The sequence below is a fragment of the Semicossyphus pulcher genome, unplaced genomic scaffold, assembly GCF_022749685.1.
Source record: "Semicossyphus pulcher isolate SPU_LCO1_2020_fin unplaced genomic scaffold, fSemPul1.0.p SCAF_5, whole genome shotgun sequence".
Taxonomy (NCBI): domain Eukaryota; kingdom Metazoa; phylum Chordata; class Actinopteri; order Labriformes; family Labridae; genus Semicossyphus; species Semicossyphus pulcher.
In genome coordinates this window covers 3,378,661-3,450,129 of record NW_027211726.1, presented here as the reverse complement: position 1 = coordinate 3,450,129, position 71,469 = coordinate 3,378,661, and the positions used below count along the sequence as shown (strand labels likewise).

The 71,469-nt window shown below is 42.8% G+C and overlaps 4 protein-coding genes across 4 annotated transcripts in view; 1 reads left to right on the top strand and 3 right to left on the bottom strand.

The window, feature by feature from the left end:
* Positions 1-13,949, bottom strand: part of LOC138609504 (cell division control protein 42 homolog) — a 21,643-nt gene extending 7,694 nt beyond the window's left edge. Inside the window, exons 1-2 of the mRNA XM_069682132.1 lie at positions 13,873-13,949; positions 10,129-10,233 (exon numbers count right to left, since the gene is read on the bottom strand). Coding sequence (XP_069538233.1) covers positions 10,129-10,233 — 105 coding nt within the window. The 5' untranslated portion in view covers positions 13,873-13,949. The remainder of the gene's footprint in view (positions 1-10,128; positions 10,234-13,872) is intronic.
* A 4,859-nt stretch (positions 13,950-18,808) lies between these two features.
* LOC138608449 (gamma-enolase) lies at positions 18,809-45,785 on the top strand. The gene is made up of 13 exons (XM_069681027.1): positions 18,809-18,918; positions 32,492-32,577; positions 35,098-35,193; positions 35,834-35,892; positions 36,758-36,827; positions 37,744-37,877; positions 38,110-38,201; positions 38,454-38,584; positions 38,786-38,983; positions 39,071-39,272; positions 42,871-42,979; positions 43,094-43,152; positions 44,814-45,785. The coding sequence occupies exons 2-13, from the start codon at positions 32,493-32,495 to the stop codon at positions 44,881-44,883; spliced, it is 1,305 nt and encodes a 434-aa protein (XP_069537128.1). The 5' UTR covers positions 18,809-18,918; position 32,492; the 3' UTR covers positions 44,884-45,785.
* A 1,888-nt stretch (positions 45,786-47,673) lies between these two features.
* On the bottom strand, positions 47,674-52,384 carry LOC138608558 (triosephosphate isomerase). Its single transcript, XM_069681160.1, has 7 exons — positions 52,130-52,384; positions 51,577-51,700; positions 51,372-51,471; positions 49,988-50,105; positions 48,414-48,499; positions 47,996-48,083; positions 47,674-47,884 (listed from the first exon to the last, which is right to left on the bottom strand). The coding sequence occupies exons 1-7, from the start codon at positions 52,239-52,241 to the stop codon at positions 47,766-47,768; spliced, it is 747 nt and encodes a 248-aa protein (XP_069537261.1). The 5' UTR covers positions 52,242-52,384; the 3' UTR covers positions 47,674-47,765.
* Positions 52,385-55,024: 2,640 nt separating this feature from the next.
* On the bottom strand, positions 55,025-60,849 carry gnb3b (guanine nucleotide binding protein (G protein), beta polypeptide 3b). The gene is made up of 8 exons (XM_069681422.1): positions 60,781-60,849; positions 59,655-59,800; positions 58,596-58,659; positions 57,646-57,802; positions 57,495-57,561; positions 56,305-56,506; positions 55,505-55,721; positions 55,025-55,131 (listed from the first exon to the last, which is right to left on the bottom strand). Exons 1-8 carry the CDS (start codon positions 60,847-60,849, stop codon positions 55,025-55,027), a joined length of 1,029 nt encoding a protein of 342 aa, XP_069537523.1.
* Positions 60,850-71,469: the final 10,620 nt, after the last annotated feature.

Here is a 71,469-nt window from a genome sequence, read left to right as displayed (position 1 = left end):
ATGTGAACCATGTAACTGCCTTTGTAAACACCACACCTGGTGTGTTGGTGACCTATGACGTGCACATTTTGAAGGACAGCTAGCTCATGTTGGCTCTGACGCAGACGGATGATGCATCATCTTATTCCTGCTAAATAAAGCTCTGATTAAATGGTCGAATATTTCACCAACTGTGGGAAACCACGATTAATAAGCACAGCATCACACCTGAAGAAATCAGGGACAAGGGCTGTGATTCAGAGGCCTGGAAGTAGGACTGTGTAGGTGTGGTTTGATCACATTTGTCATATCTTAAGACATGTTTTGTAAAGTTTAAACTTTAAGGTGCCAGCCCTACCTTTAAGCCTTTCAAATATTATAACATCCATGCTATCCTATTTAATGAGAAACTGTGCTACATCATGTAGAAGGGATTAAAACAAGCCGACTGCTCTGAGTAAAGGTAGTTTTATTTAGCTGCTTTTCAGGTGTTCGCTCCTCCCTCCTGTGTCATCACTCTTGTACCTTCAGGCTGCTGACAGGTACAATAACACGGCCCCAACATGCCTGCTAACCTCAGCTCTGTGAGCGTAGAAGTGAGCTGAGGCAGAGAGGGACTGATTTATAGCCGCTCTGCCTGCTTGAATACACAGCACAGCTCTAAACACGTCGACCTGCTGTAGCCTGCAGACATGGTTTGGTTTTAATGAAGCTCCGTATGCACAGACAGGTCCCAGTTAGACCGGAGGATGTAGCCTGTAGCAGAGGAAGCTACAACGAGCATTTCAAACATGGAGTCAAGCTGGGTTCACTCCTGAATCTGTTTAATCTTTATTTAAACAGGCAGGCTCTCAGCAGGTGACTGGAAAGACGTGCTGCAGGAGTTCTCCTACACGTTGGGCTGCATTCGACCCTAATGAATCTCTCTGACTGGATCTTTGACCCTGATGAAAACATAAGGAATCGTCATATTATAGATTGTTGCATGTAGCATTAATATATTTTAAGTTGTTTAACGACCTTAAAGCACTTGAAAAATATGTCCTGACTAATCTGGACTCTGGAATCTGAACTCACACTGATACTGATTTGACAGGGCCGACATATATATCGAATTTTGACGTGGTTGGCCTTTTCTGTGTGGATTGTGCACTGATGAGACTTTGTTTAGGTACTCAGAAGGTTATAAATACATTAATAACAGAATATTTAAAACTATTATAATTATTATTTGCATCTAATTAAGGGTTTCATAACTGATTAATATCAATTATATGAGCTACATTGAGCCTGTACTCCATGTTCCCGTGATAACGAGTCCTTTCCGGTTGTTCTCTCGAGATTTCGACTCATTTATCTCAACGCTGCACCACCGCAACGTCAGATGATCATAACTCGTACCCCCAGAGTTGCAAAAGCTTCTTATAATCACGGGAAAACTGAGTTAATATAAAATGTATTTAGGGCTTCCGTAGAGAGCATAACCTGCATTATGAGAAGAATTGTAAGAGACCCAGTTTTTCTGTGATTATGGCTTCTAGGTGTAATGTTAGTGTAGTATGGTTAGAGAGAAATCATCTCTATGAAAAGTACCGATAAGTTGAAATAATGTAAAGTGCAGTGAACAGAACAGAAGTGGATAAAATTCTTCATCAGTAAAAGTTTAAAAGGTTTTGACTTTCATAACTCTTTTCGGCTCATTTGACGTTTAAGAACTAAAAGAAACCGTCGCTTTAAGACATTTCATACATAAAATGACAAAGCAGTATTATTATTACTAGACAATTCCCCGTTGGGAAATCGCGAGAGTGGGCTGTGCTGCGCTGCATGTCTGTGTGCGCGTGTACATACAGATAATATGATAACATTTAGCTAACAGTCTAGACAGACACATTCTGTACTTATGGATAGCCTATAGCTTTGCTAACCCCTGTTGGGAAATTTCCTATGGAGATCTGTTCAGGCCGAGACTATAATCATGCATGTGAAATTTGAAGCTGATATAACATTGTATGTAACAGGTAGTACTGGCTCTTGCCAGTAGGTGGCGCTAAGAGTATGAGCGAAAAATGATTCTGTAGAACTGTTCAGTCCGACACTGTAATCATACATGGGAAATTTCAAGCTGATTGAACATTGTATATGAGAGTTACTACTGGCTCTTACCAGTAGGTGGCGCTGTGACTATGAGTGAAAAATGTCTATGTAGATGTGTTCAGGGCAGTACCCTCATCAAACCTGTGAAATTTGGTGGAGATTGGACAATGTATATGACAGTTTATACAGGCTCTGCCCAGTAGGTGGCGCTATGACTATGAGTGAGAAATGTATATGTAGATGTGTTCAGGGCGGTACCCTCATCAAACTTGTGAAATTTGGTGGAGATTGGACAATGTATATGAGAGTTGATACAGGCTGTCACCAGTGGGTGGCGCTATAGTATTGGTAAGGAAAGGAGTGTGTAGATCTGTTCAGGGCGGGACTCTGATCAAGCATGTGAAATTTGGTGCAGACAGGATGAAGTACAGGCGAGTTATCGCAGCCTAAATGTCATGGCGAGGCATCATGGCGAAGGTTATATGCGCCGCGCCGCCAGGGTCACGCCCTCTGTTGTAACCTGAACAAGTTTTGTCACAGACCTTAATCAAGGTCTTAAGAGTTTCCTGACATGAATTTGAGGTTAACATGTTTTACCACCTTGGAGGAGGGGCTTGTAGAGTAAAATATGTCACTTCCTGTTTCCAGTAGCGGGCGCTAGGCCTGATGGGAAATATTTTCATGTAATTGTGTTCAGGCTGGGACTCTTGTCATACACGTGAAATATGAAAAACCACACACACACAACTGTCCAATCAGAGTCCTCCTGTGTTGTCTGTCATCTGTATCCGAGGTGATTTGTCAAATGAGATCGATCAGCGCGGAGCAGAAGGTTATATCATGGCAGAAAAAACCACACACACACAACTGTCCAATCAGAGTCCTCCTGTGTTGTCTGTCATCTGTATCCGAGGTGATTTGTCCAATGAGATGGCTGATATCTGTGCACTTGACACAGACGCCGGACGATCATACTCTGCTGCAGTCTCTCTGTCTGTGTGATTTACATTGGAGTGAATGGAGTAGTTGAGCGCTACTCTTGTCGGTTACAGGCAGATCAATCAAAAACCATAAGTCCTACTGATAAAGTAGACAGATTGGGAGAAAGAAGACAAGTGTGGCTACAACTTTGTGAAAAATCACTGTTCTACTGTGTAATTTGTGGCTGGGGTGAGTCACGGAAAGAGAGAATTTCTGAGAGTTTTTTGGAGTCTGAAGAATTAATTGGCCCAGCTGAGCTCGGTTGCCACGGAGATGGTTGTCGTTACTCCCTAGCAACGACCAAAGCTGGTGTCTGTGGCAGCTGATCTGAGCGTGATTTCTGGCTCACATTTAGGACGTCAAACTACTGCCATTTCTTCCAAACCAAACATGATATCGGCAAAATTTCTTCACCATCAAGCCAGAAAGGCCTTAAAGAACACAGACATAAGTTTTTGTGGTCCTAGCTTCTAAAATGTGGTAATAGGAGCGAGTTAAAAACAGGTGCACTTTCGAAAATCCTGGAAAATCCTCCTCCCGATTAACATTGGAGTAAATGGAGCAGTTGAGAGCTACTCTTGTCGGTTAGGGGCAGATAAATCAAAAACCGTACATCCTACTGATAAAGTAGACACATTGGGAGAAAGAAGACAAGTGTGGCTACAACTCTGTGAAAAAATCACAGTTCTACTGTGTAATTTGTGGCTGGGGTCGCGAGAGAGAGACAGAATTTCTGAGAGGTTTTTTTGAGTCTCCGCACTCTGTCAATTAGCTCTGCACGAACATTCCGCAATACACACCCATTATAAATCCTGAATTTTTCCAAAATAACTCACCATCTTTAAAGGGTCACCGTTCAAAAACGAAACATGGTAGGAAAAAAGTTCAAATACAACTTAAATAGACAAGACCCGTGCCTACATTTTAAAGTTTGAATGGTGTTTCTAGGTGAACGTAGGCCAGAGCAGGAGATGTTTGAAAAACGTGGCAGATTTGTGCGTTTTTTGGACCTCGTCCCATTCATTCCAGATGGGAAATTTGTGGCAGTTTTTCGCGTCTTACGACGCGAAAAATTAATATTCTGGAGATAAAAATAATAGCACACCGAGTCCGAACGAGCCGCACGTTTTGATGTATTTTTTATTTGTGTGCGCTCAAAGCTGCGGGGCAAGTTAGGTGCCGAAAATCAGGGAGGAAGAATAATAAAAAGAGGCGCGAGCAATAACAATAGTGGGCTGTGCTTCGCACAGCCCACAATGGACCCCTATAGCTTTGCTATAGAGGGGGCCATTGTGGGCTGTGCTGCACAGCCCACTAATTATAAGTTATTCTTCACAGTGATACTTTGGTTTCTGAGAAGTTGGTGTTGGATATGTTGGGTGTATTGAGCTATTTTAGTTCATCCCAGGACACCAGAACTAAAGTGGAGAGGCTGCAGATGTTCAGAAGAAAAACGAGTTTACTTATTTTGTTTTTACAGAACTAAGAGAAAACTTTGGACACCACTGAAAACAGCTCAGGGTTTAACACAACCAAACAAAACACACAATGAGATGTACACACAGAGGAAGACTAGTCAGTTCAAGTTCAGGCAGAAACAGAGAGAGATCTGTTGAGGCACGTGTTCGGTAGACACACTGAGGAAATATTTCAATAAAACACAAACCACACACACATGCATTGTTCACGCTGATATTCAGGTTTGTGATGATAATGTGTTTGGACTGAGCACAGACGACAGAAGCTGCTAGAAACAGTCGGATGACAACACAGCGGTTACAGTGGAGAGGAGCTGCAGCCTGTTGGAAGTGGGGGAAAGTAACTAAGTACGTTTACAAGTACGTTTAGCACAAAGTTGAGACACTTGTACTTGAGTTTATTTGTCCTTTATTTAATGAAGGAGTTGGATCTGAAACTTATTAACATTCTCCTCCATTATTCTCCAAAGCATGCCGTCTAAAAAACGGATTGCATATCAATGTTTTGCTCACATGTAATTTGTACTCTGGTATTAAGTTGCTGTAATGGTTGCTGTCTACTTAGAGTGACCTAAATTGGTTCTGCGTCATGTTGTTTCCTTATTACGACTTCCCAAATGGGAGTGAGAAGAACGACTTCCCATCTCGGGAAATGGGACCATCTGAGGAGCATATGAACACATCATTACTTCCTGGAGGAGACTTCCTCTCTCATGATTTCTTATTGTGGCGTTTGTCAGCTGACTGACAGGAAGCAGCTCAACAACATGGGCTGATGGGAAAACGCTCAACGCAACACAGAGAAGTAAAGACAAAGAGACCTCACTTTGCTCTACGAAGGCTGGTTTTATTCTGAAGGTGAAGAGACGACGAAGTAAGGAGGAACAGGAGGATGAGGATGTGCAAAGGTTCCTCTTTGTCTATGTCTGCTTTGACAGATTCTGGCTGCGCGATAATTAATCAAGTTGTGATTAGTGGTTCAGTGGTGACCAGCGATGACATGGAGATATAGGGCTGTTACTAACAGCAGGATATTACTTGCAGGAACAGAGTGTTGCATATAGATAAAAGCAATAAATGAGACATTGAACCATATAATAATGTGCACACGTGTATGGAAATATAGATAGACTATTATATTTAATGTTTTATGATACTGTATTGTTCCTCAGGACACGATCAATTTTTAATAAGCATATCCCTGCAGTATGTTTCAAGATGACTTCCTATCAAAGTTATTGCTATTGCCTTTAATATATCCGTGGTGTTTGGACATTAACATGTGTTTTTGAATGTTTTAGGGTGCATTCACACTTCACATTTCAGACTTTACTCCAAGAGTCCTGTTCTTTCGGACAGGTGAGACACTACTGTCCATGAAGAAAAGAAGGGACTCGGTCCGTTTCCGAACTTACCACGGTCCAGTTCGATTCAAGTGAGAACATAATCGGACTGAAAATAGGACCTAATACAGGAAGCAAACCAAAACACAGTGCATTGTGGGTTGTTAAAGAGCCCCTCCAGTGAAAAATAGGTGTTTAACCTTGTAAACATCTCCATGTGGTGTTCTTCATGTGCCACAAGACATATCATAAGCAGTCATCTCCATGGCTGGGCCTGTCTGCTTTTAAACTGCAGTGTACCAAGAACAGGCTGAACAACACGTTTTCACCCCGTCAATCCCATAAATGGACGGGGTGACACTATGCATATCATTATGTGTAACCTATGGCAACCACTTCGGCGATGCACGAGCCAGCTGTAACCGTCATCGTAATTTTTCCAAACTCACTACAGACTACTAACGTTTACGTTACTACTACTGATTACCACATTTCAAGTTACGAGTTGCCACTAAACGACGGCAGAGACGTGTTTTGTTTTTACGAAAGGAGAAACGTAGCACAAAGTGGGCGGGGAATTTTTTATGAGGGAGAAGGAGGAGACGCCTTGGGAGGATTTTTACAAGGTAATTAAACGTATTTTGCAGAAAAAACATATCAGACATAATTTATTATTTCAAGCAGAGCGTTTTATATGTCTTTAAACATGACTGCTCTTTAACGAATGTTGACAGCCACGCAGCAAGAGGACAAGCGTCTGGGAGCGACGAGGTGAGGGCTCTGATAGAAATATGGGCAGACCAAACAATTTCACAGACGCTTGTTGAAACGCACATGTAATGAAGCTCTTGGAATTCTAGTCAACAATATGGGGCGTCGAGTCAGGACACGGGAGGCTGGGATATCCTTTGAGCGTTTATTGTGAACTAAAGTATAGGTACACAGATGCACAGGCACTGTTCATGTTTATACGTGGCTCTAAAATAAAGAGGAAACAAAAGACATCCACGTTAGCTACATACACGTTATGCTATCTCTACAATAAACATAAACAATATAGACTAACAACTTTATACACTTATAGATTATAGTCTCTACCTGCTTAGCACTGTTTATTTCTTATAGCAGAAATGCTTCTAAGTAGGCTACACACAGGAGGGATAAAAAGACTACATGATACAAACTAGCTTGTTAATTGCTTCAGAACCAGCTGGTAAACTTACAATACTAAGATTTAAATTCCCAACAGAGACTAAAGTCTTTAAAATGAATACACACATTAGAACGTACTTGTGGTCACACACAAACTGTGAAAACAACTGAAACGTAGCTTCTGCTAAAAACGACCTGCCACTTTTTATGAACCAGCACAAGCCGTGTGCAAAAAAACGGTCGTTGCCTAGCAACGGGTGAAACATCACTGTCCATACGTCTTCCCGTTCCCTGAGCCTTTTGCACACACAAGAAACACAGTAAAGTATTCAAACTGTTCAGTGAAAAACTAAACTGATGGAGCTGTGGGACACTGTCGGTTTAACATCTGTGATTCTCTCTCTCCTTGCTCTCTCTCTTTGTTTACTTCAGGGAGTTTCCACACGTAGAAATTCTGACCAATCAGAGAGCAGTTTCCTCGCACATCAAAACTTTCGGCGAAGCTGCCGTGTGGAAATAAACCAAACTCGAGGCAAAATGCAACTTTGGAACAATTTGGTCTTTGAATCGGACTTTAGGTGTGAAAGTATCTTACCAGTGATTAAGTACTTTGATTTGCCAGGTATGTACAAAAAATGATAATCTGCTTATTTTATCTACAAATTCTTAATAGAAAATTATTATGACTCATTATATACTGTATATATATATATACTGTATACATGCATATTGCGGCAAATTCACAGTAGATGGTTAAAAGTGCTGCCAGGGGGGAGGGAGGTGAGAGCGACAGACCGTCAGACAGGAAGAGGAAGATAAAGTTGAGTCAGCACTGTTGGTTCTGCAAACCTCTGATCAAACTGTGCTGACGACCGACAGAGAGACAGACAGAGAGAGAGAGACAAGGGAGAGAGAGAGAGACAGAGAGAGACAGAGGGAGAGAGACAAGGGAGAGAGAGAGAGACAGAGAGAGAGAGACGAGGGACGGATCGAAAACAGTAGAGAATTACTCATCAGATTGCAGTCAGCACTCAAACTGCCCATCAACCCGGGGTTTTTAAGATATTTCCAGCAGCCCCTCTGTGCTGCCTGTAAACAGTCAGTCAGCTGTTTTCTCACACACACTCAAAAAGTCAGAGTTTGCAGGATCCATCGAGCGGAGGTTTCGGTCTGAACCTGAACTGAATTTTCTATCAGAGGGCACAAGAATGCTACGTCACGCTGCTGCTTTAACTCCTCTGAATAGCACTAAATCAAATAGGAAGGGAAATCTCTAATATTTTATCCATGAAATTAAGCAGGCGCACACATAATGTATACACACACATGCACAAACACATAGAAAAGGATGCCATCCTAACAACCCACCCAAACAGCAAGTACCAGATACTCCAGATGAGGTTTCACCATCACCAACATAATCATAGAAAAACAACTTCTTGTTTGCACTTCCTGTTTCATAAAAGCATGTTGTTCTGCAGAGTGTGTCTATTACACGGTGGGCGCATCAAGACTACAAACACAGTTTCAAACAGGTATGGTTTCATATGTCACATAGCATCGAGGCCTATCAGAGGAGAAGTTTTAGTTTAACTTTCACTCGCCAGAGAGCTTAATTTGGACAAGGGGTTAATCTTACAACGTCATTATTTTCAGCTGTTTGGTAACGTAGTCAAGGCAACGACTTCAAGGGGTTTACTCAATGCAAGGAGAAGAACTTAAACTTAACATGAAGGGAAGTTATTTTACTTTTAGAGAGATTAAGTAATGTTGCTAGGCAGATTTGGTCTTTTTTAGACACAGCAATGCTAACTGATTGTCCCTTTTCAAAGTCTTTAAGCTAAGCTGAGCTAATCATGTTGTGGATTATAGTGAGTATATAAACATAAACGAGGCATCTTTCTTTTTATTGAGCGTATTTCTAAAAAAACAATTCCTTCGCAGTTCAATTCTTTTTTTTTCTTACAATGTGGGAATCACTTTCATGGTTTTGGCATCGTTACTATCTGAAGCCTCTTTCACACCTGGGCTGCGTGTGAACGCAAACGGGCAAACTTTCCACACAGACTCTATGCAGACTTTTTCCTGCCTGCGTCCGAGTAAAACGTCTAGAACAAGTCTGGTAGAGTCGCTGTGTGAACGCAGCAGGTGGGCAGGGTGATGACATGTATATCATAATTTAATAATAATACATTCTATTTGTATCACACTTTAAAAAAGGTACTCAAAAGGAACTTTACACAATAAAAAACAATAACAAAGACAGTGAAAGCAGTTATTAATTCGCTAGATGGGGAGTGGCAGATTCAGGGTTGGGAGGGTGCAGCTGGAAGCGACCAGTTGGTCGTGGGTTGTCTCAATTTTTGTTTGGTAGAAACAGGAAGGAGCTGCATTTATCAGCTGTAAAGGAGTGAGTAGGATTGTCCATCAGCTCCAAAAGCTAAAAGCTAAAAACAAGGCGGTAATGCTAGCCTCGGCAGGCTGTCCGGGCAGGGAAACGTGAAACTTAAAATCCGAGAGCGTGATCGCCAGGATCTAAAAAGCAGCGTAAAATATGACTTTAAAAACAACACATACGCAGTGTTAACCTTACTCACTTCCTTTAAGTTCCTAAAGTTTACTGCGACCAGAGTGAAAGCAGAAGAGAGACGCATAACAGGTTGATTAAAAACATCCGAGGTTGAAGAAGAAGGATCATTTACAAGGCGACAGCAAAGATGTCTTCAAATGTGAGAGATGTAGAGATTCAGGAGCTTTTGGATGTGAGGGCTGAAATTGTTCCCCTGCTCAACAGCTGTGAGGGACACGTGGGAAAGGGCAACTCTGGAAAATTTCAGGGGCAGACTGTCTTTTTCTCAAACATGCCGTAGATATAATAAAAGATGTAGATATCTGTAATGAAGTCCAACCGTTCTGTAATGTTTTTTCTTTGATTTCCTGTTCAGACCTTTTGACTTTCAAGCTCCACTTCCTGTGTGACACCAAAGAGCGACAGCGGCTGAGTGCTAAAAACAGCATGCGAAACTTTGCAACTGTATGTTTGCATTTATCCACCTCTTCTCAGTTATGGTGTTGTGTCTGTAATTACAGTTACTCACCGTGGGGACGTATTCGGAGGGAAATTTGTTGGTGGTGTAGGAGATGAGCAGGCACGTCTTTCCAACCGCCCCGTCACCCACCACCACACACTTTATAGTCTGCATCTGAGGAGGAGGACGAGGAAGGCAGGCGACAACAGAGAAATGGAGACAGAGAGATAGAGAAAGGAGAGATGAAAGTGGGGACGGAGAAAGTGTTGATGAGTGTAACTGCTACTAAACTTTTTTAATAAAAAGCTCTAATTATCCTATATGATAGACCTTATACAATAAAAAAAACACCAATTATTTGAACGGTACAGCTCCACAGATGCAAAGAAATTCATGATTTTTAATTTTCTACATCTCAACAAATTCAATAGTCTTAGATTTTACGGGTTTTTCAGTTGGTGTACAACATTTCATCATGTTGACGTGCAGGAATCAATGCTTGTATAACACATTGAATCTGTAATTGAGCTACAGTAGCACGGTTCGTTGAAACAGCTTCTGTTTACGCACCATGAAAAAGGTAAAAGAGGACACAGGTGGTGCTTTATTGTTTTAAAATGATGGTGGCATCACTCCACTTGAAGCTTTGCACTAAAGTAGAGCAGGAATGATAAATCTATACATGGACAGGCTTTTATAAATTAATTGGAAATTACTTTCAGAATCAATAAATGATTCAAGTTGTTTTTTTTAAGCAAACAGGAAGCATCAAGCATCAAGCCGTGACATGTTGCTTTTCTTTGGTTTCTAATATTACACTGGAAATTTGGGGGGGTTTTGGCCTCTTAGTCATGTCCTTTGAAGACTAGAGCTGCAGTGATTAAACGATTCTTTGTCAACTATAACACTGATTCAAAAGAAAAGATACAAACTCAAATAGCTCGTAAAAGTGAATATTGTCTGGTTTCTTTCCTCCGCTATGACAGTTAACTAATCATCTTTGGGTTGTGGATAAAACACAGCGTGTGAGGCTTTGGGAAACACTGATCAACATTTTTCTGCATATTATGACACATAGTTCATCAATTAATTTATTTATAGACAAAATAATTGTCCGATTATCCGACTATGAGAATAATCTTAAATTACAGGCCTATAGACAGTAGATACAGTTATCAGGAGGATAATTTCCCTTCAACTAATAGCCCTAATGAAAAGAATATTCTGCTAAGTATAGCCTAATTAAAGTATGGGCTTTCAAGCTCTTACTACATCCTAAGCACAGAGTGAGTTAATTAAAGGGTTTAACCGTAACGCCAAATACACAAATCCAGCCCTTTTTCTTCTTGTCTCGTATGTTTCAGCACGATGAATCTACCTGCAGCCTCCAGCCTGTACGCACCAGGTGGCAGGTTGACCAGGATACCACGAGCGTCATGTTAACAGTTCACAGAGACAGTGGTATCTGTGTAATGCAGTGTTTACTACACACTGGCCTCAGACCCTGTGACCACCCAGACGCCGAGCTGCTCACATACCCAGGCTGCCGCTTCATTAAGAGGGACAATGGTAAAAGGGTATGGGGCTGCCACTTCATCACTGGCTCTTTGTTTGGAGCCGTTTGGCAGCGAGAGGCAGCTGATGAGTCAGGGACAAGTTAACTGGTCATCTGCAGGGACGGTGACACCACTTATGGGTGCAGAATTTATTTCACATGCTGAAAATGCAGCAATTAAACCTGCGAACCTGCCTTTTCAATGCACTATTGTTTCTTGTACACACTGTTATCTGCATCAAGTCGGTCCTGTTTTGCTATCCACAGCTTTGGAGATGTCGCAACTGATATCTCTCAACAAACAAGCTGCTCTTTAACTGGATTTGGGCTCATTTTTTAAGTCTACAAAGTCTAATTTATACAGAAACACTTACACATGCATGAGTAACCCGAGACTTACTCCTGGAAAGATTAAGTTGATAAATTGATTTGTCAGAATAGGAAATTAGACACTCCATCAAAGTGATTAAACAAAGAAGAATGTAAATATTTGTTTAGCTTCTCATTTCATGCACTACAATTAACGGACAAATGAACACAAAGATTAGTTAATATAATCATTAAAAGAGAATTTTTTCACATATTTATTACTCTACAAAAAAGGAAAACACTACAAAATAATATCTTGTGATGTCTACAAACGGCTTTTTTCATTTGATAATGTGTTTGTGTATACATCTGTATGCAAGAAGCACTGCAGCAAACAGTAATTATCATAACCGATTCATTTATAAAGTATACTGCAGTGGAGTATACTGCTTTCGGTCTCTTTTCTGCTGCATCACCATCTGACATCACAAACGTGCTGGAGACAGAGTTAGTAACCAGTGAAGATGTTACGGTGGTTAGGTCTTTATTCACTCTGTTTATCAAACTCGGCGCCGACAGAGCATAGCATTACGCTGGAAAGGGAGATGGAGATTAGCGTGTCGACACTGGTTTTGTGTTCCCATCAATGCTGATCAGAGCAGAGGTGATAATTACCTGGGTCTACTGCAGAGTCATTTGACCCGGGTCTGAATTGCCGGTTGAAACCTTTCCCACTAAGCAAAAAAGCCTGGTATTAGTGGGTTTTTTGACCAGTGGGAAAAGGGCTTTAGAGGAAGGCGCTGTTTCTTAACATGGACATTAACGTACAGAAAAGGACTCAGGCTCAGCCCAAGTGAAAACGTTTTTAATTCACACAGGATTATCCAATAATAGGCTTTACCATGTGGTCATTTGATATGGATTAATTATTTGTTAACTTATCAGAAATCATTCTATGTCGTGACATATATCGTGATTGAGATATGAAAAATCCTATATCGTGATACAGGATTTCGCCCAGCCCTTGCTATAAGAATCATAGCAATAATGTTTTGAACTATTTGTTAAGTTATACCATAACTTATGTTTGATTGAGATATCCATGTGCGTGCTCTGCTGTGTATTTTAAAAACAAAAAGTGCAATGGTTTGGTTCTTTTTAGGTATAAAATGATGAAACAAACACGAAATAATTCATCCCACTTTGAATTAATCCATTTTCTGTGAGGTACTTCTTTAGGAAGCTTAATTAATACTAATATTCCTTTAATATTGCTTCCAGTTGACGACTAAGACATCATATCAGAGAGTTAACTGTCCAGGTTAGCTGCTCACTGCGTGAACTCAAGTTTTATTACTTTTCAGTATCACTTCCGCATACAAAACTCTGAAAATAACTTTCAAGAAAAACATCATTATACTGTTTCTCGAAGGCCAACACATAATTAAGTTGCTTTCTACAGATTTAAAGTTATGAAAGAAAAGTGTCACAACTTTTTGACAGCATTTAAAAGCAGTATTCGCTAAATGTTGAAAAGTTTACTGTCGCGCAGCTAGCTTAGTTAGCTAACTTAGGTCGAGGAGCTAACGTGAAGTTACATCCGCCAGACCCCCACCCAAAACAAAAAAAAGTCCCGTTTTAAAAGTGAATATATCGACAAACAACATATTTAAATGCTTCATATATAGAAACTGGATTCTATAGTTGCTCTGGTTTAGCACCAAAATCACTTCGGTAACTTTCATCAGAGATTTAACTTAGCTAGCAGAGTTAGCTAAAGGAAACCGTTTGTTTTGACAGCTGCCGGTTAGCAGAGTTAGCTGTCAGCAGGCTAACAGTCATAGCTTTTACAATGAAAAGAGTCACTCTCAAGTATCCTGCTGTTTCTAAACTGATCGTTCAGTGTTTACCGTCAGTAAATCACAGTTAAAGACAGTGACAGCTCCTACCTCGTCGGTTCACAGCCGCCGGAGTGTTGGTAATGGTGTGGTACGTTCAGGTGCTTCCCGTAAACTCCCAGTTCCCCCTGTGCGGAAGTCGGAAATACGACTTGTGGTATGTTCAAGTTCCTCTGGTTCATTGTTGTACATATGTGTGATTATTTTATGGCTCCGAAACGTGATCGACTGATTAAATTAGTTTTCAAATGTAATGACATTTCTTCTTTCTTGTAATTTTCTTCAACGAAATCAAACCGTACCATTCTTTCATTACAAGAAAAAAAAAGAATAGAGATAGAAAATGAAATAGAAATAGAAATAGAAGAAATAAATGTATAAATCATACAATCCGTATCTGTCCGTAAGAATTAATAATTGTTCTTAATTTTTTTCAAATTCATCAATTTCCCACTGCCTTATCTCTTCTTTTTTGTCTTTGTACTGTACTGTAGAATAAAAATAATATGACTTTGAAGAACACCTGAAGGCAGCATCAGGGATGGTCAGGTCGGAACATCTATAGGTCCATTTTACACTTCAAAGGTATAATGTAGCCTCTTTAAAATTAAAATCAAATATTGTTGTTAGCTTAACTGTTGTTGACATTTTAAATACTTGAATGTATACATTATTAATGATTCACTTATAAGAGCCAGCATAAAAACCGGCATGTATGGTATTTCCACATCCATCCTGAGTCAGTGAGGACAGCAGGCTGAACGTTTCTCAGTGACCACCAGAGGGTGTTGAAGTACTCACTGTCTGTTTTTTAATTGCCAATAGCTTTACAGTTCAATGCCTGTTTGCATGCTTAACACAAGGGTTAAATGACACCCTCAGTTTGCTCTCACCATCCTTAAATCAGGAATCTCTTTGACCTTTAGGACCACACAATATGTTAAATGGTATGAAAACTAAATGAAACTGGGACACAGGAGACATTCACGTGTCTTCCTTATTAGACAGCATGGACATCTTGTATTGTGTTTTTGCACTTTGGGAACTTTACTTCATGTAACTTCTGCTTTAGTAAATATCAAATATACATTTTCAAGAGGATGACAGTGGAAGCTGGGTCAAGACAAATGATTTGTACTTTCTTCTACCAGGAAAAAGACTGGACCAACAGAGCAATGGACTTAAGACTTCGGCTCAAGTGGGTCTTAAAGATCAGAAAAATGAAGACTGAAGAGACTGAGACTCTCTAAAAGCTAAAACACTCTATTAATGAATCAACAAAGAACATAAAAGTAAGAATAAACTGGATCAGAGATCTAAAAGAGGACAAAGATTAAAGCTGGCCTTATCACGATGTCTCTAACACCGATATTTCTGATAGAGTTGATGTCTGGATAACACCTAAATATATCACTGAGTATTTTTAGATGCTTTAAAAGCCAATAAAATATCATTTTTGTGAGTTTCTCAGATGGTTTATTTTGGCCAAACTAAAAAAAGAAGTGCATATTTAGCATCAGCAGTAATAGACGGAGCAGAGTTCTAACCTCTGTTATATCTTTAATAGGGATGACAGCGTTTGTTTGGGTGGCCTCTGTGTGCTGCAGGTGGAGGTGAAGGCCCGTCGACCTTCAGTGGCAACGCTGCAGAAAATAGATAATTACAACGCGAGGCACTTCTCCTTCACCCTCTCCCTCCTGATTCGTCTCTCTTTCTCCGACTTCACAAGCATTTCATCGCACTTTGATCTCACAGCTCTTTTTTTGTTGTCTTCCTCTCTTAGTCGTTGCCTTCAGGTTTCTCTCTCTTCACTCTCTCTCTCTCTCTCTCTCCCCCTCCTCATCATCTCCCTCTCTCTCTCTATCAGCCGCTCACCCGTGACTAACCGGGGGGATGGATGTCAAGGACGTTGTGCTGCTTGTCTCCCAAAGATAATCCCATTAAACTCAGGAATTTAATTAAAGATTATCTCACACACTCACACTCAATCTCACACACAAACACACACAGATATTCATGTACCTGAACATCCTTAAACAGCACACCTGCCCAGCAGAATAAACACATAAATACATGCAAATACAGGAAGTGGTTTACCAAAATAAGACTCCCAAATGCAGAGATATTTTATAACACACACTGGCTTCACCCCATTGCCCTGCCAATGTGTATCAGTGTCACCCTCCAGTCGGCTTTAACAACTTCACCAGTCTGTTTTTAGAGCAACAAGGACGCAGCTCAACATGATTCTGCAGTAAACAAAGGAAGCAGAGAAGTAACGATTAGTGCTGAACAGATCTGATGTGCAGGAACTTTCACTGGTATGTGCTGGGTAGTTTATATGTTGCTGTAAAATGAGACATGGCTGCAGGAAATGCTAGTGCCTGATATCCTGAAAGCAACATTATGCAACAATATAACCTTGAATTAACAGTTAAAAATCACTTTGATGGTACAATAAGTTGTTATAGGGAGAGTTGGTACTCTTTCCGACCTGCTCTTGCACTGTGTAACTTGGGTTGAGCAGGTACGATCTCTTGGTAGAAATGCACAATGTAATCACCAGACAAATTTACAGATGACAAAGAAACAGACAGACCAAAATACCTCTGGAAGCTACAACCAATCAGAGCAAAGAATCTTGTGACGTAGCAGTAACGTAAATCCAATTTGTAGTAGACCTGTAGACCTGGATGAGGGCGTTCAGGTAGGCAGGAGCCGTTTTTGTTGCTGTTTTGTAAGCAAGCAACAGAGTTTGAATTTGATGCGAGCCGCGACTGGGAGCAGTGGAGGGATATGAGCCGTTTTGGGTTGATTAAAGACCAGTCACGCTGCTGCGTTCTGGATCATCTGCAGAGGTTTGAATGTGCATGCAGGAAGGCCTGCCAGGAGGGAGTTGCAGTAATCAATGCGTGATATCACGAGAGCTTGTACCAGCAGGTGTGTTGCATGCTCTGACAGGTAGGGTCTGATCTGCCTGATGTTGTACAGGGCAAATCGACATGACCGAGCAATCAAGGCCACATGAACCTTAAAGGTTAGCTGGTCAATTATGACGCCCAGGTTCCGGGCAGACTTAGTGGGTTTGAGTTCAGTTTGTCCACATAGTCCACTGTCCAAAAAGCAGCGGTGACGACACCAGCGTCTTTCTGAAAAGTTCAGAGATTTTCAACTCGAAAAGGCGGAGCGCTCTGAAAAAAGACACTGGGTGCCGCGCTTTTTCTCAAGGCGGCCGCATACGCTCCATCCTCATTGGGAACAAAGACGCTGCCGCCCAGAAAAAGGCGCTATGTGGACACAGGGGGCTTATTCTACCCTGCGAAGGGGACAGAAAGCCTTGAAGGTAAAAGACAGTACTACATTACTGTTCTTAGCTGGGAGATATGTCAGTACGAACTCCACATCAGAAACATGTGATACGTGATATTTTCTTTTACAGGAAGAAATAACTATCGGATTTTGATATAAGAATACGAAGAAATTGGTTTTCTGTATTTTTTTCGGCCTATATTGTCAAATAGATGCACAATATCACCGGGGATGTGATCTAAAAGGATTAAAATGACATTTTTCATTTCACCTTGACTTTGACAGTATCATGCTTTGCTAGGCTAACAATGCCAATGCAAATAAGGATATTTTTAAAAGACGGCTTAACTCATTTAAAACTACAGAATTGACATTTGTACCGTGTGGGCATTGTTGACTCAGGTCCCGATCAGACAGAACGTGTTTTGCAGGCTGTAAAACGCGAGGCGCACCGCACTGCCGCTTCTGTTGAAGCCTACGGTTAAAAAAAGAGCAGCTCGCTGCGCCTTTTTTTTCTACTGTTGTTAAGGCAACTGCTGAATCATTAGCTGTCATTAAGCTAACCGTTATATTGTAAACTGACAGAAGGCCCGCCTCTACATTCATCTGATTGGACAATGAAAAAAAGAAAACTGCAATGATGTCGGGCGTTCAGAGCGTTTCCCCCAAAACGCTAGGCGCACAGAGCGGATAAACGGCAGGCACTCTGCAACGCAAAAGCAGCACGCAAAAATCTTCCATCTCATTGAAAACAAGCTGCCACCAGCTGCTAAAACGCCTTCTGTCTGAGCGGGACCTCAGACTGCTAATTTTTGTGTTGTCTTTAAGGTTGTTATAGCTCCCATAAATACAAAAAACGGTCACATTTTTTACCACAATTGACGGGGCTGTTTGACACCTACATGCCAGTTTTTGGCCAAAAATTGACAAATGAGTTTGTTCTAAAATTCTTAATTTGTGCCCATTGAAAATCTTTATCTTCATTTGAATGTCCCTCCCCTATTAGGCACAGGCTGTTAGCTAGATAGCAGATAAGGTTTGGGAATGTGTGTTTGAATGATCTTATAATTAGCCCTGTTGGCTGATGTACAAGCCAATAAAGTCTCTCCTTATCTTCCTGCTTTTAAAGGAGACACGTACGTTTGGCTGTTTCATGGGAACTTTAACCACCTCGTAGCACACCTGGATCAAAGAGCACACTGAGGATAAGCGGCCTTCACGGGACTAAACGGTTATCCTGCTAAATCAAAATGAATCCATCAATCGGTGATGTTAGCACAGAATCTTTCCTGCTTTCATAGAGACTCTGCTGCTGCATTGTCTCAGTGCCTGTGTGTTTAAACACACACAAACACGCGGAGCATCATCATCATGTCTGAGTGTGCTGGAGAAGGATGGATTATGTAACTGTGTATACATCGACTGAACCCCACTGCAGCAGCAGAGAGAAGCAGGGAGACACAGAGAGAGAGAGAACCGGTCCTCCCTTCATCTATTTTTACCTCCTCTGTCGGGCGGCGAGCCTCTGCACCCCGTCCTTATCCCTTCATCCCGCCCCTCGGTCCATCTCCTCCTTTTTAATTAACCCTCCTCTTCCTCTCTCCATCTCCCTCTGAGTCATCTCCCCTCCCCCCCTCTCTGTCACACATCTCACCCCCTCCTCCCCTCCTGTTTTCCTCTCTCTCTTCCTCTCTCTCTCTCTCTCTCTTTCCTCCTGCTCTTCCTCTCCAGTATTTTCTCGGTCGCCGTGAGAGGCAGAACGCACACACACACACACACAGGCGGCAGGTAAAGGCAGGAAATCCTCGCTTCCTTTTATTCATTCGCTCAAGAGGTTCTGTGTTTTTACATCCATTGTTGTGTCTTTCTTTGATCTCGTATTGATCGGCTGCTGGTTTCTACAGAGGGGATGCATGATGCTGCATGTGTGTGTGTGTGTGTGTGTGTGTGTCTGTGTGTGTGTGTGATAGAAATGCTTCAGATCTAGGTGTGTGTGTGTGATTTTCTCTTCCATTTGCTCTGATTCTTTGGAAAATGGCTGTCACGAGTGTGTGTGTTTTTGTGTGAAGAGATGCACTGAAAGCATATGTGTGTCTGTGTGTGTGTGTGTCAGTTTGAGGTGTCACTGTGGGTGTGTGATTTAGCTTCATGGCTGTCAAATGTGTGTGTGAAAGGAGGACAGAGTGTGTGTGTGTGTGTGTGCGTGTGTGTGTGTTGGCAACACGAACATTGTATGTGTGTGTACGAGAGGATCCTGCAGTCAAGTGTGTGTTTGTGTGTGAGGTTGTGTGTGTGTGAATTTGCTCCCTGCATTTTCTCTGATTGTTTGTAAAAAGGACTGTGTGTGTGTGTGTGTGTGTGTGTGTGTGTGTGTGTGTGTGTATGTTTTGGCAGCATAAATATTATGTGTGTGTGTGTGTGTGTGTTTGTCTGTTTAAGTGTGCATTAATGTGTGTGTTTTTGCTGCAGAAATATGTGTGTATATGTGTGTGTTAGAGCTCATGGATTGATACATCTTGGAAAAAAGAGAGTGTGTGTGTGTGTGTATGTGTGTGTGTGTGTGTGTGTGTGTGTGCGTGTGTGTGTCTGTGTGTGTGTGTGTGTGTGTGTGTGCTGCAGAAATATGTGTGTATAAGAGCTCATGCAGTGGGTTGATAAATCGTGTGTGTGTGTGTGTTTATGTATTTTTGTGTGTGTATGTGTGTGCTTTGGTTGGAGGAATATTATGTGTGTGTGTGTGCGTGTGCGTGTGCGTGTGTGTGTCTGTGTGTGTGTGTGTGAAGGGATCATGCAGTCAATTTAGGTCGAGTCCTTGGTTTATCAAGTGTGTGAGTGTGTGAGATGGTTGATGTGCTTTAACACGGCAGACACAGGGACGTGTGTGTGTGTGTGTGTGTGTGTGTGTGTGTGTGTGTGGTTTGACTGTGCGATATTATCAAGGAGTCAATTACGGTCTTGTCCCTGATATATCAAGTGTGTGTGTAGGTGTGTGTGCGTGTTCGGTATCTGCTAATATGGCAGGCATGGGAATGTGTGTGTGTGTGTGTGTGTGTGTGTTTGTTTATGTGTGTGTCTTGGCAGCAGGAAGATTGAGTCATTGATTGTCGGGTCCTTGTTATATCAAGTGTGTGTGAGATGGATCAAAAATGTGTGTGTTAGTGTGGAACTCTGTGTGACGTGTGTGTGTGTGTGTGTGTGTGTGTGTGTGTGTCAGAGTACTTCTGATAATTGTCATTTTAAGCTATTTGTGTGTAAACACGGACACATACAAGCATTACGTACGTGTGAGACCGCTCTACTTCCTGTGTGTGTGTGTGTGTGTGTGTGTGTGTGTGTGTGTGTGCCAAACGTGCGATGACGAGCCTTCTGTTCCTCCTCTTCCTCCTCCCTCTCTTCATCCCTCCATCGCTCCTCTCTTCACCGGCCAAACAGGGTCATTTAATTATTCATCTCTCTCTCTCTTTGTCGCTCTCTCTCTCTCTCACTTAGGCTCGTTTCCTCTCTCTCCATCTCCTCCTCCATCGCTCCCTCCTCTCTCTCTCTCTCTCCTTCCTCCTGGCCACTCTCTATGTCTCTCTCTCTCTCTCTCTCTCTCTCCTTCCTCCTGGCCACTCTCTATGTCTCTCTCTCTCTCTCTAGTATTTTTACAGCAATATTTCATCACTCATCTCTCCTTTTCTGTCTTTCTTCTCTCTCTCTCTCTCTCTCTCTCCATCTCACAGACACTTCCTATGTCTCTCGTCCTCTCTCACCACATGCAGTATATTTAATACGACAGGGTATGAAAGGTGTTGAATTATCAAACACTGAATCTTCTTAAAATCCCAACATTGCTCTTTGCGTCTTTGCTTTTTCCACATAACTTTTCAGCACATGTCGGCTGTGTTGAATTCTTGTAAATAGCACAACTTTATTTTTATTGATATTATTGTTATTGTTAGCACCCTCTGGTGTTGGAGGGTCGCTGGGCTCATGTGAAGGTTCTCAGTCTTCCAGGTCATCGACACATCTATTAGCACACTCATGACCTGCAGAGGCGGATATTTGTAGCTGCGTCCACTGTCAGTGGACCGTCCAGCTGCCTTTTGGATTACGCTACAGAACAGTGTTGTTTTATTGCTGCCATGTATCAGAACTTAAGAGAAAGAACTTGTTCATGTAACCTCATGTGACCCAAACGAGGGGTAAAATTGCACTAAAAGAATACCAAAAAATAGGACCACTATAAACCAGTAAAGTACCTACATTTAAGGACTAAAATAAAATAAAAAACTAAAATAAATTAGGTAAATTCTACTCAACATTTTCTCATTACATTACACAACTAATTACGTAATAAAAATTTGTAATAACTCTGAGACAGGCAACTTTTCACACTCACACCTACGGGCAATTCAGAGTCACCAATGAAGCTATCGAGCATGTCTTTGGACTGTGGGAGGAAGCCGGAGCACCTGGATGGAGCCCACGCATGCACGGGGAGAACATGCAAATCGAACCAGGAACCTTCTAGTTGTGAGGCGAGGGCGCTAACCACTGCGCCACCGTGCAGCCTTTTGGGGAATTCAAGATGCTCAGATAAAAACAAATTCTAATCAACAACATGAGCCTGCTCGTGTTAATTTACTGACTAATATTCAGGAAAGTCGGCCAGTGTAACCGCTAAGAGAGGCTACACATTTAAACGTCACATACAGACACGCCAGCTTCAAATCGTCTGGTAGATCTGACTAATGAATAAATAAACACTTTCATTCACTCTATGATACACAGCAAAACAGGAATCTCAACTTCCACCTTGATGGCACACCGACACTGGTGAACACCGATTAATCCAACCTCGGCCTGCAGCCAGGAACAAACTTTGATGCATGCGCACTTTGCAGCACAGGCCCGATAACTGTGGGTAGATTTCATTACATTATTTTAGGTTGTAATTGTTACTGTTGAAAATGAGATAATGCAGGTGAACTTTACTCATTTCCATATATTTCACTTGCTGACATACTTTTAGTATCATTTACACAATTTGTATGGATTTTTTTTACCTTCTCAAAAATCCTTTTTCACAGTGCATCGTTACGCGATCATCTCTATAGTGTAGACTCTGTAGGCTCGGGACCAGATGGCTCTGTTTCTATTTTTAGAACGTTTGTAGTCCGAGAAGTATCAACCAATCATATCAGCAGAAAAAACAGGCTCCATCAGCGTCATCGGAGGATGATTTAGCTTTTTATTTATGACGTCTGCATGTGAGTGCAGCTAACAACCTGCTCTTAGACGTCGTATCTCGACTGCTTCTCAAGTCGGACTGTAAACAATGCAGCGCACGAAAAAAGGAAGTCTTGACCGGAAGTCTTTTATTGCGAACCGCTGCGCTACGGAAGCCCCGAAAAGTTGTCCGTCGCTCCCAGATCCTCCTCTAGTCAATGGGTTCCGAGATTGATTAGGCGCCAACACATCTTCTTATTAAATGGGTTATCAAAGGGTTGCTCTCGAACCAGAGACAATTCCCTCAGATAAAGTTTGATCTGTGGTTGGATTGAGGGGTTACACGAGGGAACATTATGAACTGATATCCAATCAGACACTAAAATGTTGCGCACAGCTTATGACGAGGGTTCATACCTGACATCATATGCAGCTCGTTGTGTTCACTCAGTGTCCAGTTTCAAGCTTTTTGTCATGATCTTTAAGAGTTTAAGTTGTCAGGTTGTTAATCTGCGTTAAATGCTCCTAGTTTTATTTAATGTTTATTTGTATAAGGACAAGTATGAAGCAAGTAAACTGATGCCACACACAACAGTTATGGTAGCATTTGGCCGCTTCCTGCCTCCTGCTCCCCGTCTTTAGCACAAACAATGTGCAGAAAAAACATGAACTCTGAGTAAAGAAGCAAAACTAACTTTAGACTTTTGGTATATTTAAATGATCCTGGTGAATCCTGCGTTCCTGTGACTTCGAGGATCATCAAAAGAAAACTTGGTGAAATTTACATTTTGCAACTCTTGGTCCACATTTCCTGACTTTAGTTATTTAGTATCTGTGAAGTGTGTTTGCACTTTAAGCAACTTTATATGCAAAAGAAAAACAACTGGGTCACACACAGGAAGATTACAGAGATCCTCAGAGGTGATCTCACACATGCAACATGCGTCTATCTGATGTAATCTAAAGGAGGAATCTGGTGGGGAAATATTGCATCATAACGTAGAGGAGTTGCAAGAAGCCTGGAAACCAGATGAATCTGCTGGTGCATGTTTTCTTTGCTTGCAAATTCCTCCTGAATCAGGTCGGTCCAATCGCAACGTGGAGGCTGATTAAAGAGCAGTTCAGGCTTTTCCATAGATATCCAACATGGCTGCCACTGATGTGACACGCTCTGAATTTAATCGCTGCAGTATTAAACACACTGGACGGGATTTCATGTAACTTTTAAAGGTGCACTTTGTTGAACTGGACACGGATGAATTGGATGTTGAAGCTAGCCCAGCAGTCTACCTGTACATCACATGTTTTGTTGCCCTGATTGGTTGTAGTGTCCAGCGATTTTGCAGTTAGAAAACCAAAATGATCAGAGAGGTGACATGTTGGTGAAATGGTTGAAGCAGTAGCTTAAATATCACTTCAGTCAGCATTGTTCAAACTGGAGCATCACAGGGTCCTACACATCCTATACTTTAACTCTCTGCATCTTCTGTTCAGGGCCCAGTTGTTCAAAACATTTAGTCCGGTTCAGAATGATGCAGATTTCCCATATTTTGCTTTCCAGGTTCAACAAATCCATCTTCCTTTTGTCCTGGTTTTTCAAAGTAAAACTGGATCAACCTGATCAAAGTGCTCTCAGGGCGCATTCACACCTAAAGTCTGTTTGTTTGATCCGAATCAAAGACCAAATTGTTACAGTTTGCCTCCAGTTTGGTTTGTGTTCACACGGCAGCTTTTACCACAGGACCAAAAGTTGTGATGCGTGAAGAAACTGCTTTCTGATTGGTCAGAATTTCCATGTGGGAAAACTCCCTGAAGTAAACAATGCAAGAGAGCATTGTCTGAGATTTACAGTTTTAACCGACATTGTTCCACGGATCGATCAGTCCCATTCTCGTTTAGTTTTTCTCTGAACAGTTTGAACACCTCCGTGTTCTTGTGCGTTTCCACAAGCATTTGTGAAATTGTTTGGTCGCCCATATTTCTACTTCCTCATTGCTCCCCCACGTCTGTCCTCTGCTCATCTCACTGCGTGTCTCTGCAGATGTCAGCACCCTTAAACACTACAAGGCACAGTTTTATGGTTTGTTTCCAGTATTTGGTCCTACTTTAAGTCTGCTAACGTTCGCCCCGGAATCAAACTGGACCGTGGTTCGTTTGGAAGCGGGCCGAGACCCGTCTTTTCTAGCGGACCACGGTTCGGTTGTTTGGGCTGCATTCCGGCGTTCACACCACCTAAGCAAACCGCACCGAGGGGACAAACGCTCCAGGGTTCAGTTCAATCGGACTAACCAAGGCTGGTGTGAACCCGCTCAAACCGGGACTAGATGCTACACACTTTGTCCACAGAGGGCGCCAAAATCCACATAAACGTCCTCATATTCTTTGCATCATAGTTCTAATCCTGCTCAAAAGTTTGGAACACATACTGAAGGATATATCCAGATTACAACAAAAACTGGATTACCTGATTTAATCCTCTTTCTTTTGAACTTCACGTCCTCAAGATTTGATCCAGTCCGATAGCCGCACTCCGATCAGATTACTTTTGAACCACTGGGCCAAGGTGTGTTCAGACCGGGTCATTTTTCTCCCAATGAATTTCATACGAAGTCAACACAAAGAAGCAAGAGTGCTGTCAGTGATGTAAGTGTCATGAAACACATGAAACAAGTTGGAAATGTGCGTGACCCTGTGTCGCAACAGTCAGCGTTTAAACTTTCCTTATGTCGCTGGATTTCATCACAAAGGGTTGATCCGACATCCACTCAAGAAACTAGCATTTAAAAAGTTTAATGTTTAAATAACACAGTACGAATATTCGCCTTGCTTATGGACAACATGTCTCCACCTTTCATACAAAAATTAATGAATGCTGCCATCTTGCTCATGTGTATCCAGAGCGTGTGCAGCAGAGATCGGCTGGTGGAGCCGCTGTACTGGCGTCCCGCCCCTTCCTCTACCCGACACACACCTTTACCGTGTGTCCTTGGCGTGTTGGAGCCCTCAGGTGGGCTCAGTCTGCAGCAGAACAGCTTCTTGTGTCGGTCTGAAGCAGATATTCACGCTTATGGAAAGTTCAATGACTGTAGTGTTAGTGTTAGTTACGCCTCCTCTCGCCATTCCTCCTCTACTCTGCTACTCGGGAACAGAACGCTGCAGGAGCCCCATTTGTCAAGAGAGCTGTCAATCATGAGGCCACACCCCCTTTTTATAGCATCAAATAACAAATTAAAAGAAGACAAGAAGAAAAATGGCATGATAAGAACTAACTATAATGACAGAAACCATGTTGGAGGCGGGCTTTATGACCTATACTGCACCCTTTCGTGTCCCTCTTATCTTACCTCTTTGTGTATGCTGACATATTTTACTCCCTCTTCTGTGCTTGTCCCTCTGTCCTCCTGTTCTTCATCTTCTTCTCTTCTCTATATAATGATAGATATACATCCTCCTCTCAGTTCTCTCTCCTTGCGTGCCTTCATCTCTCTCTCCCTCCCTCACGTGTTTCTTTTTTCCCTGCTGGTGTATTTTCTGCTGAGCACTGCAGTCTCTGGTAGGTGTGGTGTGGTGCGTTCATGGGTGTCCTCCCTCTCCCTGCTGCTGCTGCTGTAGAGCTTACGTAAGTCACAGCAACGAGCACAAACAGCAGCAGGGCGAGAGACACAGACGGAGATGGAGAAAGAGAGAGGAGAGAGAGAGAGAGAGAAGGATGGAGAGGAGAGTTGGGAGATAAACTCATGGAGGTGGTGACAGATTGGAAAGGAGGAACATGTGTTTATGGATATGAGATGAGTCTGTGCAGCAGATATTACGCCTCTCTGGTGTCTTTCATACATGACTGATGGCCAGTGGTAGAAGAAGAGTTACATCTGATGTGTTTAGATTCATATTACTGCTGCAGGAATGCTTGTGTTGCATTTTAGTCGATGTTTTAAGTCTGTGTTTTTGACAGTGAATTCTCTAGCTTCAGCTTTCATTAAAGTACTAATAGGTTGATTTTCCGGCTTACTAACTGCAAGAAAAACTCTGCATTAAGGCAAGCTAAAGGGAGCAAAACCAAAAAGGGTAGAAGCCAAGCTATAGAAGAAGATTGACTGATTGCCACTAGCTTACTGTATATTGCAAGAAGCAAGGCCAGGTGAGCCAACTGTCCTGACCCGCCTCTGCAACCAGGTCCAGGTAACTTACGTTCCTGCGTTACCTCCTGAGAAAAGTAACGCGTTAGATTACTTTTACGTTACCAAAAATGAAACCCCCTTTGGGAGTCGTTCCACGTGCGTTATATTGTCAGGACGGCGTGTAGCCTGCTGTACGTCCACCTTTGAATGTATCGACTCTACCGTCATGGCCCATAATCTGTAACTCTGCAGCCTGATAACAGGAATGACAGAAGCAGAATAACCTTTACAGCTCTTTATTATGCTAACAGTGAACTGGGCAGAGGCATACAGTATTAGGCACAGCTGTCTCCATGACAACAATACAACACAGGCTCTCAGTCCCACCAGTGTTGTGGAGCTGTGTTTAGCTGCAGATGCTTCTTCACATTTGAAGTCGAGCTCCTCACAGCTGACGAGCACTTCTCCTCCACACACAGCTTACATTTCACTGTCATGTTGTTCTCGTCCCTTTCACCCAAACATTCAGAATAATGTGAATATTTACACAAAGTAAACGCTGTCCTCTCTGACGTCACGCTAGCTGAGTTAGCTAGCTACACATGCGCACTGACACAGCTGTGTTTACCTTCTGCTGGTATGCAGCGACCTGCCAAGAAGTAGAGAAACTTTCTTTCTTGGCGACAAAAGAAAAAGAGAAATACAGCAATTTATTTTCCAGTAACAGATTTACTGTTTATGAAAAAGTAACTAAATTACGTGTTACGTTACTCGTTACAACAAAAAAGTAATCCACGTACTCTAACAGGTTACTTCGTAACATGTTACGCCCCACACTGGTTGTCACAATATGTGTGCTAATAGAAAAACAGGTAATCAGTGTGATCCGTCATCATGCCACTTACTTCCTGAAGTTGATGAGGCATCCTTGTTACCAAGGGTTCAGCTATAAACATGTAGAAATACACGCTTGTTTTCTAGAGAACATTAAGATTCAAAGATCCAAAACTGAAGAGCTGATTTGGTGGGTAAAAACTAATTAGCATGCTTAGCACGACTGTAGTCTCTAAGTCTTGTCCGATATAGGATTTAATATGTCACTAGTAAACATTTATAGGTCTTGTTTGCATTAATAGACACTCGCACATAATTAAAATTGAATTAAAGAAAGAAAAGATATGAACATGTAACATGTTTGCCGTCAAATGCAGACAGAATCTCTGATGTGAAACTGTTAGCAGGCGTCCTGAATCCTGCTGCTCCAACCCTCAGGAGGAACTCTTTGGAAACTGCAGTATTCTGGGGTGGGGCTCCTGAGCAGCAACTAAAAAAAGACGGAGAGAAGAAACACCCCGAAAATGTACACAGGCCGGAGGAGGAATCAGCCAAGCATCAGCCCCTTCACTCTGTGTGTGTGTGTGTGTGTGTGTGTGTGTGTGAGACTCGGGCACCTTATCCGCTCTTTCTTATGCTGAGCACCGTTTACACAGTTCACACATTTTGCTGACGCTTTTATCCCCCGTGACTTACAATGAGAGTAAGAACTGAGTAAGCATAAATTCGTAGGTCGTCAACGTTGTAATCGACCAACAGCGAGAGGGACAAGGTTCAGAGCTGCTGTAAAAATAGATGGAAATATTCCTGAGTCGCTCACGAGGATCGTGAACGACGGAGAAGCGCTGAGCGAAGGAGTCAGAGGACAGGAGCAGAAGACAGGAGGAGTAATGAGATTCTGCGGCAGGTTAAAAGCAGCACAGGTGGGAGTTTGTGTCCCAGCGGAGGAAGAGGAAAGGTGTCAGGGAGACGAGCAAAAACAGGAAATGTGGAGCGTTTAATGTCTGCGGGGAGGTTTTTTTACGTCAACAGAATGTGTTTGCGTTCACACAAACACCAGAGGGACGTTATAGAGGAAACATGACAACAAGAGAACATCGTTTATACAAGGAAGAGAGGCTGCATGAAGAAGTGCTTAAAAGAAATGAGAAGTTTCAGGTGGTCTGAAGGCAGTTACACATCGTCTGCAGCACATGCACATGAGGAGACAGTGGTCCACACTAGAGAAAGAAAGCAGCCTTCTGAGTAACTTTGTTTTATTGGCGCAAAATCTGTTCAAAATCCACACAGCATTCACATATTCATTCCAGCTCAAAAATCCATTAACTCGGCCGCCATGAGGGTAACGGATCCTCTTTCAAATCTGTATCTGTCAGGCTCCACTGTGCTTCGTTACACTTTCAGAAGGCTTAAAATCAGGACAAATCTGCATTAGGTCCTTTAAGATGGAGGACGATACAAGACAGACAAGCCAATATTGGGCCCGATTTCCCCCTTCTGGCAAAAGTTAGCAAAGTCCTGATGTTCTGATGGTTCTAAAGACGATCGCTCCAGATGTTCCTGTGCTGTGAGTGATTTTACTTCTGCTCAGAAGAACGTCGTGGCCGAACAGATTTCAAATGTTAAACATGTTCAATATTTACACTCTGATATCCTGTTGTATGGGGGGGAAACACCGTGGACAGCTGAGCACACGCTCTGTGCATCGTCACATGGAACCAAACGATAGCCAATCAGGAAGCAAGCTGACTGAAGGAGGAAGCACAACAACCGCAGCCATGGCGACAAACATGCAGCATAAAGTAACATGTACAGCCCGTGTTCACGCCGTCTCCACCACTTCATCCACAGTTTCTTTTTCACTATCATCACCAATTCTTCCTTCCCGTCGTCCGCCATGTTTGTTTACTCTAAAGTCGGCCGGCAGAGATTCTGTGAGATTTCCAGCTGTGAGAGTCAGTGAAAGAATCTGTTAGTGTGTGGTGCTGTTTGGGTCATGTTTGGGTCATATCTGTCGTCATGTGTGGACTCTCTCACATTTTACACATCTGTTAAGAGTTTAAACATCTTTCAGTGCGGGCCAGCTTTAACTTTGTCTGTGTCCAAAACTAAACTCATGTAAAGAAACGTCGCAGCGCTCACCTTCTGCTTTCCTTCCCTCTTGGCGAGGAAGGTGGCATCATTTCAAGAAGTGACATCAGCTGCAACCTTTTCATGTGCTCGCTGGCACTCTGTCACTTGTTAATGGAACTCAGCTATCATTAGTGTAATTACTTACATCTGATAACTTAAGATGTCTCTAAATCATTGCACCCTCTAATAAGCTATTTCCTAATGGATTTGACAAGTGAAGTTTCACTCTCGCTAAAGAGGAACGATGATTAAACAGTTGGCTCAACTTCTGCTGTAAATCTCCTCCACTCTGTCAGTGTGAAAAAGGACAGTCTCAGTGCTAGCGAGCCACATTAAGCTCCTCGCAGATCGATAAAGTATTCATACGAAGACGACATAACGTAGCGTTGCAGTGCTGCGTGTTCTGAATATTAATGAGGAGAAAAGAGGGGAAACACCCACGGAAGAGATTAGCATGGATGATGAAGTGATGAAGAGCACGAAGGAGTGGTTTGTGTACGTGTAAAGGATAACATGGTGTTGCAGGGAGTTAAAATGCATCTTCAAACAGAATAAATGCATTTGTAATCGTTGGCTGTGCAGCAGTTCAGTCTCTCACAGCGAGAAACCAAAGACAAAGGAGTCCTTTTACGTTAGCAAGAAGAGTGAGAGCTGACAGGACAGGGAGACAAGTTTGTTTTGGACATGAAGCAACTTAAATCTAATCAGCCAGCAGTGGTTGGTCTGCCAGAGAAGGTAGGCGGAGCTAAGCGGCTGCTTTTTGCATTTGCAGTGTATAGCATTTTCAATATGAATGCATTTGATCTTATTTCCCAGTTTGGGATCAACAAAGCACACCTACCTACTTACCTACTACCTAGCTAGCTACCTACCTACCTAACTAATTAACTAACTAACTAACTAACTAACTAACTAGGGCTGTAGGTTTTTGGACACCCTTATGAAGAAGTAGAGAGGGTTCAGGTGGAGCAGCAGGTTTTTTTAGATATGTTGGCTGCAGTTGCATTACTTATATGATATGCACAAACAACCTCACGTCGTGTGTGCGCTGCAGGTGTAGCCGCTGAAAGTAAACACTCTGCGGCACGACCGCTCCGTGAACGGTCCGTCCGTGTGGCCACAGCGTTTAACCAGCAACGGGACGAAATGCTGCTGATGATGGGATACTTAATTTGCTTCACTATCGCACGTCCTGCGATGTGACTATTGCACATGCACACATCACAATTGCGATCGTCTGAGCATTTATGGTTCAGCTTTATTACTAACGAACCGCAGTTACAACCAAACTCTGTCATCACATATCCACACTCACAAAAAGACAGTCGATTTACCTCCTGCTTTACTACTTAGTCCACCTTTACTTTAACCCGAGCGATGCCTATTATATATATTTTAGTGATTAAAACAAAAACAAGAAGAATTAAAAATATGCAGTTTTTAAGAACAGTAGTGAACAAGTCAAGAGGGAACTGTTTGAAAACCGAGCGCTTGCAGGATCGGTGCTGCCGTGCTCTAACCTACTTAGACGAATGCTCTTGTGGTGGAGCTGTTTTTCACAGTGTCGAATGGCACCCACAGATGCATCTTTCCTGCATTAGAGCCGCGGGATTTTCCGAGCCGTCTCTCCTGGGAGAGAAGATGCAACAGCAGCGGAAGGAAAACCTACAACTAATGTGAGACACAGCAGCAGGGTCAGACCGAAAGACTTCTGGTTGTCTTTCCCTTTTATTTGAGCGGGTAAAAGGAGATTTAAAGGAGAGACCGGGCCGCACGACAAATGTCTATGTGTAGAAAGTATATTATACAGAGCTCATCTCACAGGGTTTCTAGCTCTTAATTCTGAGTAAAAGACAAGCTGTTGTGTTGGTGCTGTGTCCTCTTAAGCAGGACACTGATGTGCTGCTATAATCCAGTAAATCTCCTTTTTAAACAGGGCGTTTGGGTCGAGGTATTACAGGGAGAAGAAATTGCGATTTGAGAGGTTGGACAATAAGAAAAAAGGACATTGTTGCAGCTCAGTGTAGTTTAAGGCAATACAAATATGAGTAACATCTTTTAAAGAGAATGACCTCTGTTTGTAGGGACTATTTTCTGCAGTGGATTAATCCAGATATGGTTCTGTAGTTAATATTTACTGCAGCAGACGGTGTGTTTGGTAACAACTCAAATAAACTACACTGGGTGTTTTTAGCATGAGCTGTATAAAAAGATGGACGACGTGACAGCTCCTTAAAAGTGGAGCCAAACCCTCTCTATCGCCCCCTGCTGACTGGCTGCAGTATAGCTCATAAAGCCCGCCTCCTCCATGTTAACAGATGGGACATGAGTCAAACTATAAAATCAAAACACATTTTTCTCAAACATGGTTTCTGTCATTATAGTTAGTTCTTATCATGCTGATTTATGTCCACGTGTTCATTTTTCTGACAAGTTTACTTTTAATTAGTTATTTGATGCTGTAAAAAGGGGGTGTGACCTCATGATTGACAGCTCTGTGGACAAATCGGGCTCCTGCAGTCTTGGCTTCACTTTCGTGCACTGAGAGGAGTCGTCCATCTTTATATACAGTCAGTGTTCATAGTAATAAATGGACACGTCCCAACCGATGATATGTAATGATAATACTTGTTAGCAGGATCAAAGCTTTAGCAGATCTCATCCCAACTGATGCATAATTCACGCTCTGCGACTTGCTTCAAGAAACCGCGAAGAAAATGCAGTGTGTGTGTGTGTGTGTGTGTGTGTGTGTGTGTGTGTGTGTGTGTGTGTGTGACACAACCCAGTGCTCTGTGATGAGCTTTGATTTTCACAGTGAATCTGCAGGGATGTTTTTTTCTCGTCTCCCCTGACACGTCGTTCTCTCTCTGTTTGTGTGCAGTGTAAAAAAAGATCTTTTCATCCTTAAGATCTGAACCTCTCTGTTGTTCTTTCCTCCTTTTCAATTCAGTCTTAAGCTGACAGCACCAATATAACTGTCACACGTCAAACATATTTCCACATGCTATACATATATATATCCCCCGATAAAGCACTCACTGCCTCTGCTCCTCTGTGTCTCTCAGGATGTCGATCGTCAGCATCATTGCCAGGGAGATCTTGGACTCCCGGGGAAACCCCACCGTGGAAGTGGACCTCCACACAGACAAAGGTAACCGCCGACGAGCCTGTCTGAAAAATAGATCAGAGGGAAAGAAAGACATCATGCTCACCCGGAGGATGTCTGCTCAGATTCATCATGTTAGATATTTGTCAAAGTGCGTTAAGAAAGCTTGTCAGCGCATCAGTGACTGCAGAGTGTTCCTGACGTCAACGACCTTCATTTGACCTCCGTCCAGATCAATCAATTCTCAGAGTCTCATGTGGGCCGACAATGCTATCATAACCCCACTGAGATAAAAACATTGGTCAAACGTCTGAACCTGTCATGCACTGAATGCTCAGCTCACAAATCAAGACATTTGAATTGCACAGCGGCTCATAAAGTTGTGATAAAAACATGAACACTTCTTACAGTGTAAATTCTAACAAGTTGAGTTTACTTAAAAAAAATAGGAAACCAATTACCCCGGGGCAAGGATGTAAAATAACTGTGCTAAGTCATGTGACATGAGATGATGATGTGAAAGCACATACATTTTTTAATCTATTTATAGAAAACAACGTTTTTTTTCAATACCGTCCATGTCTTGTGACCCAGTGTCCTCAAATGATCAGCTGTGTCCCAATCCAGCGGCTGCAGCCTTCGAAGGCCGTATTTGAAGGCCGATTGCATCACAGAAGCGCGTTGAAGCCTGTCCCATTTCGAAGGCTCCTTCAGATGCGGCCGACAAATGCATCCTCTGTTTCCCGAGCCGCGAAAGATGCATCGGGTGCATCCTTTGCGACCCGTCGTATCCCGAGATGCATTGCGTGCCAATTCAAATGAAGTGGCGGACTTTTAAACGGCCGAGGAATACGCTTTGAAATGTAAAAGTTTTTGGTCTCAACTCAATCAAATAACTAACGTTACGTGTTTAAGAAAATGAAAGTGCCCTTGAAGCAAATTATCTTTAGAATAATACTTAAAATTACTCAACGTTAGTTATGCTAGGTAGTTAGCCCATTAGCTACCTGTTGCTAGGCGACAGGAGCAGCGTTTGGTGACGCAAGGGTAGACCAGACCGTATGATTTCAGTTCGGCTTCAACGTCTACACAGGCTGTGAATCCTCCGTGGACCGCCTCCTTTGAAGGCTGCAGCCCGTGGATTGGGACACAGCTAATGTCAGATGTCTACACTCACTTTGACAAATAAGACACACCTCTTTTTTTTTTTCAACCCTAACTCTAACCCGTATTCACATTTAACCCCGACTTTAACATTTATGAATAAAAACAGTTACTTTATAAAACAGAAACGTCACTGTGTCTGTTGCTGTCTCCTCGGTAGAGCCCATGGTGAATGTTTTCAACATCATAAAACGCCGGTTTCCCTCCAAAAATAATCCTCTTCTAGCAGACTACAGACCCGGTGTAAGTCCAGCAAATCATTGCTCAGTCGTGTCATATCTTTTCCTCTTGTGCGCGCTCTTCTGAACCGGCAAAAAACCGGTCACTGCATCATAGCGGCTCTTGTGGGCGGGATTTACCATTTGTAAAAATGCTATGAACTCAATTTAGACTAAATAATTTAATGTTACTAACTGTTATCAATTACTGCAACTTAAAGTGTTCCAAAAATCAGTATCACTCAAAATGAACGAGGACGTACACAATAATCATGTCTGAGTTACTGCTAATTCATTGGGACGAGTTTACATCACATTCCTTTGAGGACTGAGTTAAATATATTTCCACATACATTTGTCTTTTAAAATGACCTAAGATGAATTAAGGGTAGATAGAGGGTTGGCTGCATACATTAGCCTTCGAAGGTGAAAGGTTAAATAGAGGAGGAGTCCATCCATCCATTATCTATACCGCTTATCCTGTACAGGGTCACGGGGGGCTGGAGCCTATCCCGGCTGTCATTGGACGAGAGGCGGGGTTACACCTGGACTGATCGTCAGTCAATCACAGGGCTGACACACAGAGGCAGACAACCTTTCACACTCACACCTACGGGCAACTTAGAGTCACCAATGACCCTAACGAGCATGTGTTTGCTCTGTGGGAGGAAGCCGGAGTACCCGGAGGGAGCAATCGCATGCACGGGGGAGAACAGCACCTAATCCTGCAAGTGTTTGCACACAGTTTTGGCCATGTCCATCTTTTCATGCTGCTTGGTACTCTGCCCAAAGACACTTTACCGTCCTTAGTGGTACACCCGTCTGTCAACCATTGATTCGTGCTCATGAACACATGATTCATGTTGTTGTTGTTGCCGTGTGTGGGTGTGAATAATTACTTGGAAAATATTGGCAGTCAGTTTTCTATTTGCTGAATGGGTTTAGCTTAGAGACGCTAAAAACAATGTTTTTTATATCATGTTAAAAGAAGAATTAAAAACAACCACACATAGAAGTTCATTTTGACCTTGTTTGACCTTCTCCCTCTTTTACACCGTTTTATGTCTTCAAATTAGTTTTGCCCTCTGAGAAAACATAGAAGTATAATGTGGATATAGGTTTCTCCATCTTCTGTCCTGCATTTAAAACCTTGATTAATTCTCTCTCCGTGTTTGTCCTTCAGGTCTGTTCAGGGCTGCGGTGCCCAGCGGAGCGTCCACAGGGATCTACGAGGCTCTGGAGCTCCGAGATGGAGACAAAAGCCGCTACAAGGGCAAAGGTAAGAAGACACATCGACTGTGTTAACATGCACATTAATATTCTTTTAAAAAGTTTTAAGCTGAATTGTGAGATTTTTGAACAGAGGGGCCGAACAACCCAGTAAAATTCGAGCACATCCCTGAGTTAGCATTAAGCTAGCTAGACTCTGTTGGCCTTCTTTAAATCAAAGTTGAAGTTATTTCTACTTATTTTAACTATTACCAAGATGTTTTAACCACATACAGTAGTATATGTGTGACAGGTGATAACAGAAGTCCAGCAGGACCAGGAAAAACACAGCATTTAGTCACAGTAGCTTGTTGACCAGATGCTAATGTAGCAACAAGAGCTCGATTTCGATGTAATTAGCTTATCAGGTTATACAGGCTTAAGGGTTAACAGTTGTGTATATAAACTCAAAGCAACTCCCACTACAGTTTTGTTTGTATCCTTCTGGTTGAAGTCAAACATACTGTCTCCTTTTGGCTCTTGTTTAAACTCTGACTCTTTAGCGGCTAAAAGTTTCTCTTTGCCCTGTAAGTTTTGTCAAAGGAAACATATTTCAAGAAATCTGAAACAGCTTTACGTTTTCACTTCTGCTGCTGCAGGGTTTTGATTCCCTTTTGCGCCTCTCTTACCTTTATTTCTCCTTCCTCCAGGTGTTTTAAAGGCAGTCGGGCACATCAACGACACCCTCGGCCCGGCCCTTATAGCTTCTGTAAGTCGCCCAAATGTTAATGCAGGATTTTCTACATTGTTTATATGCATGTCAGCAGGCCTCAAACCCAAAGAGGAATTGAGTTCTGTTGGGGTACAGATTTCAAACCTTATTTTGGGAGGAACCAAAATAATTACAACAGTCCAGGAACTCTGTTCAAAGCTGTTCTTAACTGAGGCTAACATTTACATACATAAAAAAAATGGCATCTTTACATAACAAAGGAAAACTCACTTAAAAAGGCCGGTTCCAGCCAACAGACAAAGAGGCCTCAAGGATCAAACATTAGCTTTAAATACTTCCTGGTTAAAACCACATTGCTACCAGCAAAGGTTAATGAAACAGACTGTTAAAGCTATTAAATATATGGAATATATAACAAACATCAATTTTTCCATTTAGGCTTTAAAATGTAAAATAACTCTCCAACATATTCATCAACGGCTGGTTATTAACAAAATACAAATAAGATGAAAACAGGGGTCCTCCCCCATCCCAAAGTCCCACTTGGTACAGTCCAGCACCTGCTGGAGCAAGGGGCGTTCATGTGCGCGTGTTTATGAGAGCGCCAACCCCAACCAGAAGTTAGAGATAGTTATTAGTGATTAGAAATCAAAGCAAATAAGAAATAAGAAAACAAATACTCTTTAAAAATGTTTATTATGGTTTTTTTTGAGCAATTCATGGAATAAAAAAGGCACTGTTCATTTTCTTTCTCCTTAAATTAGCTTCGTAAAAATGTCAATTCAGTTTGTTTTTTTATATTAAAACAAACATGTAGATATGATGTGTGTTCAACAGTATATTGCTCCACCTGTGCATGACAGTATTATTACAGTGTGTTTGTGTATCTGCGTGTCTGCAGGGCATCAGCGTGGTGGAGCAGGAGCAGCTGGACAACCTGATGATCGAGATGGACGGCACAGAAAACAAATGTGAGTAAAAAAAAAACCGCGTCGCTCTGACAGCCACACACAACAAATGATTTTACTGAAGGCACGTTTGTCACACATAAATACAGACGGGAACAAGACAGAGCGAATAAATTGCTGTCCCAAGCCGGCGTTGCTTTGATAAACACTGTGCTCTGATGATTAGTATTTTGACACACAGTAACGCCATCTAATCATATCAGCAGCAGCAGGGACAGAGGTGGTGCTGCGAGAAATAAATGTCCGCCGGCACAGGACTAAAACAATTAATTAAAATGAAACGTTAGCTAGAATAGCTTGTTTTAAGTCCTGTGATGCTAGCAAGGTTGGTTCACTTACATGTGTATGTTTTAGCATTTCCTGACAATAGCCTGCAGTCGTTTTATCTCGTACAAACAGACTCACAGAATTTGACAGTATAGGTAGTATGGGCAAGCATTTTACGAACATAAGTTAAGTTCTTTAGTTAGGTGAGGAAATCTAGTTTCCAGTTTAATTGTAGGAGCCAAAAGTGACATTTGATTGTAATATTCTTCTATAAACTTTGGGTGTCACTGTGCCGCAGCAGCTCAGGTATAAATTGTGGAAAGTTTACGGTCCAGGTCAGGTGTTTGACTCTGTTTTTTGACTGCCGAATGTAAGTTGTGTGTTTGGTTTGCTGCACATTGAAAATTGACCTTATTCACCCCCTGGATGCATTGAGAAATTAATAATCTAACTAGTTAAATCTGGCTGCAGATCTATAACAACCACCACTGCCTCAGCCTGAGCTTCTTTAACAGTAATTATGACAGAAACATACCAAGTAAATTTGACCTGAAATGCTCATAAAAGTTAACTATTTTAGCAATATGCTGGGATGGCTCCATAAAGGAATAACCAATATGAATCCTTGTGTGTTCTCTGTCCCGTCAAACAGCTCAGTTTGGGGCCAACGCCATCCTGGGAGTGTCTCTAGCCATCTGTAAGGCCGGCGCAGCAGAGAAAGACGTCCCCCTGTACCGCCACATAGCTGACCTGGCCGGAAACACGGAGCTGGTGCTGCCGGTTCCTGTGAGACTCAAACTCAGTGCACTTCACAGAACGTGTTTTCAGAAAACTAAGTGTGCTGTTATATGACTTTAAAAAGTTATTACAACTGTTTTGTCCAACAGAAATGGTTCATTTTCCTGATTAAAGACTGAAAATACGTCCAAAGTTTGACAAAAACATTGCTAACCTCTCCTCTCTTCTCCTCTCCTCTCCTCTCCTCTCCTCTCCTCTCCTCTCCTCTCCTCCTCTTCAGGCCTTTAATGTGATAAACGGAGGTTCACATGCAGGAAACAAACTGGCCATGCAGGAGTTCATGGTTCTCCCTGTTGGAGCTGAATCTTTCAAGTAAGAGTTCATCTACAAAACAACTTTAAAGACTATAACGTGAACTTATTTAAACTTTGCCTTTTGTTGCTTCTTATTTGATATCTAGAGTTTTGAATTTGCACCAAACTGCACTCAGAAAGTTTTTGTATTAGTCCTGTGCAGTAATTTGTTGGCACTGATCAGTGGATGAACTGAAATGCTCTGTGCTGGCCTGAGTGCCCTCTCTTTCTGCTCTCTCACCATCTCCTCCTCCTCCGCTCTGTGTCTCAGGGAGGCGTTGAGGATAGGAGCGGAGCTGTACCACACACTGAAGGGTGTGATCCAGGAGAAATACGGCCAGGACGCCACCAATGTGGGCGACGAGGGAGGATTTGCTCCCAACATCCTGGAGAACAGCGAAGGTGAGAGAAAAAACTCTGTGGTATATCTCTGACATCATACTGAGGTGGGAACTGGGCTAAAAATCATGTGTCCTCTTTGCTAAATCCATTGGTGAAGTAGAAGTTTACGACCCCCACAAGCTCCATCAACAAGAGGTTAAGGGGGCTCTGTTTGTAGCATTTCACATTTCCTTCTGTCTCCACCTCTCCTCTCTTGCTCAGCCCTGGACCTGCTGCAGACGGCCATAGAGAAGGCCGGCTTTACGGAGAAGGTGGTGGTCGGGATGGACGTGGCCGCCTCAGAGTTTTACCGCGACGGGAAATACGACCTGGACTTCAAATCTCCTCCGGATGCAGAGAGACACATCTCTGGAGAGGAGCTGGCCGACATCTACCAGGGCTTCGTCAACAACTACCCAGGTGGAGAATACATTTGTTGCTTTTGTTGTCTATAAAGTAAAAAAATAATCTGTCATTAGCGTTACACCTCTCCTCTTCCCGTCCCAGTGGTGTCCATCGAGGACCCGTTCGACCAGGACGACTGGGAGGCCTGGTCCAGGCTGACGGCCCGGGTGGGGATCCAGGTTGTGGGAGACGACCTGACGGTGACAAACCCCAAGAGGATAGAGAAAGCTGCAGAGGAGCGAGCCTGCAACTGCCTGCTGCTCAAAGTCAACCAGATCGGCTCCGTCACTGAGGCCATACAGGCGTACGTCCACTTTCTTTAAATGTCACCAACATTTTTACATGCTTACTTATTTGAGAGAGGGTTACTACGTCGGAGCAGTTACAGTATCTCTAGTGGTTTATCATAGTAAGAACGTAAAAGGGTAGCTCTGGTATCTTTAAATCCCAAGAAGGGGATGCCATCGTTTTTTTTGGTGCCGCTTCAGCGCCAATTTTTACCGCTGCAAATGAAATACAAGTGTGCAATAAAAATAGAGGCAGGGTGAGCTGCTTTTCCAACAAGCAACCTGTCACTTAGGCTGTTAGCTCACACATGGAGCAGGTGAGGATATCTTTACTGGGACTGTTTGCTGGCGTGCTTGTTTGCATTGCTTCCTGTTCGAATTGAATCGTATTGAAGTTGCTCCAGTAGATCATCTTAGCCAGAAGCTGCAAAGCGGCCGTAATGGCTGCAACGTTACCTTTGTGGGAAAGTTTGCCTGACCTAAGCTATGTCCACTAAAAGGGCTGTTTTTTGTGCAAATATAAAATGCTTAGACTGAAATAAAATCCTAAACATGGAGGCTTGGTACCCGAAAAGACTGTTAGGAAAAACTGCATGTTTACATAGAAGCACTTTTTAGTTGTTTGTGAGTCGGATCCTGTCCAGAACTTAAAGGGGGATGCATGTGATACCTGTGGAGTAGCTTAGCATAATTTACAGTTAACAGAACTCCTCATGTTCCTCACACTGGTGCTCTGTGCAGGCCCTCATACAGCCTCAGCTCTGTCCCTTTAAGAAACCCCGCCCCTACAAGCCCGCTTTCTTCTGATTGGCCAGCTCTCCGAAGCCTGCCGAGATGTCACAAAGTGCAGCGTGTAGAAAAAACAGTGTGAAACCTGGCGTTTACAGCAGCCTGCAGACGCAGCTGAGAAGCCTGAGGATTACTCCAGCATACTTTCACCTACAGATTTGAAACTTCACCCACGTTTAGTTTGAACAGCCAACGTTGTGATATTATATATATGTCTTTGGTGATAAGGATTCCTGCAACACTTTTGCCGAATTTCCAGCAAATTAAGCACCACATGTAAAAGCATTTCCAATAAATCAGTAAAGGAAAGTGCAAATCAATGCATGATTCCATCTAATTACAGTATGCAAATGCTTGGAGCTAGCTCACTGAGATAAACAGCCGGTGACATTAAACCAATGCAGTCTGTAGAAACAGGTCAAATCAATTATTTAAGAGATAAATCTGCTTTATGAGGAGGCCGAACACGACTAATTACTGTCAGTCTGACACGTTGTAAACATGATTCACACACGCAGGACGGAACACAAACAAACATGGCCGCCTCGGGCAGGCCGGTGAACTTGACCTGGCCTAAGAAGGTCGTCCATCTTTGCTGAGAAGACAGAGAGGCCTATGGGAAATCCAGCAGCCCTGCTATCTATCACACAACACACACAGAGGGAGGCAGCACGTTGTCAGTCACTTCACTCGTAACCTGTCAGCCATGTTGACCTTGTGCCTGAGACGAGGATCTTTAAGAAGATAAATAAATGGCAGGAAGTGACAGCAGGTTTTTAGCATGAAGATTAGCTGTCAATCAAACATACTGATGCAGCTGACTGGGACAGTTGTGCAACATTTATCTCATATTTGTGGAGAGTGTGTGTTCTTTAGTGTTGAACGTGTGTGTCATCAATCTCAGACTGCAAGTGTCACTCAGCGTCATGAAGCCTTGGGTCCTGACAGAGCGGCTGGATTGTAGCAGGATGGTGTCAGAGAGGATGAAGCGATAGAAACGGAGCTAGCGACAGTAAAGGAGATGTATCGTGCCCGCCACATTAAGAGCTTCCTGCGTCGTTAATCTGATATATTCTTCTAATAGCTCAGCAGCATGAGGAGGGGGACGCAGGGCGAGTCCTTGTTCACGTCTTAATTCTTCAAATTTGACCCCGGGCGTCTACATGCTTTTAATTTTCCTGTCGCTGAGCAGATTAACGTGTCAGATGTGCTGCAGTTACAAATAACTCACTCTAGTTAAACTCTATGAACGGTTTAGCTAAGGAGTCAAAACGTACTCGCTCACAGTCTGAGCCCCCAAAACAAGTTTTATTTCTCTCTTTGTTTACGTCGTTTGTTCTCAGAGCTCTGATGTACTGACAACAGCACACGGTTACATGTAGACATGCAGTATACAGTGCTGTCCCATTGTGTGTGATCAGTCTAACACTTTAGATTACATAGGATCGTTTAATAAGGTGTTGATGCGTCACACAAAGCAGCAGTTTGTTGCTTGTTTTTTATTTTACCATGAAGTCAATGTACACATGCAGCTCTGCAGGGTTATTGTGCAGACGACAAACATGCATGTATCTATATCTTTATATCTCTATTTCTTTATCTCAATCTGTATCTCTATATATATCTCTATCTATATTTATCTATTTCTATCTATCCATCTTTCTATAAATATCTAAATGTCTATATCTCTTGTATCCATCTCTTTATCTCGATGTCTCTATGTCTCCTTCTCTACAGTATATCTCTGTCTATATATCTCCCCATCTATCTATATCTCTGTTTATATCTATTTCTCCATCTCTCATCTATATCTCTATCCCTCCATCTACGTATCTATTTCTATCTTTATATTTCTCTCATATCTCTATCTCTCTGTCTATGTCTCTGTCTCTCCATCTCTCATCCTTTTATCTCTATCCTTCCATTTATGTATCTATATCTTTATATTTCCATATCTCTATTTTTCTGTGTATATATGTTTCTCCATCTCCCTAGCTATATCTCTTTCTCTATATCTCCTTTTCCATAGACCTATCCCTCTGTCTAAATCTATTTATCCATCTCTCTATCTATATCTCGTTATCTCTTTCTCTATCTCTGTATCTCTATCTCTTTGTCTACATCTCCATCTCCCGATCTGTATCTCTATTTCTTCATCTCTCTAGCTATATCTCTATATCTCTTTTTCTATGTCACTTTCTGTGTGTGTGGTAGAAGGGAGGAGACGTTGGTTAGCACGCTGAAAGGCACCCCTGGTGTGGAAATTAGGATGAGGGAATGAGACACTGCCTCAGACCCAAATATCCAGCGGTGGACTCAAACTAGAGGGAGCTGAAGGCGGCTGCTTCTCTTATGTGACCTATTTTTGTTCTTAACTATAGATTATATCTCCGTCAGACTACAACAACGTTACACAACAACGTCACCTTACAAATCTGAGGTCATTTACAGCAAATGAACATCTTGTTATTATTTTTCCAATCTAAAAAAACAGAGTTATGCAACCAGTGCATGACACAGCTGTCTCTGCGCTCAGCTTGGAGCTAGACTGGCTGCAGAAGAAAAGTGTATTCTTTCAGGCTGGTTCACATGAGTTTGTTCGCCGCGCAGAGGAGACAAAAGTTTACAACAAGGCTGTAGAGATCTCTCTGAACAAAGCGACGCTCTGGCCAAGATTACATCTTCAGGGTTACAGAAAGCAACAGACTTACAAGGTGTGGGCCTGACACAGCTTTACACTTCTAACATCATCAGGTTGAGTTTTGATCCTTTGTGAAAATGAAGAGAATTAGGACATGAAACTGTCTCTTTGTTTCTGTCTCTCAGGTGTAAACTGGCTCAGGCGAACGGTTGGGGAGTGATGGTCAGCCATCGTTCAGGGGAGACAGAGGACACCTTCATCGCTGACCTGGTGGTGGGACTCTGCACCGGACAGGTACACACAGCCACATTACAGCTTCAGTTTGGCGTAAAATAATTTTGTTCAGATTTCTTTATTTTAAATTTCCCACATAAATCTTTGGGTTGTAATCTTCTCTCCGTGTTGCAGATTAAGACTGGCGCCCCCTGCAGATCTGAGAGGCTCGCCAAGTACAACCAGCTCATGAGGTCAGTGTGCACAGCATTACAGATTGCATACTTTGTCTTGTTAACTATAAAATATACTGCAGCACACTGTATATTACATATGCATGCACACTCGGGGCATACAACTGCATTATAACTTTGCACCTTATGATCTTTACCTCCCTGTCTATATCTCTGCTTCTCCATATCCCCTTCTTTCTATCTCTCCGTCTATCTCTCCGTCTATATCTCTATATCTTTAAGTCAATTTAATACTTTAATCCCTCACTTTATTTTTAGTTTGATTCATTTTCTGCACCTTGTTTGGCTCAAAATCTGGCAGCAGCTCTGCCTCCTCAGGTGCCCGCTCTGTCTTAGCATCACAGGGCTAATTTATGTGACAGGCGACAGCAGCGCCGGTGTCACCCCATGTGTCCGAGCCAGTCAGCAGCAGGAGCAGGAGGAGGAGGAGGGAGAGGAAGAGGAGAAGGAGGAGGGATCAGCTCAGCGTTGTAATCCCATTGCACTGCTGAGGAGACGGAGGGAGGGGGGGAGAGACTTACAGGAGCTTTAACCAGCGATAAACGCTAATCAGTGCAGTCGAGCATGCACACACACACGTGTACAGACACAGCAGAAAGAAGTGTTTACTGTAGCATGTTGTCGTACAGCGACAGATAAGAATGCATTATCATTTTACCTTTAAAAGCTTAAAGCTTAGAAGTACCGCTCTTCTCATCACTATCGCCCACTCAACAACTATCCTGACTCCCATGCACAGGCCACCAGAGCACACACAGATACCTGCTAATATATGCTAAGATTTAAATTACATAATAATACCAGAATTTCTTTCCTGAACAACAGGAGCACAGACTTGTTGGACGGTCTGTTGGTACAATAAATACAAATATTTGTTTAAGATTTGCACGACAAAATCTCCAAAAGGCTCCAACAGCACAAACACGGCCCAGAGGTGAAGTTCAGTGACTGAATTAGCCGAACTGACACCTAGCAGCTCCCACCTGTCACTCAAAATATAAAGATTCTCCAGTACAGTTGTCATGAAGAGACAAATGAGCTATAGAGACCCAAACAGTTTTTGTACCAGGCTGTAAACATGTTTATTTCTGCTGTAAAGTTTTAACATGGGGCTCTATGGGGACTGACTCACTGCTGGAGGCAGCCCCTAGTGGACAAGAGAGGAACTGCAGGTCAAAAAACCCCACTAACACCCGGCTTTTTTGCTGAGTGGGAAAGGTTACAATCAGCATTCAGACCCGGGTCAAATGACTCTGCAGTAGACCCGGGTAATTATCGCTTGGCTCCGATCGGCACAAAAACACAAACCCGGGTCGACACGCTAATCTCCGCCCCCGTTCCAGTGCGATGCTTTGCGCCGTCGGTTACTTCTGCGACTCCTCGTCATCTCAGCTACAAATTCCTTCTCCATCCAAGCAGCGCATGAACATCTTTCCACATTTGTCGACGCCGAGTTTGATACACAGACTGAATGAGTGATGGATACAATGAAGGCCTAACCACCGCCGTCGAAAGCAGTATACTCCACTGGCAATGGTTAAAGAGACAGGTCCTCCCGGGTCTGGAAAACCTGCGTCAGCGTGCTAATGTCAGTGGAGAAGGGGTATTAATGTCAGAAGTTCTCTCACCACTCGCTCCTTTTCTTCTTCTCTCCTCTGCAGGATTGAGGAGGAGCTCGGCGACCAGGCTCGCTTTGCAGGCCACAACTTCAGGAACCCCAGCGCCCTGTGAAGCTGACAAGACACATGAATGACTCACACACGCACTCACACAAACACACACACACACCACATGTAAACTGACCGACACGACACAACATGCAAGAGCCATGTACAGTTAAAGATCACAAAGATTCATGAAAAAACACTGGAGCAAAAGAGCCAAGCAAAAAATAAAACGAATAAAAATAAGATAAATTATGCACCGGACTTATAGTTAGGGAGACGCTGTATGCACACAAACACACAACGAGTACGCAGATGCAACACGCGCTCACGCACATGCAGGGGAATACCTTAAAACTATCAGATTTCTAAGCCAGACATGCACTGTTACTGTAGTTTTAAAGGAATAGTTCATGTACAGCCAGAGGACAAAATAAAGATTATCGTTGTAAAAACAGAGATAAATAAGTAGAGATATAATAGAAACATGTAGACTGAAGCACGCAACTGAAAGAGATAAAAAATACAACTTTTAACACCAAAAGAGGACGATGCACTCGCAGAAAGAAACACACTAACAGCAGTTTCAGGGACAGAGTGAAAAACTACACACACACCTGAACACGTTCACACCTGGCTGTGTCACACTGACAGACCTGCACTCTCACTTCTGTCCTCCCTCTTTTTGTCTCCTTTTTCTTCTTCTCGTTGTGTCCGTTTCTCAGTTTGAAGCCCTCTTTTTCCTCCCGTCCTGATGTGATTCTGATTATTTGTCCTCTATGCTTGAAATCCACATGAAAAAATGACGATAAAAAGATTCTGATTCCCTTCGTTCCTTCTGTTCCTCCTGAATGTCCATAGAATAGCTGTCGAAAAAGAAGAAAGAACAAAAAAAACTGAACGCTTGTCATTGAAAATAATGTGAAAATATGTGAAATAAAAAGACGTTAATTTACAATTTCAATCACAGTTAAAGTGTTTTTGTCTTTATTGTGAGTGTGTGTTACTTACGTCTCCCCTCGCCGTTCCTCCTCTACTCTGCCTCAGAACGCTGCAGGAGCCCCATTTGTCCACAGAGCTGTCAATCATGAGGCCACGCCCCCTTTTTTATAGCATCAAATAACTAATTAAAAGTTATTTTGTCATAAACATGAACTCTTGGACATAAATCAGCATGATTAGAACTAACTATAATGTTTGAGAAAAATGTATTTGACGTGTGTTTTGATTTTATAGTTTGACTCATTTCCCATCTGTTAACATGGAGGAGGCGGGCTTTATGAGCTATACTGCAGCCAGTCAGCAGGGGGCGATAGAGAGGGTTTGGCTTCACTTTTAGGGAGCTGTCATGTCGGCCATCTTTTTATAAAGACTATGCTGTGAAGACACACAATGTAGATTACTTTGTCTCAATCCCAAACACACCGTCCTTCTTCCATAAATATTAACTACAGCACCATATATGGATTAATCCGCTGCAGAAAATAGTCCCAACAAACACGTCATTCTCTTTAAAAGATGTTACTTGTATTTATATTGCCTTAAACTACACTGAGCTGCAACAATGTCCTTTTTTCTTATTTTCCAACCTCTCAATTTGCAATTTCTTCTCCCTGTAATACCTCGACCCAAACGCCCTGTTTAAAAGAGTTATGTTTGACTCATGTCCCATCTGTTAACATGGAGGAGGCAGGCTTCATGACCTGTACTGCAGCCAGTCAGCAGGGGGCGATAGAGAGGGTTTGGCCTCACTTTTATGGAGCTGTCATGTCGGCCATCTTTTTATACAGTCTATGATACTACTAGAAATAACTCACATTTCTTACATAAGCACTCAGGTCAGTGTTCACTGGACCTGCGTGATACCTGTGAAATATACAGAGGTGATCAGTGACTGACATGGACCAGCAGAACCAGCAGCTGTCACGCCTCTGACTCTCCGTCTGCTGGTTCAAAAAGGTTTGCAAACGAGAATATTGCAAAAGAGATGTAAACAGCCAAGAAACACAACATAAAATCTCCTTCCACAATTTATTTGGTTGGTCTCATCCTCCTCTTTCACCCAGTGTTTAACATACAGTAAAGTGCAGTGTTACTTACATTAATGTTAAGTGCCTATTGGTGACAGCTTCACAATAAAAGTCTTTAACGCTCAGCATAGAGAGATTGAGCATACATATCTATTTTAGTACATTCTGTCCAGAGCTTTTATTGTGAAGGGCCCTGCAGTAACAGTTAGTGCAGCTGATCGTGCATCAATAATACGACATTACAACACAAATCAAACAGTGAGCATCACACAGAACAACCTGGGCTGACTGATCCTCATTTCACCTGCGATTACCAGCCAATCACACCTGCTGAAACTTCAAGGACACCAACGTTTAATATCATTCATACGCTCGAACATCAGCAGAGAAGATTCTTTGCATCAAATCAGACTGAACTGTCTTGTTTTTCACTGCTTCAAACTCTGAAATAAAGAAAAATAAAACAGAAATAAATCGATGAAAAAACACATTTTAGCATAAAACTGAAATTATTTCCTCTTTAAAATTGGAGATTAAATCAGCTTAAAACAGCAGTGACTGTAAAATCTCCCATCTTAAAGATGCTTTCTGACTTTTTGCCTCTTAAAGCTGGTCGGTGACATTTAAACACATAAACATATGTTACCGTTTAATTGAATAAAGAGACATAGAAAATAAAAGTGCTGAATTCACACAAATGAAATCAAAACGCAACAAAAAACTGACTGATATTTACTCTACATGAGTCCTACCCCCCCGGTGATTACCTCTGTAACATCTGTTTTTCAAAATAAAACTTCCCCCAGTCAGACACACGCCTGTCTGTGGATCAGTCTGCCCAGTCTGCAGACACATGGTGACAATCTAAAGGGCAGGGTGCTTCTTTCGTTGGTCCCCATGGAGCCGTTCCCTGTGCCGGTTAAGCTTGTGCGTTGATGATGTCGACAAACTCTGGTTTCAGAGAAGCTCCGCCCACCAGGAAGCCGTCCACGTCGTCCTGAGACGCCAGCTCCCTGCAGTTCGCTGCCGTCACTGAACCTGGAGGAGAGACAGAGAAACGAGCCTCCAATCAACCAGACTGCACAAAAAAATACACACCAAACAATTAACATGGAATCAGCTTTCTGTCAGTCAGAAATCATCACCGACCTCCGTAGATGATGCGCACAGAGTCGGCCACGTCGTCTGACACGTTGGCTCTGAGCCACGCCCTCAACTTCTCGTGGACCTCCTGAGCCTGGACACACACACACACACACACACACACACAGAAAAATATAGAAGTAAGGAAACATATCGCACAAAATAAGATACAATACAGATAATAAATATATATAAACACCAACAAATGTTTATTTATTTGTCTTTATGTGTAAACCGGTGATAATAATCGGCACACACATCGATGTTCGGTGTCTTTACCTTTAAATAATCTCAATGAAACTGTGAGTCATCGTCTTTAATTAGAGCTTCTTAAGGCATCAACCAGGTCAGTGTTGAGTCAGACTTATTAACACTATGTTTTACTGACTATCCTGCAGTGAGCAGATGAAGGAGTCAGTGTTACCTGTTCAGGTGTAGCTGTCTTGCCTGTGCCGATGGCCCACACAGGTTCATACGCCAGCACCACCTTCCCCCAGTCCTTCACGTTGTCTGGAACACAAACAGGAACAAGCTCATTTAACAGATGTTCATTTACGCCGAGTGCAGTGAAGAGACACAAATATGCTCATGAAGGAGAAGAAATGTTTCAACTTGAGCGCAAGATTTTAGAAAAGACTTTTAGTGTTAAGATCCTAGACGTCTCTGAGAATCAGAAATGGGGGAATATTAGCCCCCTGGTACGGAAGCCCGAAGCGGACATGCATCCATCCATTTTATTTACTCCTTTTATTATCCATAATTATAAATGATTATTCAAGATTATCCATAATCCTGTGATAACGAGTTATTCCCGGTTGTTTTCTCTGCATCTCGAGATAACAAAGCTGGTTTTCTCGTGATAACGGGATCATTTTCTGTCGATTTATAAAACAGACCAACAGGCTGCTCACTGTGATGTTACAGAGCAGCACATGCCGCGCTGCCATCGCCCACACTGATGAGGTCAGTGAAGCCTGCTTCTATGTTTGTTTGGTGCTTTCGCAGCTCTGAGGAGTTATGAGTTATGATCATCTGACGTTACAGAGGTGCAGCGTTGTTTTTTAAAGATTATTTTTTTGGCTTTTTGCCTTATTAGATAGGACAGATGAAGTGAGACAGCAGCAGACAGTGGGCGTTGACATGCACCAAATGGATCAGCAGGCCGGGACTCGAACCCGCGATCAGCGTCGAGCACTGCAGCCTCTGCACATGGGGCGCCTGCTCCGCCAACTGAGCCAGCCCCGGTGCAGCGCTGTTATCTCGAGATAACGAGATGAATAAGTCGAGATCTCAAGACAACAACCAGAAATGACTCGTTATCACTGGAAAACTGAGTAAATCAAATGTATGGATGCATGTCCGCTTAGGGCTTCCGTACCCTGGAGCTCCATGATTCAACAAAAACAGAAGTGGGCTTTGAGAAAAGTGAGCAAAACCATAAAACCATTTCAATTTCCTGTAAATATGTTTGCATTACTTTATTCCAGCCACTGTTCCTTATTAGAAACCAGGTGAGCATTAGCGCTAACCTGCTAGGGATGCTAAATACAAAAAAAAACCAAACACACTCCAGTGGCAAAAAAATCCCTTTGCATGAAGTCTGTTCAGTTTCAGAGGAGAGAAAGATAGTTCTATCATCACTAACAGGAAAGGTGTCTTTCATGTCCTGCAGAAAAGATCCATCAGTGCTTCTGTTCTGAGACCTCTCAGGGGAGAAAATCCTGCACGACGCCTGTGTGTGAAGAAATGTCTCCATCAGCAGAGACCACTGACCTACTTGCATTTTAAATCAGAGTGGAGCCCACTTCCAGTGCAGAAATAGGCTACCCGAGGCAGAGCTGTAAGCAAGGGGAGGTCATCAATAATGTCTTTTGATGTGTGACTGCAGAATGAGTGGATGCAGAAGAAAGCGCAATACAGTCTGAAAATATGAACAGAATATAAGACATGCAACATAATAAACAAGGTAAATATGTTTAGGTGATTTGTTCTGTGTACCTGCGATGACCTGTGTCTGATTGTAGACGACTTCTTCTGTGGTGCCGGCCTCGCGCTCCTCCAGCTTCTCCCCGATGCAGGCGATCACGCCCAGATCAGCCTCCAGAGCGTGAGCCACCTGAGGACCGACGATTACACAGGTGTAGGTTTAAGCTCTGTTACTTTGCTTTCATATCTTTCCTGCACGAGAACACTGTAGTTGTAGACCTGAGACTGCACGTTTACCCGGACTCATCTAACTAGAGACTTCCTGATTTGCAATAAAGGCGGGAAGCGGAGAGGCCAAACTTCAGATTATAAGAGATATTTTCCTTTACACATAGTTAGCCTATATTCAAAGGATTCTTTGTTGATTTTAACCTTGTCTTTATCTCTCCTAGTAAGTAAAAACTCGGTGCAGTATTGCCTGTGTTTCTTGGGTGCAGCTGCTGATGTCTTCCTGTCATTCAACATAGTTGGTCTCCCAGAAGAACTGCAAGCTTCCATTTCTAGCTCTGCCTTTGCTTTAACTGCAAACTAGCTGCAAAGCTACGGTAAAGCTGCATATTTTAAACCTTTAACTATCAATGCAAGCGCTGTCGCCTCACAGCTAGAAGGTTCCTGGTTTGAAACCCGGTTCAGACGTAGTGGGCCTGTCTGTGTGGAGTCTGCATGTTCTCCCTGTGCATGCGAGGGTTCCCTCCAGGTACTCCGGCTTCCTCCCACAGTCCAAAGACATGCTCGCTAGGTTCACTGGTGACTCTAAAATTGCCTGTAGGTGTGAATGTGAGCGTGAGAGTAAAAGGTTGTCTCTATGTGTCAGCCCTGTGACTGACTGGTGACCTGTCCAGGGTGTTACCCGCCTCTCACTCAATGACCTCCTGCGACCCCAAACAGGATAAGCGGTATCGATAATGTATGGACGAATGGAAATCAATCATTGCAGAGGACGTTATGGGCGAGGACACATTTTACAGTTTTTCTGACTGGATATTTTGCTGCATGTTTTTGAGCTGAGTAGAAATGCAGCGGAGCGCAGCAGAGGCTGCGCAATGCATCCTGGTACATGTAGGCAGGAGGATAACGCATCTTTATCTGGCAGTTTAGCAAGCAACCAGGATTTTTTGTTTTGCTTCAATCGACTGCATTTATTATTAAACATAACGAAACATCGACATAAAGGGTTGCAAAAAAATTCCCCTTAGAAAGTTTCCACTTCATATCCAGCACAATTAACTTTTACCCTCCCCTCAGCATGCAGAGCTCCCTGTTTTGAGACTGAACCGACATGTCCACCAACATCCAGGCTTCCTCCAATCCCTCAGTTGCGCTCTAATATCTGTATATCCAACACACAAGTCAGCCAGTGAAAATAAAATGTCTATACCGAGATATGTTTTCTTACCTTCTGACCAATCAGCTCGTCACTTTCTCCAAACACGTGACGGCGCTCAGAGTGTCCCAGGATCACCCAGTCAACCTCGCAGTCCTTGATCATGGCCGGACTGGAGGGACAGGAAGACACGACACAGGAGATTATCTATTCGTACAAGTGCTAAAATTAAATTGTGTTTCTATACTCTTGAGTGTTCCATCAGTGAGTAGGATACCTGATCTCTCCTGTGAACGCTCCTTTGGCCACCTTGTAGCAGTTCTGGGCTGCAACCCCGATCCTTGGATCCAGACTGGATCGAGCAAAGTCCAGGTAGACGGAGGGAGCGCCGCACACCACCTCTGAGACATTAAAATTATACATTTATTTACATGTTATAGATCCTCAATCTTCAACACAAATATTAACAGACCTGTGCTAAATAAAAAGGGACTATTAGAAGTTTATTAGGACACGGTTCAGCTCTTCCATCTATTGCAGGAAATTGAAGTACGCAGGTGAAGTAAGTAATTGAGTAAATGTACTTAATTACTTCCTACCTGTGAGGAGGATAAGACAGACACGTCAGAGGCCTTTATGCAACTCATCCTGATCACGTGACCTCCAATGTCACTGTGTCATCTGAGCTGCAGCATCTCCCCCTCTGTTTGTCTGATTCCTAATTAATCGATCACTTTTATCGCTCTCCGCATCAAACAGTAACACCTTCAGGCCCCTTCACACATTTAATCTGCAGGTTTTATATAAAAGTAATTAATCAAAAGAGTTACCGGTGTTTTCGTCCAGGCTGGCGGCGTTCAGGGTGCCGATCAGCTCCTCAAGACTCTCCTTGTTCCCGTTCATCTTCCAGTTTCCTCCCACGAAGAACCTCCGGAGCGCCATGGCCGGCTGAAGGTGGCAGAGACCCGGGGAGGAGAGGCGGTGGAGGTCCGGAGGAGGAGCGGCTTAGCTGCGGGTGTGAGTCCGGACGGTGGTGTGTACGTCAAGTGCAGTGGGAAATAGCAGAACTGAACACCGGCAAACATTCTCCTGCTTCTTCGTGTTTGTGTTTTTGAAGAGAATCAAACACCTTAATGCAGCATTACCGCCTCCTGCTGGTTAACAGAGGGATCATCCGACCCCCAATATATTATTTATATATTATATTAGGTGAATGATATCAGTAACTCCTAACATTAATAGAATATTACGCTCTATGAAGCCTGAAATTAACCTTAATTATCCAAAAAGTTAAAAGCCATGCACATTTTATTGGTATTATTTTATGTATTGTCATCATTAATGTAATAATACATGTCTAATTGCTTCAGGCTTATTAAAGCAAACACCTAAAGGTTTTATTTTTCCACCTGCTGCACCATCTTTATACATTTCAGAACATCTCATACATTATACAGTTTACATAGAGGCTTTAATTGTAGTAATAATTATTCTTTTTCCCCCAGAGGCCTTTTATGTTTTACCAGATGTATCTGTGTTGATGCGAGTAGCTGTCATTTTTGGTTTAAGTGTTAAAAAGTAAAAGGACTGTTCTTAAAGTGTGTTTGTAAGTGAGCAGAAAAAGAAAAATGGAACATAAAAACACTAAATGAACATCTTGCTGTTTTGGATTAGACTTGAAACTAGAGACTGAGATAACAAATTAGAAGATTATTAAATCAGGTAATCAATTACATCGGGTAATTCTGCCAATGACTTCCATACAGTTGGACTTCTTTTCGCCCCCTGCTGGCCGACTGTATTTATTTATCAACACACGGTAAACTAAACGCTGATTTTAATCCCTCTAAGGAGAACTTTTGTGAGAAAATACTTGATTTGTGTGCATATAGTATGTTATAAACGACATGTATAATAATCTAAAGATACTGGAGTCAGTCGTCTTGCAATCGGAAGGTCGGAGGTTCGATCCCCAGCTCCCTCACTCTACATATCAACGTGTCCTTGGGTGAAACACTGGACCCCAAATTCTCCCAGTGACATCGCCGATGGTGTGTGAATGTGATGACTGATTGACAGTTGGGCTCTTTACATAGCATCAGCCATCAGTGAGTGAAAGTGTGAATGTGACATTCAGTGTAAAAGCAGCTTTGAGTGGTCGCACGACTAGAAAAGTGCTATACAAGTACAATCCATTTACCTTTTATGCTAAAGGCTGCACACACAGATTATGAGCTTGAAACTAAACGATCTGACTGAACTGTGATGAAATGTATCAATGCTGGTGTAATTTCATTTTTATGGTTTAAAAATGACACAAAACATCATCTACTGCTTCAAATCAGCCCTGAACCCTGCAGGCCAGCGCTGACTGAGAGCTCACCAGGTAACTTCTTTCTACCTTGTGAACTTTTCTTCCTTTAATTCTTCCTTCTCCACTCATCATCAGCACCTTTTTTTCTCATTGATTTAAATGATGCAGCGGGTGGCTTTCAGACCTGTGGTTTCTATGCTGATTTATTTCTTTTATTTCAATGCACATGATGTTGCAGCTCTGAATCCAGACAGAAGAAAATATCTACGTCAGGATTTGATGTCCTTGATGTCACAATTTTTGCACCGGCGTTTATTTATTGTTTATTTCCTTTCTGCTTTTCTGTGCAGGTTTGAGTCATGCTGCTCATGTGTTCACCTCTCCTCCAGCCTCTACTGTCCTCCGTCCTTATTCATTACAAGAAGCTACCCTGGCATAAACACACACAAACACACAGGCTCCGACATGGTGTTAATGCAGAATTCTATGTTTATTAGAAAGATTTTCAACAAACATTTGGTCTTTTTACAGAGGAACTGCACACGTGTAAAAGTCCTACAAAATGCAGCTGAACCCAGGGGAGTAAAATACAGTTTACAGGTCTTTACAGAGAGTTTCTAACAGGTCAGAGCGCCTCTCAGCCTTCTTTTGTCAGCGGATCTTCACGGTCAGACGGGGGGAGGGAACAGCGGCAGCCATCTTGGATCAAAGTCTACTGGTTGTTAAGCAGGGGACCCAAAATGGCAGCTCTAACTTATTACACATATACTCTGGTTTTATATGTGCAGCCCAAAACAAAACAAAAGAAAAAATAAAGACACTGTACATGAACTCTCCGCGCTAACGTGTCAAACTATAAAATAAATGTACATATCGATCTAAATAAGTGCCGGGCTCTTTTACAGGTCAAAGATCTCAAAGACAATAAAAATAAATCTGTAATCCTACAGTCTTATTTTCAATATTCACGTCTTCTTTCTCTCTGTTATTGTCAAAAATCTAAACGTGTTTAATTGACATTCTCATTAAGAGCCTCGTCTCTGCTCTGTAATCGTTTTGAATAATGCGCTATTTTTTATGCTTTTATTTTTTTTCAGCGTTTAAATCGTCTCGACAACAATAAAACTCTCTTGCACATACAGCGGGATGCATCGTGCACTTTTTACCTGATGCCATTTATACAACCTGACTCACTCCCAACCTCTCATTATTTGCATACGTGAACGAGGAAGAAGCGGAGAGGGAGAGAGGAAGAGGAGGAGGGCTCACACTTCTGCACCACATATCCTCCAACCTCTCTCGTCTACTAGTTTGCTTCCTTATCTTCTCCTCCCTATCTTCACCCTTTTCCTCATCTTCCTCTCTTCCTCCTCCTCTTCTCCCTCCTGGTGTTTTCCTCCGCGGGGACGAATCAGTTCCACAGTTTGAGGAAGCTGTCCCAGGATCCTGTGCAGACGCCCATGCCGTCGTCAGGGACGCCGGTGCAGCTCACCCTGTTGTCATGGCCGGACAGCACGCCTGAGGGAGGAGAGGAGAGGAGAGGAGAGGAGAGGGAAAGGAAGGGTGAAATAAGGAGACAAGAGGAGATGAAAAGGCATTAGAAAGGAATGAAAGGAAGGCGGAAGGAAGAGGAGACAATATGCAAAGGGAAGGGGCGCCTGCTCTACCCACTGAGCTAAACCAGCGTCCCGTTCTGATGCTGTTGTATGATGTTGAAGTTTGAGCTGAAGCTAATGTTGCCCTCCACTCGGACTTCTCTACACGTTGTTTATAACCCTGGAACATGGTTTTATAACGCAGATTCAACGAGTGCAGACTTGAACAGACTGTAATTGTAAAGCATGATGTTGACTCTTTATCTTAAAATCCCGAGGAGATGCACCGCACTCACCGACTTTCTCTCCCTTCAGTGAGTCCCAGATGTGGCAGTTGAAGTCGTCGTATCCGGCAAAGACGAGTCGGCCGGAGTTGGAGAGAGCCACAGACGTGACGCCGGCGTTCAGGCTGCTGTCCTGGTAGCTGATCACCTCCTGGTCGGAGCGCAGGTCGTACATCTTGCAGCTGCAGTCGTCGGAGCCTGTGATGATGGCATTTCCATTGGGGTAGAACTGAGGAGAAGAAGAGGAGTTGAAGATTTACGGAAAATAAAAATGGTAATAAAGGTGTATCTAAACACTGCTGTTAAACTCCCCTTTCTCAGATGAATCCTTTTTCTCACCTTTCTAAGATTTAGCAGGAAACTGAATGAAGCTTTGGTACATCTTTAACTATTGCCCTTCCAAATGTGATCCTCAGCGGCCACCGTACATGGCACCACAGCCAGTTAAAACAAAGCGAAACAAAGGCCGCAGCAAAATGCAGCCTGTTTTTTTTTCTACATTAAAACCAAACGTTAAAAACCAAAAGCTGGTTAGTTAGGTTTGAGGATCACCTGTCCACACCTCCTGCTATTATAATAAACTTTTTTTAATAACACTTTTCATACAAGAAATGCAGCTCAAGTGCTTTACAATAAATGCACATTATGTGACAGAAGCGACAGAACGAGCAATAAAACAAGGAAACAGTGCAGTGATAATGGAAAGAAAATAAGCTCCTGCCTTTGACAAGTAGTTACAAAGGTTGTTTTCTAACTGGTGTGTGTGTGTGTGTGTGTGTGTGTGTGTGTGTGTGTGTGTGTGCGACGCTCACAGAGATGGCGTTGATGTCGCTGGTGTGTCCGGAGAAGGTCTGCTTGCAGGTCCCTTCCCTCAGGTCCCACAGCTTGGCCAGAGAGTCACAGGCTCCGGAGATGAAGGTGTTCATGTCGGAGGAGAGTGCCAGAGACATGCAGTCTCCGATGTGGTTGGTGAAGATGATCTTCTGCTTGCCAGTCTCCAGATCCCACAGGCAGCTGGAGAGGAAGAGGAGAGGGAGGGCGAGCGTTAGAGAGGAGGAGGAGGGGTGCCAGGACAAAGAGAAGAGAAAAGATCGACGAGGTTTTGGAAAGGTTTTCCTCAAGTCCATTTTGTTTCAGGTCCAAATATAAAGCAGGAGTCTGAAGGATTGAGTGACATCTAGTGGTGAGGTTGCAGATTGCAACCCCCTGAAGACTGCTCCTCTCATCCTGCCTGCTGATAGACCCCCCTAAATCTGACACCGGTCCTTTCCCACCTATGAAAACCTGTGCTAACATTATAGTGAGTGAGGTGCATGGTAGATCTTGGCTTTCAAGTAGTTTAAGATATTTTCTGCATTTCAACCGCAGAGAACGAAAAGGAAATGACAGTCAACAAACCTGCGCTGTGGCCTGCACGTCATGGTGGAGCGTAACAGGAACTCACCACGCAAACATCAAACTCAGTTACATTTGCAGAAACACGCAGCATGCTAACTTTAACAGAAGAGCTGCATTAATGTGGGCTTATGTTCAGACTCTTTGGCTCGTGTGTTGTGAAGCCGGCTGCAGTCTGCTCTCCTCTTATAGGAGCATGAGCTCAGCTCTCGCCTCGAGCCAGATTTGATTGGCAGATTGATTGTTGCATGAAACACGTTGTGCAGAAATCTTTCAAACTAAACAGAAAAAAGTTGCAGGCTTACAGTTTCATTTGGACTTTAGACTCGGTTTAGCCGAAGCCAGTAGAGCCACACTGGATTAATATTGGTTGTTCTCCAAAGAACAGCATCAACAAAAAAATGGTGACGGCTGCGCACTGTTTGTTTTTTAAGTATGACAAGTATTTCAATCATACTCAGATCTTTGTCAGGACAGAATGTTTGAAAACACAACTTATATGTGTTCATCATGTGCACCAAGAAGCAGCTCTCCCTCTATAAACAGGACTTTCTGCAGATCACTTTATAATTAGTTTTTCTGGGCATATAATTCCTAAAGAACTCACCAGGTGGTGTCACCAGAGGCTGTCACGATCTCACTGTCACTGAGGAAACGGGCGCAGGACAGATAACCTGTGAGGGACGGGGAGGAAAAACATCTCAGTCTGATCATACATCAGAATTTACATATATATATGTGTGTGTTGTCTTCCTTACCTGTGTGTGCGTCCAGCTCCCTGAGGGTCTTGGGGCTGGCAGCCTTGATGTTGTACACTGTGCACATGTTGTCCAGACCACCGCTGGCCACCAGGTTCCCAGAGGGGGCGAAGGCGACGCTCATCACCCAGGCGGACTTTAGTGGCACAGCCACCAACTGGGAAAGAGAGGTAGTTTCATGTTAGGATGTGAAACTAACAGCGCTTACAGGCTGATGTTATGTGTTAGCCAACATTGCAAACATTAAAATTAAGTGATGATTCCAACATGATTTCATTCCCGACAGAGCGGAAACAAAGGTTAAACCAGCACTGACATTTAACTCATCACTGAAGGCCAGGCTAATCTAATTATTCGAGGATAAGAAGCTCCAACAGGAAGGGCAAACTAAGTCAGCCAATCACAGGCTCAGTGTAACTCCTTTAACTTCAAAGCAGATTTAAAAAACACAATCAAAGTGGTACGAAAAACAAATGAAAGTCATGAAGAAAGTGACATTTCTTGCAGGTGATTCTGTTTTTAAATTGTGCAGAATGGAAACATTGCAAATCTGTGTCTCTTGCAGAACAAAAAAAACATATTACAAAGTGTTTCCGTTTGTGTAAAACGGGATAAATGCCCCAAAACTCTTAACAACATATGGCAGAGGACACTTTGCCGGACGTGCATCTCAACTTAACATATGTGACATTAAGCGACTTCCACAGGTGAAGTCACATCCAGTGATTCCTGTCTTTATCTCATTTAAAAACACTGACATTGTTGCAGAATATGTAATGATAGCTATACCTCCTTTTACAAGCATGCTGTGTAAAAAACACTCCACTATATGTAACCAAACTTGGTGTGCATGCACTTTTGTCTTTATTGTCATTGTATGAGATCCAGTGAGGCTCGTAAGATGTCAGTAAGAACAGATTTATACTGCGGCATGAGGTGTGCTTTCTCACCTTGTTTCCTGTGAAGGTGTCCCAGATGAGCAGCTTGCCATCCTGTGATGCACTGACCATTTGCCTGTGAGAAAGGAAACGGTCACTGAGTTTTAAGAATAATAAATATCTTTATATTTCCACAGAAGCACAAGAAATGAACGGCTAATTAATCGAGCAGCTATATTGACATTTAATAGTTCCTACAAGATGCGACAAAGAGCTGCAATAACACCGAGACAACAGCAGAGGGCAGCGTCTCCTCATCATCCAGTCATTGCTGCCAATTCATTAATATTGTTACCAATTTTAATGCACCATTGGAAACAAATATATTATATTTATCTGCCTTTTATATCCTATGTGTGATGAATGAAATTCCAGGCTGTTAAAAGGTGTAATACAAAGGTGCTGTTGATCCAGTGTCTCAAAGATGTTTCAGAAACATCGTTTACGACTGGATACGTATTTTAAATTTTAATATTTTGGCTTTTATACTTTACATTTTTGAAGAACGTTGTTGTGAAAGAACCTACTTGTGTTTTCTTGAGATAAATATCATCTGACAGAAGAGAAAATACAGTGTAGCCATGCTAAACTCACCTATTTAAGTGCTATACCCAAGTTTATACATGTAAACTTCTCATTCTCGTCCGTAGCTAAGCTAGTTAGCTAGCTAGTTAGCTTCACTTGATACAACCTGAATCCCATTGCAAAGAACAAAAACGAATGAAAAATATGCTAGAAAAATGATGTCTTTAATCCTGTCTGTGTGCTAGCTAACATGCACACAGGCTTATTTGTAGGTGGCACCTGAACTGACACAGGTGGAGCTTTTATTTACAGAAAACTGCAACAATTAGCACAAAACCGTTTTCAAACTTGTGCTTCTGCCAAATAGCTGGCCATTAACAGCACAGATGTCAACAAATCTGCAGTTATAGTTGATTTATATTTAGCTGCTAAAATTTCAGGCACCTGGCCAACTGTTCACTGTCACAGCTTACTATAAGCAGCACCTATGTTTTAAAGGCAAGTCTAACGTGGAGGAGAAACCTCTGTTCCCTTCCTCATCCTCACCTGGAGTCAGTAGCCCAGTGCATGGCATAGATTTTAGCCAGGTGACCCTTGAGCGTCTTCCTCAGCTTCAGCTGGACACGGCCCACAGAGGCCACGCCCCCTGCTGCTCCTGACATACTGCCGTCGTTCACAGCCTTGCGGGCCGCCTGGTGGTCACACGGGGAATTACATGTTGGGAGAAAAGAACAGAAAGAAGAAGAGTCAGGGAAGTGAACTACTCTCGAAATACCCTCCAAACCTCCAGTTTTGAGTTTGATTAATGTCGTTTCTTCAATGCGGGGCTAATTAAGTTTTTTTACTAGGTTTCAGGTGGATTTGTAGGTGCTTTTCTCAGCCTTTTAATGTCACGACGATAAGTTGTGCAGCCAAAGGAAGTGACGTCAGCAGCACTTGTAATAGTAGTTATAGCTTTCAGCTCGAAGTTGTGTTCGAGGTGGTATCAGCATGTATAGTACTTGATAAAACTCGTGGTGGTAGTAATGGTTAACCAGATTAAGTTATTTTACCAATTTTTACTGTCCAATTAAAACATTTATTTCTAATTTAGCCTATATTTTGATTTTCTTTCCCTGTGAGTTAAAGGATTAAAGCATTCCTTCATAGCTTTCCACAAAAAACAATTTTTTTCTTAACTGAACATTTTTAAAGTTCAGTTTAACTTGAGAAAACGCCCCTTTGAGAGAATCTAATGGGTTTTATGGGGGTTTATTTATCTGCAGAAATAGGACAATGTTTGCAAACCTTAAGAAAAAAGTTGAACAGGACTGTTTTTGTAAATATACTATTTAAACAAAGAAAGAATGCACTTTTAAACAGGCCAACCTTGTATTACATAAAAGTTAGATTTTGTAAAGTTGGATTAAGTTTCTGTTTTGATAGTTTTTGCTAATTTCTGTTGTCTAACATTAAACAAATTTAAGTGTGCATGATGCTATTTTGGGCGTACATATTTGATAAAAAAAGACATGAAAGTTATATCTGTTCCCCCCAATGACTGGAGCAGTCTGCATGTTTTCTGCAGGACAGTCACATTGCATTTTGTGCGCTCAGGCTTCACAGGGCCTCCACACATTTCAACAACCTTTAACAGGAAGTACGTCATGCTTCGCCTGCAGGAGTTGCTCACCTCAATCTGTGTACGGAGGCCATCGCACTCCTTTTTCAGAGCATCCATTTCAGCTTTCTCAGCTGCCATGGTGACGTTTGCGAGGGGATGTTACTGACGGAAGAAGAAACTGTCGATCTGAAACAGGAAAGAGAGAAAAAGAGAACGAAGAGTTAATTCTTGATGGATTTATGTTTTGCAGAGCATCATTGGGAACTTTTTTGCATTTACAGGAGAATGTGAGAACATCTGTTTCTTCTCACACTGTGTTAATAATGTACGGCATTGACAAGTAAGCATAACAAGAATAAAGAGACCTTTGCATTGCCACCTGATGCTGCACTCTATAAAGTACAGATACAGGTAGAGAGGGATCCACTGACCAGGCTGTACATCTCTCTCTGACCCTGATTTGCTGATCTGGAACACTTAGGTTGCTCTTACAGCATCAAGTCTCGAGCAAAGATTAGACACATACCTGACCTGAGGTTTAATCCCTCCCTAAACCAGAGTTGTAATACTGTTAGCTCTCATACTGGTCCAATTATGATGTAAAGGAAGGCAGGGACGAGGAGGAAAAAGGGCACGAGCAGGAGAGGTGGTCGGAGAGGAGGAAAAGGAAAGGAGAGATTGTACAAAAATACAAAAGTAAAGACAGAAGACAATTTGTTTTAGGATGGAAAGAAACAAGGGAAGGATGGAGCTTAAGGAAAGGAAATAGGGACAGAAAGGTAAGGAAGTAAAGAAGTACAACACACTTTACTTAAGGTATAGAACAATACTTCAAACATGCAGCATGCACGTAAAATCTATCCTATATCTCACCTTTGATACCAGTTATTGGTATTTATTTGTGACCTAGCGAATCGTTCGGGGCCCTGTTAGCTCCGACAAAGAGCAAAGTACGTGGATTTTAACGATGAAATACGCTAAATGTTTTGAGTCTCAAACAGCAAAGTGAGGCGACAGAAAAGAAGAGAAAACTTTGCCCTCTGTGTCTCCTCTAACTGACTGATTCCTCCACCTCAACATCATATTCATGTCCCAGAAGCCCTGCGTGCTACACTTCACTGTACGTGCTTAATGCTCTGTAATAGGATGCTGACGTCTCACTAATTCAATGCTAACTTCCTTTGTGCACGATTCTGCTAATAAGCAAGGAAAGTCTTCAAAGCTAACGCCTGCATTTCCAGGAGTGAGAGGAATAAAGGCAGAGCGGTTTTGACAGATAAAAGCGACGGATGGTTCTGTGTTTTACTGAAATCTAACAAGGAACTTCTGCCGCTTTCAAAAGCGGCTCTGTTCAGCAATTTACCAACAAATATATGCTGCAGCACTGCAGAATATTAACCTTTATCTGTATTTAAAAAGGTTCTTTATCAAGCCAAGAACTCCCGATATGTTCACGCTCCAGCCTCTAGAATGTGTTGATTTGCAGCTTTTCCATTTAAGACAAAATAAATTGATCCCGAATAACCACACGTGGGAAAATTAATTATAAGAACTATTGAAAATGAAAAGTTGGATGTTTTGCACAGTAAGTGCAAAATCTGCATTTACCAGCAGAGGTGAAGCTTCGGGCCTACGTGTAGCTTGAACCTGTGACAGGATGCAGGACGGAGGATGGAGGACATGGGAGGGGCGACGGCGGCGGTAGGGGTGGTGGCTGCACGGCTTAAAATCCCCGGCAGGAGATCTTAAGGGAAGCTTTACCGGTCAAATCTCCTGTCATCCGATTACTGACTGCTCTTTACCTCGGGATCAGAGACAGAGAGGGAGGGAGGTGTGGATGGCGCGAGATGGAGGTGGAGGGTCTGTTATAGTCAAATGTCAGCAGCTCCTCCTCTGCTGTCCTCGTGATCACGGAAATAATGGTGCATTTGTGCTCCCAAACATAAATGTATCTACTCACAAGTGAAATGTTTTCTAGAACTGAAACACATCCGCTAACGTGAAGGAACCGAACATCCTGCAGGAAATCTCAACGTGAGCTGGGTGCAGGGGCGCAGCCAGACATTCTGCACCCTGCAGACAGGCATCCTCTGAGGGCCCCTTCCTGCATCCACATCTATGCATTCCACTAGCTTTGTGAAGACCCCGTGTAATCAGTCCCCTTTTCCCCCTGCAGTCCTCCATCCCTGACTGGATGAGGTTTGGCTTTAAGTGATAGATCAGGCTGCAGCTTACTGCGGCCTCACCTGAGGCACCAATCCTCTTTGGCAGCTTCCCTGCAATCCAAAGATCACCTTCAAAGGGTTTAAGGAATCATCACATTGGATGCAATCTTACAGAGGACAGCTATATTACTTTTATATTCACAAGCTAGAATGGGATACCTGAAGATGCATGAAAAAATATCAAAGTTGTTCAGAGTAAAGTGGTCGTCTTGCATGAAAAACGGAGGCTGGATTTTGAATTAAATGTTGGAGAAAAGCTCATAATTCTCCCCCACAAATCACTGCAAATGCACAAACTGCAGCCAGGTAAAGATGTCTGCATACATGAACTAATTCACAATCACTTCCTTATGTTTTATTCTGAAGAAAAAGTCCACTTCCTGTTTTTCTAGTCTTATAAAAGCATACATTCCTATCTTCTTTCTCAAAAGCGTCTCACAAAGAGAAATGAAGCTGCTCCGCTGCAGCTCTCAGCGTCTCCAACAGCAGAGGAAGCACCTGAGGAGAGTGCAACTATAACAGTTATATAATGAAAAACTCACCTTTCCACACAAAAGGTGTTCCCTGCTCTGCTCCTGCACCTGTGCAGCTCCTGGTTCCAGATACCTGTCGGCTCTGCGCTTCCCTGTTTTAGATTCCACAATCCCCGGGCGCACAACCTGCTCGCTGGCTCCTCCGACGCTCTCCCCCGGCAGACTGCGAGCAGCTTACTTGTGAAAAACTCTCTCTTTCTCTCTCCCTTCCTCCACAGTGAAGAACAGATGAGGATTGGAGGGGATGAAGGAGATAAGGGATGAAGGGATAAAGCTCAAAGATGGAAATAGAGAGGGAAGGAGCGGGAGAGAGAGAGAGAGAGAGAGACTGGGAGAGGGAGAGCGGCGAGAGGCGGTAGGTAAACCGATTGGTCGGAGAGAATCAGGTTATGAGGTCAAAAGACAAGAGCAGGTGAAGAAATGAAAGAACAAGGCGAGAGGAGAAAGGCAACAGGTGGAGATGAAATGTGAGAATATGAGAGAGGAGATAAAGTCTGTGGAGGTTTGCAAAGAAAGAAAACACCTGCTGCAGAAATCTTAGAGAGGACAGAGACACATCATTGTTTTTATGCTCCAACCAATCAGTTTAATGAGTTTCAAAAGCAGGAAGTGAACTGCATCTTTTAAAGGAAGCTCATGAAAGCGTTTGCAAATTCTACAGCACAAGTTGAGACATTATACTTTTACTATCCCAACTGTTCTTTAATGTGACACGTCATGCGTTTGTTTCTTGTGTTAGGTGAGACGAAGGCGGCTGTCCCCCTGCTGGACGATAAAGATTCTTCTTCTCTGGTATTGCAGAGAATATTTCATGTGAGGATTCAGCAGAGGGGACGGGTAGTCTGGGGCGGAGGTTGACAGGGGCGAATTGGTTTGTCAGAGCTAATGAGCTGAGCCCGGGTAATCAGGGTCTAATGGGATATCCGGGAACGGGCAATCTCGTTAGGGAATTAGAGCAGGTCAGGCAAAACATGCGTCACACCTGACATACAGCGAAAGCAGGGACGAAAAGTGGATCAAGAGTCAAGCGCAGAGTTTCAATTCTTCAAAAACAGGTCATCACATTTATCCCGAGCAAATCATCCTCACTTTGGATTCAACATCTTCTCCAGGGCAGATGTGTGAAAAGGGCAAGTCGAACGTAGAGACACGCAGGAGGTCAGTTAATTTGGATGCCGACAGTGAGACAGGACAGGAGGCAGGTTTTGAGTCCAGCCATGAAAGGAAGGAGGGCAGGTATTGGTCTTCGATGAGGGATGATCTCGTTCGGTCCGCCCCCTTCGCATCCGGTAATCTGATTGCGGCTCGAGGGCAGATCTCTAGAGAAGGTGGGTCTTGGGGAACTCCACATGGGTCATGATCTGACGTATTACACCTCCGAATAAGTAGTTAATTTCTTTCGCTTGCTTATTTTTTCATTCAGGAGGGAAGTCAGAGCCGCAGAGCAGCGTCCTGCAGCTGAGAGAGAGCCATGGTCTTATGTAAGGACACTCAGCAGGGTAAATGACGGAGGTTTGGGTGCAGGACGACGTAGGCAACAAAATCCTTCCAATTCACCCTGAAAATCTGAAACAGGTTTACTTTAAACTTTCCAACCGCCCTGCAAAACTTTATACAGGATTTTAGGGGAACATAACAATATTTTGTTTTGCACTTAAAGGGGAAGTCCAGTATTTTTAAACCTGCACCCTGTTGCTGTTTCCACGGGGAGCTTTCAGCGGGTGCAGACAAAACTGCCTCTGGACGCTGCAACCAATCAGAGCAATGGAACATGTGCTATAGCGGTGAGCTACCAGGCTTGGTGGCTAGGACCAGCATCCTTTAAATAAAGCCTCTAGTTCAACAAATCACAGATATTTGGCTTGGCAAGTTGCCACCGTTTGTGCGTGACATCAATGACCCTTCAGTGCTGACCTGATAGCGTCTGAGTCCTGTGGCTCAGTCGGTCGTCTCTCAGTCGGCAGGTTGGGGGTTTGATCCCTGACTGCTGCGGTCACATGTCCAAGTGTCCTTGGGCAAGACACTGAACCCAAAAGCCTTGTGTAGGAATGGGCATAGATCCTGATTGGAGGTTGTGAATATGACATAGAAAAGCGCGACAGTCCATTTACCTTTTTACCGTAGCATAGACGGAACAATCAGCCATCTTGGTTGTTGGCTTTACCTGAAACAAGCTGGTTGGAAATCTGCCTTATGAAACATGAACCTGCACCTGCAGAGGCATCTGGTTTCCAGGCTGGTTAATAGATTCAAGTTTACTGAAACTGTCGGATCATTTGTCCGTGAAAAGGAGGAAGACGGTACTTAATAAGAAGAGAAAAATGACCTCTGATCCGGCCCTGAGGACAGAGAGGCACCGGGGCGGATCTGAGGAAGGACAGCTGGATGTGGGCAGAGTTTTGTATTTGTTTTTGTTTGTTTGTTTGTTTTTTTCCTCTGTTCCCATTACCTCTCTCCTGTCTTCTCCCCCCCCTTCTCTACTGTGGTTTTTATGATGTTGTCTGCTTTAGGCCGCCACCAGACCCGTGGGAGGTGGCTGGACCTCCCTGGCCCCAGGGCCATGCAAGAGGTGGTCACATAATTGTGAAATTATGGTAATAATAATAATGATAAAAATAATGATGATAATACTTGTGACATGATACATAAAACAAAGAAAAAATTATTAATAATAAGGAAAAAAAAAGAATTAAAGGTGACTTGATTGGGTCCTTGGTGTCCGTGATGTTGATGCGATGCGAGATGAGATGTTAGCTAGCTAGTGTTACATATTTTTACTCTTGCTAGCAGACCGTTAGCTTCCTGGTTAGTAGCTGAGCCAAAGGTTTCTTTGAACATTTACATAGCATTAGAGCTTTATGAGATGTAATGATTTTTTCAGGTTAAACCTGGGGCTGCACGGTGGTGCAGTGGTTAGCGCTGTCGCCTCACAGCTAGCTCCCTAGTTCGAATACCGGTTCAGACGTAGTGGGCCTTTCTGTGTGGAGACTGTTCTCCCGGTGCATGCGTGCGTTCCCTCCGGGTACTCCTCTCACAGTCCAAAGACATGCTCGTTAGGTTCTCTAAAAATTTTCCGTAGGTGTGAATGTAAGCGTGAAAGGTGTCTCTATGTGTCTGCCCTGTGATTGGCTGGCGATCAGTCCAGGTGTAACCCCGCCGTGGATGTTTGGATAGTTAAACCTGCAGCGTTATGAGAGAAAAGACGTGTTAAAAACTTGCTGTTTCGTTGGTTTGCACAATGACAATAAAGACTTGAAATAAAGATGTTTATTGCAAAATGCATGAAAACATAATGAAGAGGTCTTTTTTTCTTTAGCAAGCGACCATGGTACATGTGGAATATAGCTGTTAGAGGTGAACATAATCAGGAATGTATGTCCTCATCAGAAACGACTGATTACTGCAGCACTCGTGCGTGACTATCTCTTCCTTTACCTTTGGGGAACTATAAATATATCAGCTGATCTAAAGCGTTTCTGTCACTTTAAAAATGTTAATTCAGGATTGAACCAAAGCTGTAATATTTCTGTATAAACATGTTACAATTGTATTTAGCAGACGCTTTTGTCCAAACATGTCTGTGCTTTTCCTCTGTAAAATCATCCTTCCTTCTGTAGCCGCATCCACTTTGAGTTCAACATTATCTGAGATATCATTTGACTTGGCACTTAAACATCCACAGGCAGGCTGGAGTTCAGTCAAGGAGCTTTGGGTCACAGCAAGAAGAGGAGCTCACACGACGATTACTACTTCTGTAAGTTGCTCAGTGAGCATGAGCGTCTTAAGCCACTGAATGTACAATAAAGGTTGATTTTGCATATCGCACACATGTTGACATCCTGGTTTCACACATTCAAAAGGCTGCATTTCCACATCAAAATGTTTGTTGCAAAAGCGTGCAAACATCTCATTTCTGCAGCTGATTTATAAGCCATTTAGAAAGCTCGGGGGTAATGACATTTGCCGAACAAATCACTCACAATGTCAAGGTCAAGTGATGCACAGAATGAGCTCTGTCGTTCTGTGTTTGTGAATGTCAGGACATCAAACCCCCCACATGGTCTGCAGCCAACATAAGAGCTTTATACTAGAATACCAAAATGGTCAGATGAGCTTAATTGTCTCGCGCTGACAGCGTGCCAGTTGGCCGTTTGTCTGCCTAAGACGTTAAAACACTTGAATGTTTACGTCCCCGCTCAGGCTCAGGTAACGTAGCCTGGTTACTACACTGCAGCTCTAAGCCACACGTCTCCTCCTCATTGGTTCAATTTCCTGCTAATCCACCAGTTGCCCTCATGCATCATGGGAGCATGCTGAGATCATCAGTGATGTTTGATGGCCTCCTCTAATGGGGACTTTCAGATTAAGCCTCGACTCGGGCCGTGTCTTTTTTTAGTAATTGATGCATCAGGTGTGGATCAGGCCTGCTGACATCATACAGCGACTTCACGGTTATGCAGTGCTGGTTGGATTTGTGGAAGTCAAAGGGTCCAAGGCACGGCTAAAGTCGTAGCTGCTGCACAAGGTTATTTACCGCTGAGGTTGTTCACAGCGGTGGATGGAGAAAGCCACCCGCGTAAAAAGTGCAGGTATCAAACCAGGAAATTAAAGTCAGCTCTTCTACTCGAGTAAAAGTCTGAAGGTGTCTGATATTTACTCGACTTAAGTATCAAAAGTATTTTTCTTATATTAATTGTACTGCAGTATTAAAAGTAAAAGTACAAGTAAATGATGTTAATTAAAAAGAAAGTGGTCGGACTTTCCAGAATTACCAAACGCGAACAGACGCGAATCTGAGACAACGTTCCACACAAAGTCAAAGCAATGACGCGAGTAGACGCGAATTCACTTGAGTTGAAAAAAATGAACTTCCTCTGCGAATTCCCGTCACTTGGTGTAGCAAAAGCCTATCAACATCGAGATTCTCCTGACGGCGTTGGTAACCATGGAGATAAGTCCCACTTCCTCTCCTCCATTCCGGAAGCGAAGGGCGAATATTCGCCTTTTATTTAATTTTGATCCAGCGGTCCAACTCGTGCAATAATGCTAGGCGAATATTCGCTTCACGTTCGGTGTGAATGCACGTTAGTCTTCATCACCACGGTCACCACGGTCACCATTGCTGTCTCTGCCTCCCAGAGGTGGAAAGTAACTAATTACATTTACTCGCGTTTCTGTAATTGAGTTGTTTTTTTGGTGTACTTTTTAAAGTTTTTAAAAAAATGTAATTTTACTTTTACTTAAGTAGGTTTCGTTTGAAGTATTTTATTTACTTACATTTTAAATCACCCACAGTAAAAAAAAACTTGAGGCCTAAATAAAAACCGAAAGGGAAAAAAAATCACTCAATCAATCTTACCCTTTCATAAAAAGAAGAAAAGAAGAAAAATACATGGAACAGATAAAGCGCATAGGCTGACGTCACAGTCAGGCATCAACAACAACAACAACATGTCAGTAATAAGAGCAGGTCACAGGATGCTGAACAGAAACAAAGGACTCTCCCAGTCAGATTATGCATTCAAACTGTTTAGTAGCCTGATGGCAGAAGGAATGAAAGAGTTTGCATATCTGTTTGTTTTCTGTAACGTAACATCGCTTGCCTGAGGGAAATCCTTGAATAGGCTATGGTCAGGCTGACAGATTGTTCCTTCTGCTTTCTTGACTACTTGCTTCCTCCAAAGGGAGCAAAGGTCGTCCAATAATCTTGGAGCAAACTTTGACAATGTCATTTGTCCTCCACAGAGAACCCATTAAACCAACAGATAAAAGAAAAAGTTAAAAGACTGCAGTGATGATGGGCAGGAGAACAAACCGGCGCTACATCACAAGGAAGATGGAGACAGAGTCAGACTGCAGCGGTGCAGACCAGCTGAAGGCCAAACGTTGAATTCTGATCCTGAGATTTTGGTCTTCTTTGGTTCATTTAGGGAAAGTCACAACACCTGTGATCTTGTTGGTGTTTGTTGGTGAAGAAAAGAAAGATGGTCGACAGAATCCACAGTTGATGGTCTGAACTAAAATGACACATTATCCCTCCCTCAGGGTTTTAAATGTCGTCTGTCGACATGTCTTATTTTGTTATTGCAGCCTGAAACTCTAACAGCTCTGTTGCTCATTTCTTTATCATGACAACTGTTCGCGGGCAGAACTTACCTGTTTATTTTAAGGCTTTCATTTACACATAATTAGAGGTGCATATGCTTTGAGTCATAGACCATAGAAAAAGATGGCCGACATGACAGCTCCCTAAAAGTGAAGCCAAACCCTCTCTGTCGCCCCCTGCTGACTGGCTGCAGTATAGCTCATAAAGCCCGCCTCCTCCATGTCAACAGATGGGACATGAGTCAAACTATAAAATCAAAATACATTTTTCTCAAACATGGTTTCTGTCATTATAGTTAGTTCTTATCATGCTGATTTATGTCCAAGTGTTCATTTTTCTGACAACTTTTAGTTATTTGATGATATGAAAAGGGGGCGTGGCCTCATGATTGACAGCTCTGTTGACAAACCGGGCTCCTGCAGCGTTCTGTTCCCGAGTAGCAGAGTAGAGGAGGAACGGCGAGAGGAGACGTAACTACCACTAACACTACAGTCATTGAATTTTCCATAAGCGTGAACGTCTGCTTCAGACCGACACAAGAAGCTGTTCAGCTGTTAAACACGCTGACGTGGCGTTTTCACGGTACATTAAATGTTTTAGTTATCGGTTGATCTCTCCTGCACAGTCTCTGCCTCCAAAAGATGTCACCAGCGCAAGATGGCAGCGCCTGCCTTGCGAGTATTTTGGCTTCAAATAAGTACTACCAGAGTCGATGGAGACGCGTCCTCCATCTTTATATGCAGTCATAGGGTGGTGGCTGCAAGCTGTCTGCTCTCTAAGATATTTTAGTCTGATTCTCAAACAACTCTGGCCAGTTTCTACCGCTGATGTCGTCATCACTTCCGGCTCCAGAAAACCAACTTAAAGCTTCAGAACAGAAGCCAGCAAACGAACAGGTGACTTTTCTGTGCCTCTGATGCTCCCACAGCAAACTGGAATAGTTACATGACTGTTCGTACTTTACGTTTGGGTTATTAGACGTGATTTATTACAGATCCCTTTAGGTCATCCTCATGGCTGTTATCGGTCTTCTTACTCAGACATGATCCCTTTGGTTTCTGAAACTGAAACGTTAAATCTGCCTTTGGTTCATCGTTTGATTTGTTGATGTTGCTGACATTGTTGCATCGTGTTAGCACACCGCCCGTGTGTTTCTCCCTCCCTCTCTCTCTCTCTCTCTGGAAGTGTCGGCCTGTAATCCTAATGAGCTGTGACAGAAGAGGGCTAGCTGACTTCCTGATAACTCCCTGTGGTAACGAGCTCAGGAGAGACGCAGGAGTACAAACCGTGGACTCAACAAACCCCCCTCCACCTTTGGCCCCTTCTCCTCGCTCAGGGACGCGCTTAGCCCGCTTTGACAAAGGAGGAAGTGGGCGAGATGACATGGAGGACAGAATGTAGGTCTTTCAACCCAAATCTACAAATCCATATAAGAAAGTTTGAGTTTAAAGGGATTTTTTTTTTAATTGATTTTCTCCTTTGTTCACTATTTTGATGCACTCCTGACCAATGCATTTCCTTCATTGAATAATAAAGTTTAATTTGATTTAATTTCTCTGAGATTCAAATACAAAATGTTCAGTAAACATCAGAGAAATTCCCAATAAGAACTACATGGTTTAACATGTTAAGTAAATGAGACATATTTAAAAGAGAAATGAGAAATAAATGTGAAACACATTTCTTTCTGTAGGTTCAATAGATGCTGAAGAGTGGAGAAAACAGTGTTTTATTCTTATTTCTTTGGCTTCATTTTTCAGGGAATGACTTAAATAATGTGTCAGATTTTGTTTTGAAATTCAAAATTCTTCACAATCTTTTAAGAACCAAAACTGAATGTAAAAATCTGAAACTGCAGCAGAAGGAAATGTTTGGAAATCTGCTTTCGTTCCTC

Coding starts and splice junctions, on each gene's coding strand:
- LOC138608449 (XM_069681027.1), top strand. CDS start 32,493: ATGTCGATCGTCAGCATCATTGCCAGGGAGATCTTGGACTCCCGGGGA. Junction 38,585..38,785: donor CATCCTGGAGAACAGCGAAG/GTGAGAGAAAAA, acceptor TCTCTTGCTCAG/CCCTGGACCTGCTGCAGACG. Junction 39,273..42,870: donor GTCACTGAGGCCATACAGGC/GTACGTCCACTT, acceptor TCTGTCTCTCAG/GTGTAAACTGGCTCAGGCGA.
- LOC138608558 (XM_069681160.1), bottom strand. CDS start 52,241: ATGGCGCTCCGGAGGTTCTTCGTGGGAGGAAACTGGAAGATGAACGGG. Junction 48,500..49,987: donor TCAGACACAGGTCATCGCAG/GTACACAGAACA, acceptor TTTGTGTTCCAG/ACAACGTGAAGGACTGGGGG. Junction 48,084..48,413: donor AGACAGCTACACCTGAACAG/GTAACACTGACT, acceptor GTGTGTGTCCAG/GCTCAGGAGGTCCACGAGAA.
- gnb3b (XM_069681422.1), bottom strand. CDS start 60,849: ATGGCAGCTGAGAAAGCTGAAATGGATGCTCTGAAAAAGGAGTGCGAT. Junction 58,660..59,654: donor CACTGGGCTACTGACTCCAG/GTGAGGATGAGG, acceptor CCTTTCTCACAG/GCAAATGGTCAGTGCATCAC. Junction 57,562..57,645: donor GGAGCTGGACGCACACACAG/GTAAGGAAGACA, acceptor CGTCCCTCACAG/GTTATCTGTCCTGCGCCCGT.